The sequence below is a fragment of the Leptosomus discolor genome, chromosome 8 (assembly GCF_034619465.1).
Source record: "Leptosomus discolor isolate bLepDis1 chromosome 8, bLepDis1.hap2, whole genome shotgun sequence".
Lineage (NCBI taxonomy): Eukaryota > Metazoa > Chordata > Aves > Leptosomiformes > Leptosomidae > Leptosomus > Leptosomus discolor.
The window spans coordinates 49156541-49228629 of NC_141398.1; positions in this window are offsets into that span (position 1 = coordinate 49156541).

A 72089-nucleotide genomic window follows, 5' to 3' on the forward strand; every position below is an offset into this window, starting at 1 on the left:
TGAAGGCATTTCCACTCCCGCTCCTTTCTACACAATTACCCTAGACATTAGCGTGAAAGTAGTACCCTGCCTGATGGCTTGTATCTGATGATTCCCTATCTTCCAGGCCATCTGGCTCTGCTCCTGGATTATCAGGTGACATGAGTTAGTCATCTTGCACCTATGACAGTAAGCCTATTATCTTTTACCCCTGTCATTTCTGAAGAGGTATCCTAGAAAATATGCCGAATAAAACAAGATACTTTTCATACTTCACATAATATAAGTAAGTACATACAAACGTATTTCATGCATTTCACTGCAGTATGGCTCGGACACAAAAGGACATTCACTTAGAGAACACCAGGACATCTTCCAAGCTTCAGGCTTAGCTTACAGAAGACTTTTCTTAAGCACACTGCTGACAAACTGAAAACTGGAGATAAGGAATATTTCTGTTTCACTGAACAGGCTTGTAGGACTGAAACCCTAAAATCGCTGTGCATATAAAAGACGGAACAGCAAGCTACACTGAGAGGAATAAAAAGGGCAACTAACCTTAAAAATGTGGAATAAAAAGTCTCTCTCATATCAGAAATCTTCAGAAGGAAACACACAGTCTCAACCCTTTAAAGAGAAAGTGCTCTCTAAAGACAGTGAGAAATATCCTGGATCTTTCACAGTGAGGAGGACAGACCTGAAGACTATCTGTCAGACAGCTGCAATGTAAGAGACTGGAATATGCAAGTGTACGTACTGGGATGGGGAGGAAGTGTTACACACATATTCAGTTCAGCCAAGCATAGGACACAGTTCAGCCAAGCACGTTTTATATATATATGTATATATATTTATATTTTATATTTTTATATAGATTTCCTCAAGATATTTTTCTCAGTATACAATTATCATGTAACTCAGAGGTTCATACAGAGATACTACATTCTACTTAACACAGATAGTTAAACACTGGCAAATGCTTGATTATTATTTGACTGTTTATTTTAAACTCCCTTTGCACATTCTTTCACCAGTTAAAGCAAAACGGTTTACTATCTGTTACGGTGTTAATGTTTGACATATTCTGTCCATTTTTCACTTCAGAGGAACAAAAAGGCAATCTAGCTTTAGCACGTTCAGTACCAAGGAATTTCAACTTCCTAAGCAGTTTTCTTTTTCTTTATACAAGTGCAAAAGCAACCTGCATTTGGGGTAGGATGAGGAAGGGGCTAGGACAGAAAAATCCTTTCGTAGAGTCCAACCTCTTTCACCTGTGAATCAATAAATATTGCAAATGGGGAATAGCTATTCTGCCTTCTCTCAACACTACTCATGGGAAAGAGACTGGGAAAAATCAGACAGAAAAGATGCACCTCAATGAATTTGATGAGCAGAGGGAAATAGATTATCACAGGGAACTTTCGTCTATAATCTGCTAAGAAATCACTATCAGACTAAACAATAGCTGCCTATATTCCAACATGCAGCCATCTATCCATATGTCTCTTATCCAACATTTTCTTGATGTCAGCACTATATATATCCCTCCATTAGGGAACTACTGCCACAGTTCCCCTATCAGCAAATAAAACTGTGATCAGCAGATCTGAAATACAGCAAATACTCAAAAAGGTATCAGAGGTGTTGAGATGTGAAAAGGAGACAAACCCGTTTCCCAGCGAAGGAGGAAAGAGCTCTATAGCCATAAACATGTCACTTCACATGCGGGCATGGCTATCTCACATTTATTTAATACACAAAAACATGCCAGAGAAAGCACTGCATACCCCCACACAAATATACACCCATTTGCCCTGTATAGGCACAGGGCCTACACACACATGACAAAAACCGCCGCTAACATGCCAAACAATTACCATTACATATAGAAGAAAAAAGAAATTAGCCCAATTTAAAAAAGTACCTGCCAGCAACTCTAGACAACATCCTAACTTTAGATAAAAGTGTAGGCCATTAGCCATAGGTGATACTGACTTTGGTCACACCGTGTATAGAGGGTATTTCTAAAGCTAACGTTAACATGTACTACTACGCTTTTAGTGAGATTTTATTATTTCTCACATAAACTTTGGTGTACGTTACGTTCTAAGGAATCACTAATATGAAATGTTAATTGAGGCTACAGATTTCTCCAAGTCATCCAAGTTAACTTCAGCCTGAGCTTCCTACTACCAGTGTTGAAACAAATAGCTCTACGCAGCAGATGTGTCATACCCAGTATTCAGATGGTACCCCATTTCCTCCTTAGCTATGTTCTCTCCTCCTCTAAGTAAATACTGGAATGATTACAAGTGAAACAGTGTGCGAGAGCAGAAAATGTAATACAGGCTACACACAATTTGCAGAGGAGCTGCTTCTGACACACTGCTGCAAAGAATAATCCAAGGAATAAGCCAATGTGAAAGGGATGGGGTGTGCAATAACAGTGTACAACATTTTCATTCTGCAATTTTAATTCCCAGTATTTTACAGCATATATCCTTGCAAACCTTGCTGACAATCAACACTAATATCTAGTTTTGATATTGAAAATAGTGGGTTTGTTCTCCTGGCAATACAAACTTGGAAGTTTCTTTGTCTAGTTCTAGAAAGCAGGGTAAAGAAAGTATGAAATCAAAACTGAAAAAAATGCAAAGAGAGAGAACGTGGCAGTCACCTCTGCGTCACTATTAACAAAATACTTTTTTTTAAAAAAAAAGGAAATCTAATCATGCAGTCATCATACTTTTGTTCTCCTGTGACCAGTATGTCCACAGACATCTTACCTTCTAAGCACAAACAAACACCAAAGTTGGGGGGTTTTGGACTATCAGTACTTTGCCCAAAAATATGACATGCCATTCTCACAAAGATGTTTTACCATATTACAGTTTCAGACATCCAGCTTTTCGGCAACTACAGCATTCAAACCAGGCTCAGTTTGTGGACTGATGGCAATATGAGCTCCACCCAGCTGTTCTGCAAACTAGTCAATGCTGCTCTACACCAGAAGTGCATTCCTGTGTACACTTGTGCTGGGGCATGCTATGCTGCATCTACTACGAGGGTATCCAAACTCTGAAGAGTTGGAAATTGGGCTTTGTAGCACCCTTTTTACTATTCAGGCTAAATATAATGGGATTGCTGGAAAATCAGGTTCAGGAATCAGCTCCCGAGAGCCTGTTACTCCACAGGCTGATTGTAAATGAGATAGATACTGCCTCAACATCTTTCCTATACTGAACGAAGAGCAATACTGCAGACTTGTCGAGCTTCGCCTGCCTTGATGATGGCAGAGCTAGTGCAACTCTGATAGCTGCTATACAGGATAGTGATGAGACAATACACTGAAAAGGTGGCCCAGAATGAAAAGGCTGGATGAAAGCTATTGGACCCTTACTTGGACGGACTAACCGCACACTCTAGTAACTGCCAGTGAAGATAGTAAAGCTGAAAGAGGCTTAGTGCAAGCATGCAGGAGATTTGTGACAGAAAGTTAGAACTCCATGTCAAGCCTTTCATGCAAACAATAAATATTACTTCTGCTCATAATCAGACTTTTCTCCAGCATCGTCTTTGAATGTTGAACCTTTTTCAATTAATTAAAAACTATGCACTGCAGAGTGCATATTTTATCAGCCCTCAGCTGCTTAAGTGTCTAGAAAAGACCAGGCAGTTTTTCTTTTTTCCAGGCAACCCAGAGCAAGTACTTGCAAGGGTCATATCTTTTTAATTATCTTTTCTCTCTTTGATTAATTATTCCGTCTGACAATAGCGTGTTTCTAATGCTATTCACCTGCCTTTGATGATTGACAACTTTTCTGTCTGATTCAAAGCAAACAGCTGCTGCCATGATTGCCTAGCAACCAGGATGTGATGGATGAGCCCCAAAGATGGATGGCTGCAATAAATCATGTCTCCAGCTATAAAACTGAAAAAAGGGATAAGAATAAAAGAGAACAAAAAACAAAACAAGGTTTCTTCCCATGAGTGCACTCAGCTCCTTACCAATTACACCTGAAATGGACTTTGTGTCTATTAATAGCAAAGTTTTCTAATCAGTAAGAATGCAATGATGCCATTTGTATCAAGGTGTGTTTACAATTGTTCCAGCAAATTGGCACTTGTACTTCAATTACCTACTGTGTTACACAAGTGCAAGGGTAGGAGATCAAAGTTTTACCTTCTACTGTTGAAGGCTTTATAGAAAGTATTATGTTTTTCTGAGGCTTTCTCATTATTTTGGACTTGAATGAGGTGTATAAACTTGAATTCTCCTTACTTTCAGCAACTGAGAGAGTGTACCAAAAGCAAACTGAACTGCATTTGTACAAGGAATAACAAACACCAGATTTCTGAAAAACTCATTTCCATAAAACTCAAAGTCAGTGTTGGCTTTGTGAAACACTTCTCAACCTAAATGTTGTACACTGTTTATTAAATGTTGCTATAATTCCCTCTCGCTAGAGGGGCATCTCACAGTCAGAGAAAAAGTTCATGCGACAAGAAGCGTTTCAAAAATACCATCTACCTGTGCAAATTCAAGACTGATTCAACAAAAAGCCATTCTTGTCTAATTTTACCTACCATTCCTGTCAATCATTTGGTTTTTGTATGATGTGCCAGGCAAGACACATTCAATACTTTGTCAACTCAGAACAAGTTTAGCCGGGCTGTGTATTGCACTCGCCCAGAGATGTCTGTGCACAACCACCCCAACACTTTAAGTTTTAGCACTACCTATTGCTGAAGCTGCTCTGTTGCTGGAGTGTCTACCTCCTGATAGTCACTGCCTGTGCTTCCAAGACAAGACCTAATTGCCTATAAAAAGCTGCTGCCTTAATTCTTCCAGCAGGTGGGGGTGTCCTGGTTCCACCAAAAGTGCTTCAAAAAGGGAAAGGATTGCCCTTGCTATTTACTTGGACAGGCTATCCACCTCCAGGAGCATCCTGGACACCTGGGAGTGAATGCCAAAACTCAAAGATTCACAACTCTGGATGAAGACGGTGGGTGGAAAAAAGTAAATTATGAAATAATTACGTTCTAGAACTTTGTTTTCACTGCCATTACAGGACCAAAATGCAGTCTGCTGGCGAAAGGAAGCTGGAGTGTGTTAATCTGTTCACGAGCTCATTTTTATACTGGAACTGGCAATGCCTGACAATGCTATGCTGGAACAGCTACAGCCCTGCTTATATTTTAGTGTTATGTACGGCATGTCTCTGTATTCATGCAAAAGATTGCCTGTATCCTTGCACGGGCCATAGCTTTTTCTACATTCTTTACAATTATTGAAATGCTCTCACTAAAAACGTAACTCTGTCTCTGCCTGTCCCTCTCTCTGTTGTATAAACACATACACACACGGAAATCCAGCCCCTAAAACAATTGTAAGGCACTCCTGTAATGACCGGCTAGTATCTGGTAACAAACAATGAGAAAGCAAAGCCATCAATCACAACATGCACATCGAGGCCTCCATTCTGTCCCAGCTCATCCAACTCTCAAGTTACAGCTTTACACGGCAAGTCTAAATAATATTCAAAATGATAAATGGCACTATAAGCCTGATATCCATCATCAATCTTTTTTTAAGGAACATCCATCTTCAATAATGCACGTTTGAATCATGTGAAACCAAGAGCTCCCAGATTCATTTACACAACCCCCAGCAAGCTGGTGCTGCTTGAATGATATGTGTCAGCCAGTTTGTCCCAACTGCCAAACTTAAAAAAAAAAAAAAAAAAAAAAGAAAAAGAGAGTGAGAGAGAAAGAAAACAGGAGGAGGAAATCTTCAGGGGTTGAACAAGACGACTTAGCAGATAATATGAAAGAACATAACCTCTTCAGTCACTCTGCCAGCTCTCCCCCAGCATAGGCGCTCTCCCTCTCCCTCGGCCCGTCCCTGTGCAGCAGCCGGGCTGTGCTAAGGGGAAAAGACAGCAGAGCTGGAAAGGGAGCTCCCCCCGCGCACCCCCCGCGCTGCCTGGCAGGGCCCGTGTGATAAATGACACATGTCATTCTGTCGGGAGGGAAGGGTGGGTCAGTGATGTATGGCTCCGCTGAAAAGGAAATCGACTGTTTGGCATGGTGCGGATATTCTCCACCAGGATTTAGTTTCAGAACTCCAAAATGAAATCTCCGATGTTTCAAGTGCACAGTTAGGGCAGGCCGACGTGCAGCCGAGGCAGCCTCCCTCCCCCCCTTTTTTTTATCCTCTCTCTGCCCTTCGGATTTCAAAAAACTGCTCCACTGACTGGAAACTGCAAAAGAACACACATATATCAAAGTCTTCAATAGTTATGATCCATGATAAAATTTAAATAGGTTGAGGTTTCTATTTTTATTTATTATTGGGGGGGAAAAATGGCATGCAGGCTTGACACAAAAGCAAGATAAAAATTAGCATGTTTGAAGTAATCGTCCCACAGCTTGACATCTGCATAGTAAATTTTAAAGGAAAAAAATGTGTCAGGCAGGCATGAGCTGTTCCCTCCCTCCCCCCCTCTTTCATTAGCTCACTGGCAGGGTGGCACTTCTGAACCTCATTACTGCAGGAGGATTTATGAAGCTGAACCCAATGGCAAAGAAAAGGCATCTGTCAATAATTGTAGGGAGCTGCACTCACAGCTTTGAAATCTCATTAAGTATGCAGTTATCAGGCATAAAGATCAAAAACATTACTCAACTCCGACAGAATCTTATGGAGGAACATTAATTAGCAACAGGCCTACAGTACAAAAAAAAAAATAAAAAAAAAAAACAGACTTCCTCTCACACCTGCCCAACCCACAAACCAAAAGAAACACTCCCCCTCCCTTCAGAAAAAAATAATTCCCAGCATCTGAGACTGATCAAGTACATGAAACAAGAGAGAGGAAAAAAAAAATCCAGTTGAGACAGTCTTGGCGGTGAAGAGAGAAAAGGAAGAAGCTGTCAAAGTTGAGAAGGATGTCAGCACTGGCCCTGATTACAAGGGCCTATACAGTTCCCAGGCCTTTTATCATCCCTGCCATCAAAAACAGACTCTGTGTCACAGATGGATGACTGATGGCTGCCAGTCTTGAGCAGCCTCGCCAAGCCTCCAGGAGGCCCCTGCTGAGATCTGGCCCTCCAGCAACAGGCTTGACCTAGCAGGAAAAGGACTGCAGGCACCGAGCCCAGTCCCAGAGATACTCAGAAAAAGCACCCTGTTCTTCCCCAGAACAATTCAGCAAGAGGTTGGTCGGGGTTTGTTTGTTCAGCTTACAGAAGTTAAATCTAATACTTCTGCTCTCCATGCAAAGACTGTGCATTATTTGAAAATAACACTAGCAAAAAGAACAATTTTTTTAAAATCTCCTCTTTGTCCATGCTAAATGGATTTTTCTAATCTTGTTTCTAGTTTGCATTTTAACCAGGATTTGCACATTCAATTGCTTAGCAAATACAGGAGAGTGAAATATAAACTTGGGGGAAACACACAAATTCATGTACGAGGCTGGACTATAAAACCAAGTGACCTTTGCAGCATTAAGTATGGTGTGCGACTAATTAAGAACTATGGCCATATTAATACTTTTTTGTTACAGAATCAAGGATATCAGCTGAAGTGCTTAACCCGTTGCACATATTTTTTTAATTTCCTCTCTTATCAAAAACTGTGTTTGCAAACAATAAAGCTACTTGTTAAAAAAAAGGGGGGCGATCACCTTCTCTAGTCTTTTTCCACTTGGGACTATGCCTGAAAAACTCCCTCTCTAGTTACATGCCACCCTTCACACATTTTATATTTCCCATAATTTTGTGTTACAAAGAAGTTTTCCACTGTACAACTCAATTTCTGTGTTATTTACTATGTACTGGACTTTAATACAATGTACAGATTTGTCTCATTTCATGATACTTACATGTCATTTGTAGCAACACTGAAGACTGGCTTCTTAATGAACTACATCTTTAATAGCGCACAGAGTCAGATATACGTGTGCACATATAAGACAACCCACCAGTCAAAATCTTTTCAATATCTAAAATTCATTCATTTACTAGGTAATGTACTTTAAAATTTCAGCTCTGACAAAATACGGAAGCGGAGGTTCTGATCTAAACAAGATTTTTAAAAGAATTTTACATAAAGTGTTACAATAAGGTGTTTATATTTTTTCATATGCTTACCATATTACTTTTATTATGTGTAGCATCAAAGTGATTATAGCAATTACATCTAACAGAACTAATTATAGAACATCCCATCATCCCAAAATACATAATGCATTAGAGGTAAGCCAAAGAAAGAAAACATCTTGACTATGGTGACTATTGTTGGAATAATTTTTTCTCTAAGCATAAAGGCAAAACCAAAGTAGAAAGAAATATACAGAAACAGTGGGGTAACACAGTAAAATGTTAACTACAAAAATCAGAATATAAAGGCAGGTACATTTTTAATAGAGATACTAACCTGAGTAAAGCTGTGCTAGCACAAATATTCATGTAAAATCCATTAAAGATTTTTAATCATGAAATATGGAAACTAGCCAATTCACCTAACCAATGTGTTAGTACATAAAGACAAGAGTGTATGGGTGAAAGAGTTACAAGCCTTTACGTATGCAAAATAAATTCACTCAAAGCTTCATTAATATTAATTTAAATTCAGAACCCATTTACATTAAATTGTTCATTAAAAATTGCCTATTTTATGCAACATGCATTCCGCAAAGAACACATAAGAAACTGAAACAGAGGGCTCAATGTAATGATGGAAATATCAAAAGTAAATGAATCTGAATCATTCCAAACGAATAATAAACCAGCTCTCTCCTCTATGCTAATGCACAAAGTTTGGCGCGAGTTTGGCAGAAGGGCAAGAAAACTGCTTTGCTTCCCCCTTGCTAAGGCTCGCTTGGTGCCCTTTTGACCTCCCCACCACCATACAGTCTTGCTAAAACAAGAATTATTTATGGACAGGACCTAAGAGTCACCTCCGTAAAAGTGTTCACTACTTGTGAGCACACTGAATCACTTCAAAACTTGTATTTATTCCAAGCGCTGTCGAGTCTAGCTTAGCTGTTTAACAGTAACCCCCAGCATGAGGAGGATGGGAGGTAAAGGTAAGGCAGGCTGGGAATGGAGAGCTCTTCATTGGTAAACTCCCACACCAACAAATAGAGTGAACTTAAGCGATTCCCAACAGCTGTTCTGAATGAAGAAAAGAGAGTCATAATTAATAACATGTGTCCTGACAGAAGTAATTAATAATTTATAATTAAGTCTAAGATACAAACTCAGATTATTCTTGAGGAGTCGCACCTTTACTGCCCGAATGAGCCAGGTAATGGCACTGGCAAAGAGCTTTCAGATATTTTATGATCTGCTGGTAACTCCTTCCCCACTCTCCCTCCGCCCCCAGGGAAAAAAATACCTTTGAACATTTTCTGAGAAATATCTTAAAGTTGATGCTTGCAAAGAGAAGTGTTTAAATTCAGCAGATTGGCTCTCTACTGAGATGACCAAAATATCTTTCAGGCGCAAAATCAGGAAAATGCAGTAGGATGAATCTTGCAGTCTCTGAAATTAAGCCCTACTTAGCTCAACTCTTACAGTTCTTTTTATGAAAACGATAACAAATAATCTCAAGCTCTGACAATGTTCTATTCTGCATTATTACACTTAAGAAAACTACAATACAGTCTCTCATGGACTACGCTTTAAATCCTTTGAGCCAATGTTCACGCATTTTTTTCTAAATGTTGAAATCAAGAAAAATCAATTGCATAAATTTTTTCAATCCTCCTGCTTTAGGTAATGACACAAAAAAAAAAAAAGCAACGCATCCATTGTTTAGTGGGATTTTTAAAATTAATTTAATGTCTAACTGCAAATGCTGGAAACTAGAATTAATCTGTCTGGATAAAAAAAGGCTTACAGACATTTAAATGCATGTATCGGGACACTTTATCAACCTAACATAAAATTGTCATCTTATCTTATTATATGACTATTTTATGCATGTGTCAAAGAATTTAAAAATGAATGCCTGTCTATTCAGTCTAATTACAACTGCATATTATCTGTCTGGATGTACCAGTCCACATCATTGTTACCAAATACGATACATTGTATTCACCTTTCATTTTTTTAACTTAAGGCTGATAAACCACAATTTGGGCGTAACTAAATTTAAAAAAAAAAAAAACACCAAACACACACAGAAGGAAAAAAAAAAAAAAAAAATCAGACTCAAACACCTGAGGTAGATTGTTTAGTAAATGATGCTGAAGTATTCCATAGATAAGATAACACACAATCGCTCTGCAACTCTGTTATTCTCAGTGTTGTATCATAACCATACATATACATACACTCTTACTTGACAATGCAACACTTCAGGCATCTTAATACTTGATCTACTAGCAGTACCTTGTAAATAGGGCTGTATTAAAATTTGACAATCTGTATTTGGATTCACTAGGAAACGGTCATGACATTGGATTAAAATATGGATTATTACACTGTAAAACTTGCAGTGCCAAGGTTTTTTCAGAAAGATAACACGTAAGGTTACTTTACATCCTGGCAAATTATTTCTTTTCATTCATTCTGTACCATATGTTTCTACATAAGCGTGCATGTAGCACACTTTAAAATTTACCCCACACTTCACTCTGAAGGTGATCTTTTCTATATAGTTTCCACTAATCCTGCAAACAGGGCTGACAAAAAGGACCCACTCTAATCCTGCTAACTCACCCTAGCTTCACTGCATTTCCCATAACCCTGCAGCAGTCACAATTCATTCTAATCACTTTACAAAACAATCTTTAGTAAAAAGAGGAAAAATGCAGACTTGTAAGCCAATTTAAGAAATAACTGCTGATACATCAGTTATTGACTATTTTACTCCTGCTCATGATAGTGCTCAAGGCAAAACCGAGAACAAAATGACAACATCAACCGCACGCAATAAACTGTGGCCCAGGAGAGCACTGAAGCCCTAATTGACAGCTGTCAAGCTAATGGGAGAAATGGCAGCTGATTCTGGAAAATTCTGTTTTCCAGACGGATATTCAGGGGAATCTATCAGGCCTTTTTATATTTATGCCCCTTTTTCTTTTTTTTTGCATTGTTCCTCACACTTTGCCGAAAAAAAAAAAAAAAAAAAAAAGCAGAGGACAGCCATAACTAATCATTTTGTCAGCTTGCTGCTAGGAAGAATCTCTGTCCAACTGAGAAATATGTGGCAGGTTTGGAGGCAAATAACATACCAAGGGCTGACACTGCAAGTACCTTTATAGGTAGTCTACTTTATCGCTACATTTACTTTTGGGGTATGTATGTAGTTGCAAGCAATTCCCATAAATTAAAGCAAGCGTTCAACTTCCCGAAGTCAGAGCTGCCTGGAAATCTGGCTGCACACCCTGCATGCCATCTTGCATCTGTAGTTCTATGGTGCACTCCCAGCCTCGCTCTGGAGGTGCTGATAACTAGCAAGAGCACTGAAGTCCCTGAAAAGTGGAAGTGCTCCGCAAATCTGAAAAATCAGTTTAATGCATTTCAGTATTCACACTGATCATGTGCATCTTTTGAATGTAAGCATGGAAGCTGTGAAGAGCCTAAAAAGCATGCAGCTATCCCTAGGGTTTAAACTATACTATATAGGAGAAAAAAAAATACATACCATGGGCCCAAGTTTGTTTGTTTTTTTCCAGAGGCTTCAAAACTCAGTGCAGTTGCCTGAGTCTAAAAAACAGTAACTGTTTTATTCAATTTTAAAAAAAAGTAAATGAGTTTCCAACAAATCATTAGTTCCCAATCCCTCCTCAGGAGAGCTTCATATTGTATACAAAATACGTATTAAGTCATCTCTGTCACCAAGAAGTACATTTTCTTGATCTTTTAAATAGGTTTCTAAAAAAACTGCGAGTGAAAGCTATAATTTAAGGATAGATAATTACTGTTTGCATGAACAAGACTGGCCTCTATTAATACAGCATCTTAGCTTTCGTAGACAGTAGCCTCTAACCAGTAAATACCTTCTTCCTCCTGACTTAAATGACAGAAGTCCTCGGAGCAGCAGTTCTGACTATCCTCTTGCTTTAACAGGCGAGTAATAAAATTGCAATCCCTGACTCTTCCTCCCAAATTTATCTATGAAATTCACCTGAGTCTCAAAGCAAACAAACCCAAATTATCATTTTTACAGATTCTTGATTCTCAGAGACAGCTTTAGTCTTCCACAGTGTGGTGTTAACACTTGGGCTAGACATAAAGAATTTGTGCACCTGTCTGTTATGTCTGCGAGCTCTGTGCTGCTGAGAGTTCTTTGTTGTTGTTATTCTACTCCAGACCATTAAAAGGGCCCTAATTCCTATGACATGATTATCCAGGTACCAAAGCCCATTTGTCACCTGCAGCAGAAAATTGAGTTAATGCACAACTAAAGGCAACCAGGACTGTGTAATATCAACTTGATTACATCAAACTAGCTGCAAACCTAATTCTGCTGGATGACACTGCGTGGAGCTTGTCATCTCCAATCATTAAAGCTGTCAGGAATCCATCAGGTTTACAGCTAATTAGGTGAACACTAATGAAGCTGGCAAAACAACTTTTCTTTTTTTATGGCTGAGCGGACCTTTCAGTTTGGAGAAAAAAAATTCTCGAGTATTCTCAAGGTTGCTGGGGACTGGATTTCCTGAGTTACCAATCAGCAGACATCTTTAATTCTCCCCCCACCACCACCTTTTTTTCTCTCTCAGTACCAAGCAATCAATTTGTCATCACTCTCAGTATGCCACAAAAGCAGTCATGAACCTTATAACTCGCAGCTCTGAAGCCAAAAAGAAAGGGAGAAAAAAAAATGTAAGTTTCTTCTGTCTTAAAATAAAATGCCTCATACAGCTCACTTATTTATCTTCATGCACTTATCAACAGCATAAATGTTCTTGTTTTTTCACTCTTCTGAAATGAGTAGCCCTTCAGTCATTCTACATCCCCCATATCCATTAGGCAGAGGCATTTTGATAAAGTAAAGCCAAAGCTAGTGTATGGGAAAGAATGAAAGCACTCACTCTGCCAACTTCTGATTGACCATTAAGCTATTGATGAATGTGCCTGTCAGGAGAGAGACAATTAAATCAAATATGAAACAAAGTCGTTTTGACGGGTCATTTTGATAGAGCAAAACCATTCTTCCATCTCCTATTAGTCCTGCAGTCAAGTTTCTGTAATGAATATTTCTTAACTAACCTGTTATTTCTTAGCTGTTTTTTAAGGTGTTAAAAAAAAAAGCCTTTGCTTTTACTGCTATTAGAAAAAGTAACATTTCCAATGTGACCAATAAAACAACATTTCAGTGGGAACCAATTATACACAATACTAAATGTTTAATGTGGCTATCAAAAAGCTAAAAGTTTAAAGAGATTACACTTCTGCTAAATGTGAAAGATAGATCACACATCATGGATGATTCACTTGAGAAAGGAGGGAGAGACGGAGAGTGGTAGAGAGAGAGAAAGATACCTTAGAATGTGTGTTCAGTGCAGAAACATTTTCTTCCAGCCTATGGAGAGCCCAGTACAGCACAGTCGAATATGTCAAATACTTGGAAGAGCTAGATTTTGCAGAACTAAATTAATGTTACAAAACAGAATTTCGCAAATATTAGGAAAAGTTCACCTTTTAATTTATCTGAAAAGTGTTATTTGATGGCACAGGCCAGAAATGCAAAATATCGTGAAGCATTTGGCTACGATACTGTTTGCTAGATACTATCATCACTGTACTGAAAAACTTTCCAAACTTTCTAGCTGTTAGCATATGGAGTAAGACTGCTAGAAAGTCTATTTCTCTGTTTCAAAAGTACTAGATGAATGCATGTACATGTCAAAGAAGAGAAGAAAGGAAATGTGGACATAGTTATTTACAATTTGTATTACTCCCGAATCCCTTGCTGTTTACTAAATTCAAACCACACCACTCGGAGAAGTTGTCAGACAGTGTGAAAGCACTGTCACATTTCTGAATGCCCGTTTTCTAACAACGCCCTACCAAGTTGCAGGACTACCTGCTTCAAGTTGTTGTAAGCACGACTGCAAACGCACCACCGGCCACGCTGCCAGAACCTCTGGAAAACTTGTACACCCGGCCTCTGGGTGCAGAGCCACCCTGTGTAAAAAGCACACTCCGGCTACGACAGGCTGATCCCCCCACAGCCGTCCCTAACAGAACCCGAGCCTGCTCCTCCACCTAAGCCAGCCCACGCCTCTGGAAGACCTCACCCATGTGGCTATGTGGCACATCTAGCCAGGAGCCCCTGAAGTTGCGCTGACAGAGAGTTGACAGGCCACGTGTGACGTCACCGAGTCTGGCGTTACCATGGCAAGTGATTTATTGATGTTTATCGGGAATGAATAGATCAAAGGCAGCCAGATGACAGGCGATCAATCAGCCATCAAATCAAGGATGGCAACAGGCCAAGGAAACCTTTTCCAGCCCACATATCCCCAACTAAGGATTACTGCAAAATTACGTGGGGCTTTTTTTTCTACTCTTTTCTTTCCAATCTGGCTTTTCCAAAAAATACTGCTTAAGTTTAACAGCAGTTGACATTTCTGGCATAAGGAAAACAAACCAAACAAACAAAAACCCTCACCAGGAGAAAGCCTCAAAAAGTATTTCTAAAAAGAAAAGAAAATATGGAGGAAATTGTAGAGGCACTATCAGAAACATTCACCAGTCATTTGACAATACACAGGCCCTTTTTTTTTCCCCCACTTTGGTTTCCTTTGCAGCTTCTCATCTGGACTCATAAATAAGAAATCAATAGGATTAACCGAAGAGGTTGCCAAAGAAAGTGACCAACTAGGCGGGTCTGTCTGTCCAGGAGAGACATCTCCAGTGCAGTACAAGGGCAAGAGAGAAAAAGATAAAAGTTGGGCAAAGGAACCAGTTCTGGGCTTGGATCTTCAAGTAACACTGCAGACCCTTCAAATCACTTTGTCCCTACCACTTCATCCACAGCGTGCCATGTGTTTATACATATTCTACCTCTTTTTACAGAAAAAAAAAAAAAAATTAAAAAAAGAGTATTTTCACTGGCTTTCACAAACCATTTGCCTGTGAGGGAAGGGATGGAGAACGAAGACTACGAGGGAGAGAAACAAAGTAGGTGCCAAAGTCCGGGCTGGAAATGAACAAAACTCGCCTCCTTCCCCCACCCCTAGAGTCACACAGCTCATACGTGTACATGTAGTATGTGCCTGCACGTACCCGCCTGCCTTCACAAAGTCTTGGCCTCAGAATTGAGTCGGGCGATGGCAGAGTTAGGAATAAATCAAAGTGGGTACCAAAGTAGGGAAAGGGCTTTCATGCGCCCGCACCCCTGCCACCCCAAGGAAATAAAAAATAAAATAAAATCCCCCCAGGCCACAGCGTTGTGCCTCCAGACCAAGAGTTGCTCTGCGAAATCCACGGCATGCAGCGTGCGATCGCGGGGAGCGGGGCGGGGGGGGGGGGGGGGGGGGGCCGGTACAGACCGACGGGCTCAGCCCGCTGGAAAGCGGTTATGAAAGAGACGGAGGGAAGCGAGAGGAGAGACAAACGGCCGGGAAGGCGGCTCTCGTACCTGCTGCGCGCCGGGGCGCTTGCTGCTTCCTCCTCGGCATGCTGAGCTCCTGCGGCCGCCGGCGCCGGCGGGGGGGGGCTGCCTGGGCGCGGGGGTGGGAAGAGTTGCTTTAGCCCCAGAGATCCGGTGAGCTGCTCCAGTCTCGGCTCGAGGGCTGGGTTGGGGATATATTTTTTGTTGCTGTGCATACACGATGCCGAGGAGGAGGCGGCGGCGGCGGAGGAGGCGGCACAGAGGAGAGGACAGCCCTGCTGCTGCTGCTGCTGCTGCTGCTGCTGCTGCTGGCAGAAGAGGGGGGAAGTTTGACAAATCGCCCCGGAGGAAGGAGGAGGGGAAGCCCCCCGAAGAGGTGTGCGGGCGGGAGGGCTGGGGAGAGCCCGCAGTCCCCCCCCACCCCACCCTGCGCCCCCGGTGCCTGGCCGGGCTGGGAGATCACGGCATAAAGACGGGGGATTTCTTGGTAGGAGTCGGCGGAGCCTCAGCCTGCGCTCTCCACTCCCCGGCTCCCGGCTCGGCGCTGGAGCAGCGGCGGCGGCGGCAACAGGCGAAGCTTGAAGGGAAACGAGATGATCGCAGTGTCACTCAAACTAGTCCGCAAAGAGGGAGAGGGGCACCGCGCTCCCACCGCCTCCCGCCCCGGACGGCACCTTAACTCTTTGCGCATCGCGCCGCCGGACCGCCCGCCGCCGGCCGGGCACGGCCACGGCGGCGGCCAAGGGTCCGCCCGGGGCGGCGGCAGCAGCGGCGGCGGGGCGCGCCCCCCCCCCCCCCCCGTCGCCGCGCCCCCTCCGCCGCCCAACTTCGCCCGCCGCCGGTGCTCTCCTCAGCAGCCCGCAGCGGCGGAGGGGCTCGGCTCGCCGGACGGCCCCCGGCAGGGCAAGGCAGGGCACGGCAGCCCGCTCCGCTCCTCTCGCCCCGCTCCCCGCCGGCAGCCCTTCCCTTTCCGCCCCGGCGCACACCCGTTCCCCGCCGGAGGCCCCCCCCCCCCCCTCCCCGCCCCGCCGGCCGCCTTCATCCATCGCCTCCCCGCCGCGCCAGGGCACGGGACCCTCCAGACCCCCCGCCGCCCCCTCCCCCGGCGAGGAGGGCCCGGCCCCCTCCCCCGGCGCTGCAGCCCCGTCCCCGCGGAGCCCGGCCGCCCTGCGAGGTGACAGCGGCGGCGGCAGCCCGGGCCCCCGCCTCGCCCCGCACCTCGCGCCGCCCCGGCCCCACTCACCGGCGCGCCGGGCAGCTGGCCGCCCGCCGGCACACATCCAGCCCTCCGGCTCCCACCTGGCTGGCGCCACCGCCGCCCGGGCTCCGCTTCGCGCCGGCGGGCGGGGTGTCGGCGGCCGCGGGGCCGCTCCAACCGGCGGCCGTTAACGGCGGCGCCTCCGCCGGCGGAGCCGCTGCGCCCTGCCCCGCGGTGCCGCCGGCCGGACAGGCAGCGGGCAGCGCCCGCGCACTCCCGCGCCCCGCGCGCGCCTGGCTCTTCGGGGAGGATCACTTTTCCCTCTCTTTCCCTCTTTTGGGGGCTTTTTTTGTTTTTTCCTCTCTTTTTGGTTTTGTTTGGATTTTTTTTTTTTTTGGTCCAAGTTCACTGGCGAGCCGCCGCGCTCAGTTCAGCGAGCGCCGGCGGATCGATGTGCTGCGGGTTTGATTGTGCATCCCTGGGCGGCGGGGCCGCGCACCAGCGGGGAGGGCCGGGGCGCGGGGGGCGCGCGGGGGCCCATGCCGGCCTCCCGCCTCCGCCGCGCTGCGCGCCCGGGCACGGCGGCCCCGCACCGCACCCGCACCGGCACCGCCGCGCTGCCGCGGCCGCCTGTGCTTGGGAGGAGTGAAGGGGGGAAAAAAAAAAAAAAAGGCAAAAAAAAAAACAGTAGCGATTTTTTTTTCTTTTCTTTTTTTTTTTTTTAAAGTTCACGGGGAGGAATAAAAAAAAAAGGATGATCTCACTTTTACGGTAAGATCAAAAAAATCTCCACTCGCCCCCATTCTTCGAGATTTGGGATAATTCCAAATACCTGACTAAGTGCAGATGTTGTTGCGTCCTCACATCGTATAAAGCCGCCGTGCCGCTCTTTGGCTCTTGCTGCCCTTTTCAAGTTGCAGGAAATTCAGACACTTTACATGAAGGGTGGAGAAGGTTTGGGATATATTTTTTGGATTATTATTGTTATGAGTTGATTTTTTTTTTAAGCTGATCTTTAGGATGAAAAAAAAAAATCGCAGCCGCCTAAAGTCCCCGGGAAATTGCTACTGTTGGGGGAAAACGAAACATTTCTTGCAAACAAGAAAATGGTGAGTTGTCAATTGCCGCTTCTGCTGCCAAATTCGCTCAGTTCCATCTCATTGATACTCGCTGGTTGCTCCTCACAGTTACAGTATCTGCTCACAGAAGGAGCGATCAGATCTACTTAAGAGACGACACCGAGACGTTCCCCCCCCTCCCCAAAAAAAACCTTCTCTCTGTGTGTGTGCGTGTGTGAGTGTGCGCTTGCACCAGGACGGGGCGCGGGGCTGCGGCGGCGGCTGGCAGCCCTGCGCGGGCGGGCTCCGCCGCTGTGGCGGTGCATGCCGCTAGATCCGCCCTAACATCTGTCCGTCTCACCATTGGCGCATCCATCAGTGTCACCCTGGCTGCACATTGCAACGACAACACATCAGACACAACACAGACCGGGATTCAGTACAAATAACCAACATACTAAACAACTTAACCAGGAAGGAGGGGACCAGCCGCAGCATAAGTATTTACAAATGTTAGACAGCCTTGGAAAACAGAGAGGGCTAGGCTGCGATTAATAACTCCTTCTTCCTCTCTCCCTCCTCCCCCTTTAAGTAGGAATTAGGAAATAGAAAACCTAAATAATTCATGCCCCCACCCCCCCCACCCCCCCCCGAAGGATGCGGCCGGCCGCGGGTAGGGGCAGGGGCGGCCGCTCCGCGCTCCGCCCGGCTGCGCTCCCGGCTCCGCGGGCGCGATGGCTGCGCCGGGACCGAGTTAAACACGGAGCCTGGGAGATGGGTGAGCTTAGGGGGGGCTTCGGAGGCTGCTGGCCGAGCCGGCGGGCGCTGCGGAACATGGACGATTTCTCCCAGGTCTGGAGCGGGAGAGGCTCCCAAAAACTTTGGGAGACTCCGCGGGGAGCGCGGGGAGCCCCGGGCGGCTTTGTGCCTGCCCGGCCGCGCAGAGCACGGGGAAGGTCAGCCTGCCACCAGGCGCTGATAAAACGCCCTGAACACTACAGCAAAATAGAAGTGATAAGGCGTGTTTAGTCATTTCAGTCCTGTAAAGGCTATTCTTAAATGTGCGGGAGTCCCCTCCGAAGCCAGGAACGATTCCCACCCTCCCTTAGTTGGCTGCAGAGCATCCCGAGGAAAACACTGCAGCGGCCAATCACTAATTTTGGGGGGTTTGCAAGTTGCAAGAACTTTTTTCCTTCCACCTGCCTCTCTCATCTTTCACCAGCTTTGTATTACACTTAACCCGCATGATGCAACGCATCCTCCCCGCCTGGTGCTCCCGGCGCGGGGCGCACAGCGGGGCCGGGGCTCTGCGCGACGGCTCGGCGGGTGCGCTCCCGCCGTCAGCCCCGGCTTGGCTTCCCGGGCGTGCGGTCCTCTTCTCGCTGTTATCCTCACCTACCTGCGTGTATTGATGAATTTAGTGTATTTTAACAGGTTCCCTAGCAGAGCTCTCCTTCTCGCAGAAGTGCAGCCTGCGTGGAAGATGCTGGCAGGTTGCAATCCCAGCAGCTGAGCGGTGTCACTAAAACAAACATTTGCGAGAAAATCACCAGCCCTGCTGCACGGTGAGGTTTGTCCAACAACACGTACCTTGCTTTTCAAAGGGCGGGCCACAAGCGCTGGCAGTGGAGGGTAATGGGCTGGTAACAGCGCACCGATTGGGGACTGGGGGGGCGAGTGAAAAAAGTTAAGCTTTCCGTAAACAGGAATTGGAGGAACTTTCTCAGTTCAATTAGAAATAGTAACTCGGGGAGGGGGGGGGGGGGGGGGGGGGGGAGAGAGAGAGAAAAGGAGGCAGCAGATATACGTGCGCACAGACACAGGCACTGCACTTACACATTCGCAACTCCTAGTGCCAAAACGCTCAGGAAGTTGTGGAATAATTTGGTTGTTAACTAGATCCACTTTTTAAGGAAGAAAAAAGAAATCTACTGAACTTTCTATCAGACTAGTTAAGAGAGGGAAATGCGGACTCCTTCATGCGCATCAGCTTCTTTAGGGGGTCACAGTCTGTTTCAGAGAGCCAGAACCCATCATTTTATTAAGTGTAACATTTACAAACATAATACATAAAATCGATGGCTGTGCAGACTCCATCAACAAAGACTCAGCATACGAGGCTCAACTCTAAGCTCGCTCTTCCCGGCAGTTTTAAACCGAAGTACCAATTATTTGTAAGTCCCATAATTAGACAACCATCACTCCTGAACTTTCCATCAGACAAGAATGTTTTATATTTCAACACTGTGAACCGTTTAGTGCCCTTCTTTGTTGTGTATTTTCACTGCTCATTTCATTCCCCTGCCCGAAAACTCCAAGTTTCCCAAGAAACCCGTCCCGCCGCCCAGGTCCGAGCGGAGGCAGCGGGCTGAGCTGGTAAAAGGACCATTGAAATTAACTGTGAGTTATGGGAATAGCCAGGGAGGGTCAGTCAGGAAGTTTATTGAACTTGGAATCGCTGCCTCTTCGAAAGCAGCTTGGTTCGGACTTCCACCTTTTCCTCTCCCGAGCAGCGTGTTGACGTTTCGCCACTTGTTATGGCAAACAAGGCAGGGAGAAGCGTGCGTCGAGGTCCCCATGTGCGTGTGTAGCTGCTCGCCGAGACTCATGTGTTGGCATCGGCCGATTGCTGCTCCAGGGGGTCAAACCCCGGGTGCGAACCGCTCCGTCCCCGGGAGCTCGCCCCTCGCCCCGGCCCGGCTCTGCGGCCGCCTCCGTCCCCTCCAGAGGAGCAGGGCGGCCGGCGGGGACCCCGCGGGTCCTGGCCAGCCGAGTGTCCCCCGGCCCCACGGGAAGGGCTGGACACGGGCGAGCTGGGGCCTCCGGAGGCGCCGGCCGCCAGGCAGCGGGCGCCCCGCCGGCCGAGCGGCGAGCTGTCGGGGGCGGAGGCGGCGGGGGCCGGGCCGCGAGGGGGGCGAGCGCCGGCCGCGGGCGCGGGGCAGGGCGGCTGGGGCGCCTCACCTGCCCGCGGCGCGCTCCAGGGCAGCCCCGCCGCGCTCGGGCGGGGCCGTGGGCTCCGGGAGCGCCGCGGAGGCATCGCCCGGGAGAGGGAGCGGGCGCGGGGAGAGCGGCCGCGCCGGGGACCCGCCGCCCAGGCGGGCGTGCAGGCAGCCGCCGGCTGCCACCGCTGCCCTCTGTCCCGGGGAAACACCTCTCCTCCGCCCGAGCGCCTCGGTGGCACCCCGTCGGAGTGCCAAAAGTGGGCGAAAAGTACTTTGGTTTCTCCCGGCCGAGAACAAAGAAGAAACAGTTTTCATTAAGGCTGGAGTAGATGAATGTGGATCTGACAAGTTTGTTTAAAAACACCGCTGCCCACGACCGAAAACGATACTCCACTTTCGTAAAATACAAACTGTTGTCAATAACCATTATAACAGCAATAATAATCCGAGAAGTGAACAAAGACGTTTTGTAGGATCTACATAACTTTATTAGAGCAAAATTATTTTAAAACGCCTATGAATTCCCAAACCTCCTGAATACAAATGAATAAAAGTTTTTCTTCGGGCTAAAATCTTTGCTTGAATGTAAATTGTTTGGGTAAGTGAATTTACACAGCAGCAAAGTTTGTTTGTCTTTGTCCAGTAGCTTTCCTTTAACGAACCAGATGTTTTGTCTGTAAATTGTCCAGAGGACTTTTACAGTTCTGACATGTAATAAGCCCCAGAAAATCAGAACTAGAATAGCAGTGTCCTTGCTGTCAGGACCAGGCATTTCGGAAAGAGGACGGGGAAACCAGATAGGAAAGTGTAAGCACGCCCAGTGTCTTAGTATTTTGAGGCATTCCTTTTAAGCTGTAGGCAATCTTGTCCAAATCGATTCGCTTCTGTCCGCTGTTAAAAGTAATTGCCCACCTAACCCAGATATCAGAAATGTATCCCCCCGCCCCCCCCCTCCCCCCCCAAAAAAAAAACAAAAAAAAACACCACAACCACCAGCCCCCTGTGGTGAGGGGAAACTTTGGCTCAGGAAGCCGCGGGGCGCTGCCAGGCAACTCCCGCAGCGGGTCGGCCCCGTGCGGGCGCCCCCCGCCGCTGCAGCCGCCGGGCGGAGCGGGGCAGCGCGACCCGCACCGCACCGGGCCCGCAGCCCTCGGCGGCCCGCCGCGCAGCTGGCCGCGCCGGGCGGTGCCCGCTCCCTCCGCCCCTCCCCGCGGACTGGGCGGCAGCGGTGGTGTCCGGCCGGGTCGCGGCGGCTCCTCTCCCGCGGGGCCCCTGCGGAGGCGAAGCCCCAGCCCCACGGCGGACGGAGAGCAGCCGCCGCCCGGTGCCCGCAAGTTCGGCAGTTCAACTCGGGGGCGAGGGCGGCTGCCGGCCCCGAGGGTGCTGCAGCTGCTCTGCCCGCGGGAGAGCCGGGCCCCGGCGCGTCCCCGCGGGGGTGGGGGGGGGGGGCAGAGGCTCTGCCGTGTTTGGCGGTGCCTCTCGGCTGGGGAAGGGCTGCGGCCCTCGAGCTCTCCGGGCCTCCGAGCTCTCCGGGCTCCCGAGCTCTGCGGACTCCCGCTCGCCCCCAGCCAGGCTTCCTCCGGGCAGAGCCCTGGGGCGGCGAGCCCTTGCTCGGCCCGGCCAGCGCCCGCCCCGGGCCTCCCCCGCCCGCTCCCTGGCACTTGCCGCTCTCCCAGGGGCTGCACTTTTCGGAGATGATGCGTGCCGAAATAAGATCTATCGTCGCGTTTCAGTCCTGCTGAATTATCACTTCCACCCCCCCGAAAGGACTTAAGGTCTCTGAAGCAACAATCGGCCGCTGCTTCGAAGGAAATAAACGATACCATTCAGAGCTACTGTAGCGTAATGTATTCACTTGGGCAGTAGGAAAATCTGTTATGAAAAATAGTTACAGATCCTGGAACTCCACCATATGTAACAACAAAAGCTATTGTGTTAGCAGGAGTGCTTTAGCTAATTTTACCTATACAAAGTTTTGCTAGCTGCAAGCTTTGGGAACGCCTTTGTGGAGACTGGCAGTGATCCTCAGAGCTGGCTAATCTGAAAGGCATTTGGAGGACCTAGAAGGGGAAGGGATTCCCCTCTTATTTCTCGCATCACCTGAAAGTTTTCATTGCACAGCTAACAAAGCTGTTCCTTTGCTGACCGCCTGTGATTTAACGCCGTAAAGATTTTGTTGTGCACAGATACCCTTTAAATCAAAAACCGCAACAAACAAACAGGAAAACATATATGAAGTTGATAAAGCCTGACCCCGAGCAAAATCCTTCTTTCTTCTCACAGAAACTTATTTCCCAGACGGGTTTTTTTGTGTGTGATTTGCACATAGTGCTTGCACTAAGATATGCAAGCTTCTCTCAAAAAAAAAAAAGTTACCTATCTGCCAACCACGCACCCCCACCCGGCTGCGGGCACGCTCCGAGCCGCGCTGCTTAACTGCTCCGCCGCCGGGGGAAGAGAAACGCCGCAGCCGTCCCCGCCCGTCCCGGGGAGCGCTGCCTGCGCCGAGAGGCGCTCCGTGCCCCCGAGGGGACGCGCACTGGGCCGAGGACAGCCACCGGCCCCCGGGGGCGGGCGGGCGGGCCGGCCTCCCTCCTTCCCTCCCGCCGGCCGCCTCCGTGCCTCGACGCGCGCCTTTGATGTGGGGAGTGACGCTGTGCAGGCCGGTAGGCCACGGCGTGGCACGCGGCCAGCGGGCGTTTAAAAGAGCCGTAGAGGGGCTGCCGGGCCGTAAATCCTCGCTCCCCAGCGCGCCCAGCAACTACTGTTTAGAAGGGCTTCAGTGAATTTATTACGTACGAGGAGGACAGGACCCGGATGACGCAGACCCTGTGCAGGAGTTTGCCCCGCGCTCCCCGCGGGGCTGCGCGTAGGCGGGCGGGCGCGGAGCGCTGGGCTCGGCCCTGCCGCGGCGGGACCCGGCCGGCACCCGCCGCCCTCCCTCCGCCCTCCGAGGTTAATCACGGCGGGGCAGAGTGTCCGCGGGGCGCAGCCGGGGCAGCGGGTAGGCCCCGAGACCCCGCGGAGGCCGAGCCGCGGCGGGCGCGCCGCTCCGCGGGCAGCTGCCGGGGCTGCGCGGGCGTTCTGCGCCCCGGCCGGGCCCTGGGCTCGGCGGCGTCTCCCCGGCCCCGGCCCCACGGGCAGGGCAGCGCAGCAGCGGCGGTTTGCGCTCCCGGGGGCGCGGGGCAGCGGCAGCGCCGGGGGCGGGGGCTGGGGCTGGCACCGTCCCGGTCAGACGAAATGTGGAAACTAAGAAAATCCGACACAAGCATTGATTCCCTCTCTTTGTTCTCGTGTCATCAGCACACAATGGAGAGAAAGAAACGTGACTTTAAAATTGCAATTAACCGGCTTTCGAGCAGATCTCACTCATTGGGTATTTATTCCTATCAAACCTTTCTCCTCTGAAAAAGCACTTCTGATTTTAAAATAAAACAGACGATGTAAAATACCTTATATCCTTCTGTAAGAAGAGTTGCTTAAATTATGACTGAATGTGCCTAAACAGTCATCTTCGAGGTTCCCACCGATTTTGGTCAGGTCTTGAAAGAACGGCATTTTTTTCCTAATGTTTTAAAAGTATTAACTTCCTTTCAAACATTCTTTAACCTTTAATGTTTTGTAACTTGATGAAAAGGTCACTTTGTTCAGACTGGATGCATCTGCTCTATAATTGTTCTAATATCAGGCAGAGCTCCATCCTAACACTACATTATTTTATGAGGATTCCCCCCCCCCCTCCCCCCTTGAATTGTTAAGGTTACCACGAGTAATTGTTTTAAAAGCAAAGAGCTATAGACCAAAGGATGCTCACACTTTATTTAATTTCCCTGACTTCAGATGTTTAGGGCTGTATTCAGCAGATGACATTAGCTGAGCTCTGAGAAGAATAACCTGAACAGTTTCACCTCTTCCCACTTATGAAGGCCTGAGGTAGAACAGGAACAGGATAAACAGCTGAATTTATAGACTGATCTGCATAACAGAACAGCACAAAATACTGATTAATATTACTTTGAACCAGCAGCAACTTCGATCTGGGTAACTCAAGGTACTTTACAAAGGGCTATGTCAAAAGCTGGGACACAAATATGTTAAGACCCAGGAGCAGAGCGATGCCGGAGATCCAGAGACCATTGGACATCAGTGCCTCAAGAATCAGACTCAAATAGTGATATGGTGGTAAAAACATTACTGATCTAATTATATTTTAGACTACTTGCTGTGAAGGCAACAGAAGCTTTTAAGCATGTGTAAATCAATATTTATTATTAGGAGCAATAATATTTTGAATCTGCGTATGTAAGCCACTTTTGGCGTAGAGAACCTCTCTTTGTTCCTGTGTAAAAGATTAGGAGAAGAACACATTTATTGCCACTCATGGGCTGAGAATGCCGCTCCGAGGGGCAGCTTGTGGCCCAGCTATGTGGGCAAACATCACTTATTCACGACACTGTAGCTGCTTTGCAAGAAGTGTGGCGATACCTGGCCGCACATCGGAGATTAGAGCAAGAACCTTAAATGGACACAATTAATCCCTCTGAAATACAACAGGATTTTCTAATTCCTACACAGTTCAAACATCTAGAGAATATGTTTAATTAAAACTTGGCTATTCATTTTTTTAAAGATTTTCTAAAATAAAAAAAAAAAATAAAAAAAAGAAATGAGCTAATTATATTGCTTAGTATTATAATATACTTTTTTTTTTTTTTTTTTTTTAAACAACACACTTTTCTAGCCAGGCCAGTCCCCTGAGGACAGGTTCCTCATTTATAAGAATGTCCCCAATGGGAGTTAAAAAGAGGCTATTTTGTAAGAAGAAAATATATTCTGAAAGAAGTGCGATACAAAGATAACCCCACATCACATATATCAGTATGGAGGCTGGAATATGCATTCCAGTAATGCAAATCTTCTCCTGCAATAATTTGCTCGTTAGTGTTAACGAAAGCCTGGATACTGATGTCTATGTATTTGTTCCTGTATTTTTCATCGCACTAATGCTTTTAAATAAAACTATTTTTTTAAAATTTGCTTTATTTAATGAATTTAAAGGTCAATCCTCTTCCTTTCCATATGCAAATCCTATTAATAGTGAAGGTTTGATATTAATGGGAATTAGTAGAGAAGATACCCCCTTCACACAGAAACCCCACAAGAGAACAAAATAATCTCAAGATAATTACAGTAAATTTGTTGCTTCTTTCTCCTCTTTAAGTAACCAAGTATCAGCACAGCAGTACCTTGGGTATAGGAGCGACAGGCAGAAGAGGGATGAGATGTGGAAGGGCACACAGGACCTCCCCAGCTTCCAAACACAGGCCCCCAGGGAAAGGACACAGCCCTACAGCAGCTGGAGCCCACTGCCACTGCCGCCTCACCAACCGCTCACACCTGCAGGAGCCAGGCAGGGCATAAGGTGCCATCACCAAGAGACCCTTCCCCATCCTCCTAAAGAGAGAACAGGCAACTTCTGCTCCCTTCAGAGCCCAATAGTCTCCACCTGGGAAACGACAGCAGCTACTCAGAGAAAAACAGGAGCTGCTGGAGTTGATAAGGGAGTAAGTGAAGTTACTGCTTCTCCCTGTTTCTGCCAGTTTTGGAGTTGTTAACTGTTTTGTCACTGTCTTTCTATCTATATTTGCCGTAGCAGGACTCACAGCGGGTTTGATACTCTTTTTTTTAACTACAGCTGTTGATGTTAAAATAACAACACTTATGTGCCTATAGAGGGGGAGGTGGGGAAAGAGGAATAAACTTACTGCTTTCATCTGCAGTCCCTGTAGGAAAAAGCTCCCTGTGCTAATAAGTGAGGAACAACCCTGTGTAGTCTAACTTACGCAGTAAAACTGTCCACAGTGTTTTTCAAGCAGATGGAACTGGATACCAAACAGCAAAGCATCATTAGTCCAGAGCAGCTTCTTCCTTTGTAAGGAACATAGAATACCTCGTGCAGCCCCTGGCAAGGCCAGCCTAAGCACAGCTCCTGCAGATCGGCCTCTAGTTCATGAAGGACAAGCTTAAGTAACTTGATTAAAAGAGGTGGAGAAAGGGATGAGTCACAGACCAGAGTTGTGTTAATTTAGCTCTTATCAAGGGGCACTAACCTGCTACCTCCCTTTCCTTTCTTACAAGGAAACCCATCTTCACTGCCTCACTTCTAGTTGTCACTCCTCAGCTGAAAAAGTTTTCCAAATACCTTTTCTCAACCTGCACTTAACAGGTGATGTTAGTCTACTACACTCACAAACAGTGGAAGGCTTTTAACAATCACATTTTACAATATCTCCATGCCCTTCCCAAAACTTATAACACCTTAGTTTGTTTTAGGAAAACCATTTTTTTTGTTTCCTTAAATTGAATTTACTTTTCCACTGTTTGTACCAAAGGGATTTTTTTCTTCTTCTTAATTCCTGAACCCAGAAGCTGGTTTTATCCTTTGTGTATAAAAAATATAAACTGTTCCTGGGAGCCGTGGACAGAGCCCTGCAATGCTCCTGTTTGCCCAACCTCTGAGCTGCAAAGAGACAGGAGCAACAGCAAGGACTGGCAGTCCTGTGCCCCTAAACAACACAGAGTTGCTGCTTCAATGGGTGGATACGTTGAGCAGATCCTTTTTGCTCTGCTTGGCTGGTGGGATGTTGGACAGTCCCTCTGAAACAGCGAGTGTGGGCAGCGACAGTCCTTGTGATACAGCAGCTTCCATCTCTCAGAGATAGTTTCTGGCTCTTTGCAGACTAAAGCAGATAGCATCGTATCATACTGTGGTTTACATTAAGCTCACCTTTTCTTTCACAGTCTTGATGTGGCCATAGATTTGTCAAGGGAAGGGCTGGAGGGTAGGAAGCACGCTGAGATAAAAAGCATCACGTTTCTGAGGAAGGCAGGGCCCCACTCACGGGCCTGTAGTTTGGGTTATAGGCTGATACACACTGAAAACTCCCATTGGCTTCTGTGCAAATAGGAAAGTATAGAATTAGGTCTGGTATTTGAAGCGCATGACAAAATGAGACTTACAGTGCTTATGTTTTGGGGAGGAGAGTGCTGATTGCTACAAGCATTCTGTTTCCAGCCAAACAGAAGAACTCTGTAATTGTCCAGGTACATCACAGGCTCGAAGAATTTGCATTTTTACAGAATGTTAGGTATAAATTACTTCCACAAACAGGAGCCTGGACTCAATGGAACAACACAGTTGTCTGTTATAGCAAATCTGGCATTGCTGGATTCAGATCTGCTACAGGCGTTCTGGATTTTAATTAATATATTGTTTCATATGTATGAGTATTTCATAGCTTTTTTGTTTTCACACCCTGCATTTTTAGTTTAAACAAAGCGTCTTCTCTGTATTATTCTCCAAAGCAATTGAATAAATATCACAGACTTTATAGATCTGGTAGCCTTTCCAGTGAACAACACAGCAGTCATGCTTCACAGAAAAGGGATAACATCCTAGAGTGCAGCTGATAAGAGCAACAATTTACAAAGCCAGAGATCTGTTATGCAGTGAAAGCTTTATTACCATGACTTGATGTTACGTCTACAACACATAAGGGTTAATCATTGCAGCAGTTTGCAGCTGGTTTGTGCTCTCAGGGGAGTCATAGCAATAGACTTCTGTGTGTAAGACAAGGTCAGCGTTGCTCTCCCGGGGTCAGCAGGCCACGTGATAACACAACTCCGAAACTTCGGCTCCGAGGAGACACAGGTGCCAAACCCATTTTGTGGTCTGCTGTAGAGCACTTCATGTGGTTTTTATTCTCCTCAGTAAAAACACATACATAGCTTTGTGGTACATAATTGGATGGCGAGTTCTCAGAGCTACCCATCAGTGTGAGTTTTCTGTGGCAGCAGTAGGTTCATGAGTTTGCTGGGTACATGTAACATTTCACGGGAGACTTATTCTTAGTGGACTGAGAAAACAGAGCAGTCAATGCTGAGTTTAAGGGCCAAATCCTGCATAATTTGTTCAGTCTCAGGGTGTAAAATGCTCACATGAGTAAAGTGAGCAGAACTGGACTTTAACATTTTATTACTATTTATCTTCTACTGCTACAAGACACAACAATAATCAAATAAGAAAAACTTTAATCCTCAAATGCAGTTTTAATCTTCAAATTGGTTAGCTTATCAGAGGTGTAACATTTATTTTCAAAGACAGGCTGCTCGGAATGATCAGCTGAAATAGAAACCTACAAGCAAAAGGATGTAAGTTTATTGGGCAGTGTTGTCTATATTTATAGTTTTTGCTCAACCCATATTTCTATTTTTATATGCATGTGTCAAAAATTAATATACGCCAAACTTCACCAACAGTTTTAAGAGATCCTAAAATATAATAAAATCAATAAATGATGTTCTGGCATAAATGTTTCTGTAGCTGAGGGTGGTCAGGTTCAAAGGGCAACATCTGACCATTTCTCTTTCCCACCCTGCTGTGGAGTAAGACGCTTCCCTCAACTTCAAATCACTGGGGAGAGGGTAATTTAAGCTATACTTGATGTACCCTATACATCACTGTCTTCAGGACCAGGTTTAAAATTAAACTCTGATGTACAAAGTTAAACAAAAATGAGATAAAAATTGGCAGGGGTTGAAGAGGGTCAAAGTAGTCAAAACACAAGGTAGACTATTGCTTCTTTTGATTTATGATATTCTGTGCACTAAAAAAAATAAAATTATAGCTCTCGAGGAGACTTTCTTCATTGAGAATAATGCATTCCTAATTTGTTTTCTATAGACTTACGGGACATTTGCTCTGGGAGATGGAAACATTTATTTATTTATTTATTTATTTTGTCAGGGGCAGAATATCGCCAACTGTTGGCAGAATATTCAAATTATCATTAGGTGCAACCTTTGTCATTCAACAGCAAGTGAAAGAGCATAGTATTTCACCTTCCGTTAGTGGTTATCTTTCAATGCACACATCTAACTTTATACGTGTATAAGTTATAGGTTTTGCTTTCAGGCAACTCTTTTAAACACAAAGAATGTGCTATAGTTACATTTGGTGTCAGAAAGAGAGAGTTCAGTGAATGTTTCCTTTTGCATGTTATACAGGCACATAATGCAGTTACCCTCCAGAAATTCAGTACAGAAAAGATGCCAAACAGCAGATTCTTTTGAAACCAATTCAAGAAAATCCTTGCAGGAAGTTAATTTTTTATAATGTAGTCAACTTTTCCACATATTGCCATTTACATGGTAAGTGTGTGGACTGCAGGCAAAATAATTTGGAATCATAGTCTTTGTTTTCTATAATATGATAACGAAATCAACTACTATCCACTGGAATCAAGCGAATTTCTCTGTGCTATTCCAATGGGAGAAGTAAAAGGGTTCTACTCAGTAAACTGCCATGCTAATGGGTAAATGAAGAAAAATCAAGTCCTTGGACGGTTGGCAAATAAAAAATGCTTATTTTAAACATATTATTTTTCCTACGTCTGTTACACTTTGCGAATCAGGAGAACTATGAATTAAGGAGGTGGTCACGAAAGTCACAAGAATTTCTGCAGTATTCACAAAAGATGTAAACTTTATGAGAGCTGTAGGATCTTAGAAGCCTACAGAGTTCAGAGAGAATATAGAACCCACTTTGAAGCTAGTAGCTGCTCAGAAATCAGGTAAAGAACAAAAGATATGAAAAAATTTAAAAGTCAGAGAATATCAGCTGTTAGAAATACATGCAACACTTTAAAATCATGTGCTTAGCACGAGTGATGTCTTCTGCTGATTTATCCATCAGCAATTAGGAGCCCTTCCTTAGGAGAGGTGCATGGCATAGAAAGTGAACTGATTGATTCCTTCTTGCACCAAGTAGTTGATTATGGGTAGCTGATTTGTTTTACAGATGTTATACTAGGTATGTTACTGCACCAAGTATCATCCAAGACTAAGATGCATCAAGGGTCCCTAAGCGTGCTTCCTCAGCAAAGGCCTAATTCAGAATTCAACAAAATGGAAAGATTTCCACTGACTGCACAGGGTTCTGGGTTAGGCCTTTTCCATCTACCGGACTGGAAGAGAGATTTCCATTCCAGTGCAGCTGTGAGATGCAGTTTTCTCCACTGTCTTATGCTGTCCGTTTTTAGTGCATAGTACTCTTCTAGAGTGAAATTTAGCCATCAATATGTACAAATTCTCTGAACTATTTATTAATGACATTTCTGCAGTCCCTGTTTTTACCAGGGAAAGCAGTTTTACCAGAACTTTCTTCTGAGTGGGTTCAGATTTACATTACCTTGCTCAAGCACTTGCAAAGGCACCATGCTTCCAGCAACAGTAAAGAACCAAGTCTGTAATTTAATAACCCCCCCCTCTGAGTAATTAGCATTCACTCAATGAAATTCAGGGTTTGCAGAGGTCCAGTCATAGGCCTAAGCACCATTTAAGTCCGTCTTATTCCTCAAGGCACCTCTGAACTGAATTTGGCCCCATTTTATTAAATTATAATAGAAAGATTGCCATGTCAAGTATACTGATGCTGAAAGACCCAACCTCACAAGACCTCACACAGATAAGTAATCATCACTTATGCTAATAGCACATTTGACTTCTGTGGGATGACACATGAGGATGGACTACTTACTTGACTAAGATTAGTAAGAACAGGCATGTTACACAGAACAAATGACTTACAAATATCCAGCTGCAGCAAAGTGCTGACTCCCATCAGTGAGTGTTGTGAGGGTGAATGAAGGGCAGGATATGATCTTTAGAAACCTCGCTGAATACTATTATTGAATTGGTGACAGTTTTGCAGATTTCTAGCATATAATAAACCTCAGCTTTGCCTCCTCAATGACACACTTCTCTCCACTGTTTTTTTGTTCTGCTTTCCTTTTCTTTTGCCATAATCCAACAATCCATTTATCCATTTTTAATTTTTTTTTAAACTCTTTTTTTCCTTTCATGTTTGCAAATGAATTTTGTGTTTTTGAAAGGTATTTAAGCAACAGCCATAAAGCCACAAGTGCTCCTATTTAACTGCAGAGCAGACTACTTGGTAGCATCTCTACATTGCCCTGCCAATGTTCCTCCCCTCTGCTCTGCTGGGATCAGTGCCGTCTCCATGCTCATTTAGTCTTTGGCTTCTCCATTCAAAGCTGACAACAAGGGCATCATACAGGGTATACCGTTCCTGTGATTTTGTCTGATAAAATGCCTGTTAGGCCTCCGTTTAATACAATTTTGTTTCACACAGGTCACAGAAACAATCAGATTTTGGCCTTTGTGCTCTGTAATGCCTTTGAACCAGCATTATAGAAAGGGAAAAATCTTTATGTCTAACCTGACTCAGTTTCACTTACTTGTTCTTGAATTCCTTGTGGTCCAGTATTTGTTCTCTGTTTTGTTTCCACTAATTTAAAAAGTATTTTATTTCAATTGAGTTGTGTTGTCCTCCCTGGTTTTCATATCCTGATCAGACTTTTAAAACTGATTTTTTTTTTTTTTTCCCCTTTTACCACTGGCTGGAGAAGCTTTATCTGAAGCTAATGTAGTAGTGACCAATGATGATTGGCTTCTAGGGATTTTATCAATCCAGAATTAATTTGTTCCTGAGACCTGGAGAAACCATGATTGGTGAAAAGTATTTCTGGTACGTGCATAAATGCTGGTATAAATATTGTATCCACCCAAAATCCCAAATCGCAAGTACTATAACCTATTTACAAAGGGACCCTTAAATCCAGTTTTATTTGACCTGTATTGTAGAGAGTTGTATAAACATCACAAAATCAAAGAACGTAAGTATTACAGCATTAGTAGTATTCTTAAATGAACATTTTCCTGTTTCTTGGGGGCTTGTAGCTCAGCTGTAATGATCGCTCTGTGTCTGTGTGTGCACTTGTGTGTTTTGCCAATCACATAGGCGAAATAAAAATGCCCTAATTTCTGCAACTTTGCTTTCATTGCACTGTAAAGTGCTAAAAGCAGTAACAGTTTCCTGAAGAACTCCTCCATAGCAGGCCCTTGAACAAGATGACTGTATCTAATAAGCAACAGCTGTCGTTGCGGTTTTGCTAGTCAAATGATTCATGTCTTTTGCTCAGAAATGATAAGTGGAACAAATGTTTACTTAGATATGTAACAGAGGAACAATTGAAAAATACTAGACTGTCAAATAGAAATATTTTCGTGTTATCTGATCCTTGACAATTAGTCTGAACTGTGTTTTAGTCAAAAGGCAATGTTATAGTGGTGCAGTTAGAATGGTGGAGTTTAGCTCATGGAGTTCTGCAAACCAAATTCAGCTGCCAATGTCTGCAGTAGCCCAGCAAATTTGAAGGGGACACTGTGCAAACTGCTACCCCACCCTCATTCCTGCCAGTCTTCCCTTTAGTCATCTTTGAAAGGAAGACAGTGATCTTACCATTTCCACTTGTTTCTGCTGTGTCTTCAGGGAATACCAAAGTACTTCTCTGCTGCTTTGTCTCAAGCAAATACCCTCCGTCAGCTACTGCTTCCCCAGGATTTTACACGGTCTTCTGGGAGGAGCAGATTAAATGAGGAAAAGTGTACTAATGCAGGAAATTCTAGGCTGTGTTCAAGGACAGAAAGATTACATTGCCTTTTAGATGATGGGAAGGAGAACCTAACAGACCCTTGATGGATCTCTGCTGAGCCTGGAAGCTGCTGCAGTGAGAGAGATTTGACACTGCTGTGACGTTTCAAGGCTAGAGGTAAATTTTTGTTAAGTGCTAGAGGAGGCAGTTATAGACTAACTCTTCAGAGCCTAAAAAGACAGCATCAAAACCCAGTGTCTTCTGCCTTTGAAAGGGGGGGGCTAGGAGACAGACAGTCACAGAGAAGGCCAAGGGAGCCTTGGGATGCTCAGTGTGCAAATGATACCAGTGTACATCTGTAACTTGTTTGAACTTACGTGGATGCTTGCCAGTAGAATAGGGTTTAAATCCACCTTTATTTTGCATAGATTCTGGACTTTGTTGCTTTTTCAGAACTCTGTCTTCAATATCGCTGTATGACACTGCACTGCATTGTACAGAAAGACTGTCAGAGCTTTGGTTTTCCATCTGTAAAATGGGGTTAATATTTCTTTTCTCCCAGCCTTTATTTAGTTTACAAGGCTCCTGGGACTAGAATTCTTTTATTGCGTGTTTCTGTATTGTCTTGTACAACAAGATCCTGATCTCAGCTGAAGCCTGTAAGTATCACTGAAATATAAATAGATAATAATAAAAAAATGATTTTGACACAAAATGGAATTTTATATTCTGGAGAGTGAAATAAAATATGCACTAAAGTCTACTAAAGTGTAACCATGAGAGCAAATGATAAAATTCTTCTGGCAACAAAGAGTTGACACAAATTTGTGAGATTAAACTGAACCAATACAACAGAGCCTTGTTCTGGTGGTTTATTCATATAAAGTATATGAAAAAAGTAAGTGAGATGATCAAATTACCCTCACAGCATGGATTTTGACATGGATGTAGACTAACTGAGTCACCGGAGGACTGAGCAGGTGCGTTGTTCTAATTATACCCTCAGTCTTGTGAGGAAGGAGCAAACTCCCCGGTTGCTTCCCTGGTGGAGATAAGGTGTTATCAGCCATCAGCAAATGAGAGGGGAGAACAAGGACAAGGCACCTGATGGGAGAAAGAGGAGGAAAGGAGGAGGCAAAGAAAGCATATTCATAATGCTACTCATCTTTTAAAAATGTATACACATAGCTACTCTAAGCCATTTGGATGCCACTTCTAGTACTCATTTCTTGTGTCTCTGAGTAACCCTTCCTTATGGTGAGGCACACAAAATTATTTTTTAACATTTTTTCTTTTATGCTCTTGTAGTGAGATATCTGCCTAAATATAATGATTTATTTGTTTATTAATTAATCAACAACAGGCACACTAGGAGTTACAATCCAAACAGTCCCCCACACAGGTTTTTATCACCATATACTATACCCCTAGGGAAATACACATCTCTTTTTCAGGAGCATAAATGGACATTTCTATAAATTGCAACTACTTGGGTGCATGTAATATGCAATATTATTCATCTTTGTATTCCAGGTGAATTCAGACTAGACTACCAGCCTCTAGGGGAGTCTGCTTCATATAATTATCAGTATTCAAAGAATGATTGTAGATGTTGTAGCTTAACAGCAGGTGAATGGTCCTTATCTGAATATTAAATAAAGTGTGACTGGATTTCTAGGTTATCTCTGGCTAAATGTTTGCAAAGTCATTAGTGAAAGAATGCAGCTATAATCCCAACCACTCTTCTTCTTACAAAGGATTTCCAGTTTTGTTTTTAATTCCTTTACAGGATGAATTGTTCATCTCCCCTTGCTATATACAGAATCTTGTCTCTTGGTTGGACCACCAGAAACATCAAGGAAGCTGCCTTGTAAGTAGTACCTACTCATTTTTTTTTTTCTTTTTTTTTTTAATCCTGAACAACAAAAGAAACCTAGGGAAGAGTGACAAAGAGAAAGATTTATTATTTCCTCTAAGGACTATCAGAGCTCTGAGTGTTGGGAAAAGGCTCTTTAGTAAACTGCTCCTTTGTCCTCTGAAGTTCTGGGAACTTTAGCTCTATATTCGGTTTCCTTATTGCATGATCTGAGAGAAGCTTTATGTATTTATTTAGTAAACCCCTTTTATTATGGTTTTAAAATGGGGGATTTAATATACTTGAACACTGTTTTAGTATCTTGATAGTGGATGCTGTATGAATATAATAGTAGTTACAAGAAAATTAATAGCAACAAAGAAAAAGAACAAAAACACCCCCTGCTGAGCAGAAGGGAAGAGACCAGAACTGGCATAGGAAAATTACTGGAGATAAAGGAAGAAGAATTACTGTGGGACTACATAACATAAGATTTTTGAGGCACAACTCGGGTTTCAATCCCTAGATGTGAAGAGCACAGTGATCCTGCTGGAGAGCCATTTTGAAGAGGAATTTTCAAGACAGACATACTCTACAACAAGGTAGCAAGGCCAGGACCTCAGCCGCATCCTTTGCCAGGCACCACAAAAGCTTTACACTCACTAAGGCCTGGACCATCAGTGGCAAAGCACGTTATCACAATAACTGCAAAGATTTTACTTTAATTGACTATAAAAATAATTTAATATTAAATTGAATATTATTTAACTGAATATTAAAAAAAACCAAGCACAAACCCCCCCAAATGGAGCCATCACTACAGGAAGCCATATACTATTTACTTTTATATGGAGTCCCATTTATTTTGAGCTGTAACACATACTGAGTTTTCAGAATGACATAGGCTATTATCTTTAGTTTTCAAGCACTATACCTCTCATTGCTGCTGTTTCAGGCTTCTGCAGACTCAGGCAGATGTTAAACACCTGTTTACAAGGCTTTCTGCTCATCTTTGCAGAAATACAGAGTAGAAACCGTTACTCGAAAAGGGAGGAGGAAAGACCGCTGAGCACAATTTTGTGATTAGCTCTGAATTATCCAGCAAGCCTTGCAGTCTCAGCTGTTAGGGAATACAAGAGACTCTGCTTCTATATGCCAAAATCCTGTTTCTTTCAGCAACAAGAAATAGGGAGAGCTTTTTCTAACACATGAACAATTCTTCGTATTTTTACTTAACATTATGTACAAATGTAAAGCTCATAAGTTTTGGAAGTGCACTGATTCACATTCTTCCATTAAGAAATGGGTATTCTGTACCTCTAACTTTTCTAGCTGTGTTTCTTGGGACATCTACAGTGGATGTTACTGTGGGCTCATTCTGGGCTTTGTATCTGTGCTAAAGTTGCCAGCAATTTAGGAAACAGAGTCTAGAGATGTGGTTTTTTCCCAGTCCCATATTCCTAAGTATATTTATATAGAAGTGAACTGCACAATAATTACAGTATTAGTTCTGGTATTCCTGTTTCCATAATGTTAAAAAAAAGGAAAAAAAAAAAGGTACTGGATAAGCAGTGCTTTTTGGTTGTGTTTGTAGTTGTGATGATCTTCCGTTAAAGGGAAAGGCTCTCACACATTTAGGCAGGAGCCTTCAGTTACCATTTGGAGACTCCCTCCTCTAGAACCAGAAGGACTCTATTTTGAATGGAACAAAGTGCAGAAGTTAGCTACTATTTTCTATTTGGCATTTTTGTATGTATTAAAAAAAAACCCACAACAAACCAAAAACAAAAAGAAAAAGGTAAAGCCAGAACTATTCTACACAGTTCAGAACGCAAATTTTGATTCTTGCTGAAGTGCGAGTCACCTGTAGTCACTGGGATTAGTTCTAACTTATCCTTAAACATGTTAATTTTCTAATGATGCTTTTTAGCAATGCCTGACCTCATGCTATGTGTATTAATTTCTATTTTTACAATCTCTTGAAGCACTTACACACCTCCTGATTTGAAAATAAGCCCTTTAACAGACTTAGAAGCCTGTTAAACTTGGGACTTAGAAGCCAATGGCCAAATCCCAATCCATCTGAAGCTGGTGGAAATTTTGACATTTATTTCAATGATGAAATCATAATTTGGTTGAACTGTAGGGGAAGATGATTTGCTTAGGGAGTGATAAGGGTTGGCTTTGTCCCTGTCATCAACCACATGCTGTCTGATTTAAGAATGAAACTTGGACCTGCTCACAGAGGTAATCAATCATTAGACCGGATGCCCTTGTTCAGCTAGGCTAAGCAGTGGGACAAACACAGCAATGTAATGGCATAGCAAAAAAGTAGTAAGTTTTAGAGAACCTGAGAATCTCTGATGTTTCTGTATCATATCCTCAGAAAACTTAAAGCAGCAGTGAATTTATCAAGCATATGGCTCTTCTGTAGCTGACTGACTGAGGTTGGCAAACTGGACACCCACAGATCCATGGGCCCTGATGGGATGCACCCACAAGTGCTGAGGGAGCAGGCAGATACTATTGGTAAGCCACTCTCAATCATCTTTGAAAGGCTGTGGTGCCTGAGGACTGGAGGAAAGCCAATGTCACTCCAGTCTTTAAAAAGGGCAAGAAGAAGGACCCAGGAAACTACAGGCCAGTCAGCCTCACCTCCATCCCTGGAAAGGTGATGGAACAGCTCATTCTGGAGATCATCTCTAAGCATATGGAGAAAAAGAAGGTTATCAGGAGTAGTCAGCATGGATTCACCAAGGGGAAATCATGCTTGACCTGTCTGATAGCTTTCTGTGACAGCATGACTGGCTGGGTAGATGAAAGGAGAGCAGTGGATGTTGTCTACCATGACTTCAGCAAGGCTTTTGACACTGTCTCCCATCACATACTCATAGGTAAGCTTAGGAAGTGTGGGATAGATGAGTGGACAGTGACATGGATTGAGAACTGGCCGAAAGGCAGAGCTCAGAGGGTTGTGAACAGTGGCACAGAGGCCTGTGACTAGTGGTGTTCCCCAGGGGTCAGTACTGGATCTGGTCTTATTCAGTATATTCATCAATGACATGGATGAAGGGACAGAGTGCACCCTCAGCAAGTTTGCTGATGATACAAAACTGGGAGGAGTGGCTGATACACCACAAAGCTGTGCTGCCATTCAGTGAGACCTGGACAGGCTGGAGAGTTGGGCAGAGAGGAACCTAATGAGGTTCAACAAAGGCAAGTGTAGGGTCCTGCACCTGAGCAGGAATAACCCCATGCACCAGTACAGGTTAGGAGTTGACCTGCTGGAGAGCAGCTCTGTGGAGAAGGACCTGGGAGTCCTAGTGGTCAGCAAGTTGACCATGAGCCAGCAAGGTGCCCTTGTGGCCAAGGCGGCCAGTGGTATCCTGGGGTGCATTAAGAAGAGCGTGGCCAGCAGGTTGAGGGAGGTTCTCCTCCCCCTTTACTCTGACCTGGTGAGGCCACATCTGGAGTGCTGTGTCCAGTTCTGGGCTCCCCAGTTCAAGACAGACAAGGAACTGCTGGAGAGAGTCCAGTGGAGGGCTACGAAAATGATTAGGGGCCTGGAGCATCTCTCCTACAAGGAAAGACTGAGACACCTGGGTCTGTTTAGCTTGGAGAAGAGAAGACTGAGAGGGGATCTTATCAATGCTTAGAAATACCCAAGGGTGACTGTCAAGAGGAAAGGGCTGGACTCTTTTCAGTGGTGCCCAGTGACAGGACAAGGGGCAACCTGCACAAACTGAGCAGCCTGTTCCAGTGCTCTATCACCCTCACAGTGAAGAAGTTTTTTCTCATGTTGAAGTGGAACTTCCTGTGCTCCAGTTTGAGAGTTGTGGAGTTGTCTTCTCTGGAGATATTCAAAACCTGCCTGGACACGATCCTGGGAAACCTGCTCTAGGTGAGCCTGCTTTAGCAGGGGGGGTTGGACTGGATGATCTCCAGAGGTCCCTTCCAACCCCTCCCGTTCTGTGATTCTATGATTTGTGTGCAGGAGATCTGAACAGAGCAGACAGAATACATGCTAGCTGTAATCTGAGGTTGACATATATGCTTTCCATCACAGACGTGGACTCTTGACCATCACCCTAGCAGGTGCTGCCAGGCACACAAGAGGACAGCTTTCTGAGACACAGCCAATAGCTTTACCAGAGATGATCTTGTGGTTTTGGTCTCCTAAGCAGATCTGTGGTTTGGCAGAGTTTTTAAATATGTACAGACTAAAACACCTCCAGCAACATAGACCTAGTTTCAAGCACTATGGTAAATACTGTAGTACATATTTTACTTGTATAATATTTATATTATTGTATATTGTATAATGTTTATATTCGGAATGTAGTTGTTTCTAAGTCAATAGTACATACTTGTCAGCCAAACTTCTGATGGAAGAAGATTGCGAAGATACCACCTGTGCTCTGGCTGCTTGGTTCTGGTCCAGAAGTGAGAAGCAGTAACAACGCCTTTTCAGCTCACCTTGTACAGAGATCATGACACGCATGGACCTGGTCCTCTGCCATCCCTTCCCTGCCTATCTGCCTGCCATCTGTGGTGCGGGTTTGGGTAGGAAATGCAGTGAGGGCAGACTGACTGCACTATGGGTTTACAACCCACCAGCCAGCCCAGCAGAGCCACAGTCAATCCCTATAAACTAGCAATTTTCATAACACAAAGGGGTGAGCGCTGATCCAAAGCCCTGAACCACTGGTGCTCCCTTGACTGCTATTCAGTATGTCCCCAGACGCTTACAGCTCTCAGCCTTTTCAGTGCAGTCAGAAAGAGGCCAGAGCAGGTAAATTACTGTTAGCCATAGAAACATTCCTGTATAGGAGAGGGTGTGAGTTGTGCAAATAATCTACTCTATAAATCTGTTATGTGGCTTGGGAGAAAAACAAAAAAGCCCAAAAATTTCCTCCAAATTTGGCCACAGTATAGTTTTGGTAGTTCAAAGAAATTGAGCTAACTTTATTGTTATTTGTGTTTGGATCAAAGAAAATTATGAAAATAAACATTAGACAGAATGATAATCAACACTGGAAAAGAAATGTTTACTAAAGATTTTCTTCTGTGTTCTCTTACCAGCATTAATAATATTTTCTTTTTCTAAAGTTTTCTTGTTTCCTTCAAAGAGATTGATTTCAGTAGAAAGAACAAACGTATGCAAATAAACCGAATGATGTTATACCCCCTGCCCCTATCCCCCCAAACTGCATCAGATAATTCCATATTGTTAGGCAGCATTACATTTTTATCAGTTTTTTGTTTTAATCAGATATGAAGCTCTTGCAGTACATCTCTAGAACTGGGCTGTGACCCTGATGTGACTCTACAGCACAGAAGCAGCCTTAACCCTGCTGTAATCTAATAGTTCAAATTTAACGGATTTGTTTTTTCAGTGGAAATAATGGCTTCCTGTCACAAAACAGAGCCACAGATTACACATCTGATAAATAGCTGTTGCATGATTTTTTCATGTAACACACAATTAACAGTGCTTTTCGTAAGATTCATGGTTTAAAATTTCAGTGAAAGCATTAATAAGCTCATTACTATGCATTTTCTTATTTTATTTTCTACATTTCTGCTAATGCTTTAAAAACAAACAATACTTTGCTTAGAAAGAGCTCACCTATACTTTCTAGTGTTAATTTAGCCTCAAAACACTATACTGAAATTATTATCATTGAGCGCTGATGTATTTTTTCATGAGGCATATAGTTATAATTGATAATCCAAAATGTAAATAGGGTAATTTTGATTTTATAAGCTACCACCCATACAGATACTGAAAATTTCCAAATTATCACTATAATTGTTTTTCGTCATGCCATAATCCCCTAAACATCAAGTAATTAATAGCTGATCAATACATAAGGAGATATACAGTTCTTCTATGGATAGTATTACATATTTTGAAGGAGTTTATTATCTTTAGTTTGGTTTTGAAATCACAGTTCAGAACTGCTCATGCTGCCTTCATTGGTTATCTTCAGCCCACCCAACCACCAGCCTTATACTGCTGCATGTTGCTAACTCCTAGCATTTACAATGAGGTAATCATCACCTTGTAGTTCATTGGTGTGAATGCTGGTCAGATGGCCTGTATTTTATTAACAGAAATAGGGTCACAAGTCAAATACATGCTTGGGGTCAGTGAGCAAATACAAAAGAAGATTAGAGGAACAAAAAAATGTGACTGGAGGGGTAAAATCCCACTGGGGGTTAATCGAGCAGAAATGTATCAAAGAATGTAAACTACCCTTTCTTTTGTTATTCATTGTACAGGATGTGGTTCCTATGTCCTGCTGATTCTAGTTAGATAAAGCATCATCTCCAGAATGCTATCTTTTAATGATCTCTTTGTACAGAGCCTTACAGAGGGACTTCAAATAATACTACTACTTACTGCTGTTACTACTGGTACTACTACTAAAACAATAACAACAATATTAAGAATTAAAACCACCTAGCGTAAATATATACATTACAAAGACTTGCTTCACCTAATATTGTGCTAAGACTGTCTATAAAAAAATAAGAGAAAAATAGCATTCAATGTCACTTTTCTGGGACTCTTTCCTGCCTTCAAGATGAAAAGACTGGACCAACAATTAACTTCACAATTATATTGATTTAGCTCCTGCTTACAAAGCAAATGAATTAATAAAAATATTTCTGAAGAGATGGTGTTGTATTGCTATAGTTTTAGGTGTTTTTTTAAGAAATACTGTCTGTTCAAAAGGCAAAACAACAAAAAAGGAGCTAGCATCTCTGATCTGCACGGTAAGTACTGGACTTGTAGGACCCAAACGGCATCAGTCAAGAAAAATCCTAGGGTACTTACCAAGCGGCAGCTGATTTTCTCTTCTGATACATGTTCATCGGTCTTTCTATGACAAGAAGCAGAATATTCTGCCTTATTTGAACTATGCACATTTGTCTACTATTTAAAATCCCAGCAGTAGAGAGTTCCTTTTCATCAATTTCTATTTATTATGCTTGTAGCTACGTATTGTAATATGAATTCTTCTATCCATGTATACTACACATCTATAGATTTTATGTTTTCACACATCACATGAAAAGCATATTTCAGAACTATTGCATTATCACGTTTCAGAATAATATTGCTATGGGAATGCAGACACATTATCAAAAGTACAGTGTAAAGCAAGGGAGTGAGAGTCAGGAAGGAAAGAATCCTTAGTTCTATGACTGTGTGCCGCTGACTTACTATGCAATGTTCATAAAGTCTCTTAATCTCATTTTGGCATACTTTATATACAAAATAAGCAGTATGTCCTTCTGAAAGGCTGAAATAAATGTTAATTGGTCCAATCATGCCCTTTGAGAGCAAAATTAGGATTTCTGTCATCGACGTCAAGATGAGCCAAACCAGGCTCAGAGATTGTAAATCATTATGTTTCAAAGAAAGACACTACATAGATGAAAATTTCATGGCCAGATACAAACTGTAGTAGACTACTGAAGGATTAATGTGAAACAAAATACTGTAAATGTAAGTATTCCTTGAACTGAAATTGAAGGCTTCCTTAATTACCCATCTATCTGTCTATACAAGTTTTCCCATACAATTTATTTTCACACATTATATACCTCCTTCAGAAGCACATGTATTTGATCCTGCATCTTTTACCAAAGTATATAACTTGACTCTTATTTTTCGAACTAAGTGTGCACTTAAGTGTTTTGCTGGATCAGATTGCACAGCATTTTGCAGGGCTGAACCTTCATAGGACTACATACAGGACTTTCCTCCTCTTTGAACAAAGAACGCTATGACAGTGTGTACACACTGTCTGACCTAAGATTGGCAGCCAAGTTGTGGACACCCGCAGAAGGATTTTCTCCACAGAACTGATCTTAAAAATGGAAATGTCTGTCTCCTCCAGCTATACTGATAGACAGTATTTACCCAACGATCCAGATATACAAGACCTTGTTATCAACTGTAGCTTTCACACAACTTGTAAGTTAGTGGGTTGGACATCACACCTTTTAGAAATATTTTCTGAAGGATATGATAATATTTTCTGCTCTTAAAAGTGTTTAATGCTGCATGTCCATCGCATGTTCTAGTGTTACTTTGTTTAAAAGGTATTTAGAAAATACAAATTATCACAGAATGAATTCAGACAAGCTTATAAAATAATAATAGGTATTTAATACACAAAAAAGCCTATACACAAAACTGTTATAACTACATTGACATGCAACTGGTAATTAATACCCAAAAAAGCCTATACACAAAACTCTTATAACTACATTGACATGCAATTAATATATTTCTAAAAAGCCATGAGTTTAAAGTGTCTTTCCAAGGTTTACATTTCAGTCATTTGAGTTCTTTCTATGGAATACAGGCCACGAAAACAGAGCACGCTGAAGCCTTTCTGCTAACTTAGTGTAGAAGCACTACTCAGAACTGAGTTGTCTTTTTAATAATGTGGTCTGTAATATGTGGAGGAGACATACCATGTACTTTGGACAGCAGTGCTGAGAGGTATTGAGGTTTGCATAATGCCAACACGCTGTATTACTACTTGGAGGCTCGTGAATAAGAATTTTACTACAGTCACAACATATACATAGGGCTCTTCTAGTAAATTGATCATGCAAATAAAACAAAAAGGAAAGCTTTTGATCTGCAAAGAACATGGGCAAAAAGTAAGCCTGCTCATCTTAACTCTGCATTAGGGAAAAAAAATGAACTTTGATCTGTCATATTGCAGAGCTGCTTGTATTTCAATGGCAATCTATCAATTCTTTAATAGTCAAAGCTCCCAAGTAGTAAAAGCTTCTTAGACTTCCTAATCCAATAGCCATTATTTTAGGTTTTTATTCTGTAAGACTTACTGTCCAGAAGCAAGAAAGCAACATAATTTCTTAATAATTCTCTCTGATGAAATGGAGTCAAATGCTACTAATTTTGTTCTTCCTCATGCTGGTGTAAAACCAATACAGAATCCCACCTTAGTATGTCTTAGCATTTCTAACCTAATCTAATAGATAGCACTGTGTATCAGCAACAGGACTGTCCAAAGGTCAGGATATAGCAGCACCACCCCTTAAGGGAACAATTTCTCCTTTTCGGATCAAAGCACTGTACATGCTTCTGCTGTCGGTACCATCACCCTGCCCACTGCTGACAGTGCTGGGTTGGAGGCACGGCTGTGCCTGTGGTGCCCCCTCCACCCCCAGCTCGGGTGTCTTCTATTCTATGGGGAGCAATTAGGAAGATTTCTTTGTGGTCCAGCCACCACAACTGCTGCAATTTGTCTTTATAGGGGATATAAAAGGTCTCTCTGCTTCCTCCTGCAGCACCAGATGGGTGGGAGAATCTATCCCAAGGTGATGGACCCAGCTCCATGGTGAGTCCCAGTTTTCCTGGGTAAGGTGTGCCCTGTATTCCTAAGACAATGGAGACTTTATTTATGGAGGAAGGATATTTATCACCTTGTGGGCCTATCACAGAAGTGAATCTGAAATAAGCTTAAGATTGGCTTGTTTTAGAAAGTTTACCTTGGCAAGTCCAAAGCACAAGTAGGAGCATTTAAGACTGCAGATCTAAACTCGCATGTTGTTATTGCTAAACATTAAACCCTACGGTCAGAATTCAGAATTCCCACAGTCAACTACTCTGACTCAAAAATACATCAATGTATTTGCTAAATGGAAACCATACTCACATCACATCTTATCATAATGTCACAAAACGCATAAAATTACAAATCAGTTTTAGGGCAAAATACATGACAGCAAAATATAAGTACACAAAAACTACATTAAATATCAGTCTTCATTTGTCCCTACCACTTCAGCTTACCTCTCAGTTCAAAACTACTCACTGCAGTGCACAGCTTGAGATAGTCTAAGATCCATTTTAGAGTGGACTGAAATATAAATGACAGTTCGCACTACACATGAACATAGACAACTGTATAAAATATTTAAATAAAGACAGAAAAGAACAGAGGAAACCAACAGAGCCTTTGGCAGACCCAGCCTTTGGGAATTTAGCAGCTTGAGATTCATTGCAAATTTCATCTTTAATGCTATTTTTAGTTCAATATTTTGTAGCACTCAGAAGTAAATCTTTGTGTGCTGTCTCTCCTCCTCGATGTGCTTCTTCCTTTTCTGATTTTTTTTTTTTTAAAGAAATCTAATATATTTTCAATACAATTGATTTGTGACATGTTTTGTGATATTTAAGGTTATCCTGTTTCTTCATACAATTCAGCGAAAACCATTACACTGTTTTTTCTTTTTAAGTGCTGAATATTGTCATCCCTGAATGAAAACAAGACCCCTCCAATAGTCTTTGTTCCACCACACCTTGTGTTGCATTAAATTCTCTTACATTAATTTTGGTTCTTGGGTTAGGGTCAAACTCTTTTTTTTTTTTAACCTCTCACCACTGCTCCAAATACTGCCACACACAGTGCATTTTCGGAGCAGTTTTGATTTTACCCTGGAATCTGTTCTTTGTCTCTCTGTAAAGCAATCTGACCAGAATGATGCAAAATAACACAGAACTGGAAGATACTGCAAAGAGCAGATGTGGATAACTACTGCCTGCAGGACAATGGAAACACTGGTTCTGCCTCACGTCGTCCCTCTTACCCCCTCCTTCTGCACTGTGCATGTTGAAATATTGTACATCAGGGAAAACAACAAATCCTTCTGCACCACTTTCTGTACTCACAACTGGTCTACCAGCTCCCTTAGGGCCACCTATCCTGTTGCTGTGCCATAGAAGCTGATAGTTATTGCCTCCTTCTGTACCTGGACAGAGAACACAAGGCCAAGAAACTAAAAGTGTGGGCATACAAGTGGCTTACCACAGGTCAAAGCAGGGTGCAAAGTAGCAGCGTGTCAGCTGCCCCACAGCAAGCATCCGTATACACGCTTTGCCTCAGCACCAAATGGAAGACAGCTTAGATGCAAGTGGAAAAGAAACAATAATATTTACATAGGATAGTGGGGAGTTGGCATGTGAACATGGCAATTACCAAAGTTTCTGAGAAACTGTAGGTTCATGCCCTAGTCTACCCCATTGTATATTGCTGTCTGTCCATGTTCAGGTCTCTTGTTCAAAGTCAAATCCTTTTCTTTCAGTTAACTTGCCAAGCCTTTCCCCTTCTTCCTGTGGCAGAGAACTCAATGAACAACCTCTTTCATTACAACACTTACGATTTAATAGCTGTGCCACAGATCATGGCATTACAAATAGACTATTTCACATCCCATGGAACTGACAATAGCACTGTGATGTGACATGAGAAGGAAACCATATAGGAGATATAAAATAAGATTAAAGTTACTTATCAGTGCAGTATGAACACCATAAAACTACTTTGCTTTAATTAATTGTAATTTCATCAGGCTGCAGCTAGAGTTGGGAATCTTTCCTTTTTTCACGGAAGGATTCACAAGAGGAGGAGGAGCTTGTCTGATCATAAGGCTTTAAAATTGCAAGAGAACTTTTTTATTTCAAAAGACTTATTTCTAACATATAGACCCATTATTCAACAGTTCCCACAAATGCAAGAACTAGGAGTACCAATTAAATGACCAGGCATCAGCCTTAAAACAAACAAAAGAAGTACTTTATCCTCACAGCACATAATGAAATTACAGAACTCAAGGCCATAGGATGGTGTGGAGGTCAAAAGTGTAAACAGAGCATAAAAGGGATTACATGAAATCATGCAAACAAAATCCGTCACTAGCTGCTAAACATGATGTTCAAGATCCAGCCTTGAAATCAAAATGTCTAAGATACTGATCCTCAGAGGGCAGAAGCACACAGGGGGAAAGGGATTGCTCTATATGAGCAATATATCAGAGTTCATACAATTTTTCCCTGGGCATTTGCTCCTTCTCACTCTCAGAGAGGACACTGGCCTACATGGACTTTTTGTCTGACTCAGGATGGCAGCTATTGCATATGTTCTAAAATTTTAAAAAATCCTCTCATTTTATTTGACACTGTGTGTTTTAGAATTTTTTCCATTTTAAATTCAAGTGAATTAGAAAAGAGCCTGTAAAGAGTCAAACAGAGGGCAAAAAGAAACAAAGGTAAACAGAAAAGATGGAGACTCAGTTCAGAACATTTTCCATGAAAGTCATTTTGCTATAGAGTTCTTCGGGATCTCATTTTGCATTAAAAAAAAGTTATTTCCTTCCCATGGTTGCAAAAAAGGAAGTTAAAAATACAGGAATCTATGCAGCGTCCACCTTCTGAAGTCTGCTAAGAGACTGAAAGCATACCTGACAGTTGAGAACTGTCTTGTAAATCTGAAATAGGTCCCTGTGGCCCCTGCAGTGCTGAAACCATGGTTTGCCATCGCTTTCACTGCATTGAATCATTTGGGCCTCTCCCTTTCTGTGTGAGTCAGGTTTTGAAAACTGAGCTTCCTCTAGCCTGTAGGATCCATAAACACCTTCCCCATTAACTCAGTTTCACTATTTGTCTAATAACAACCACAAGTAATGACCTGACTCAAGTCATGTCAATATTCTGCCAAAAACTACCATTTTGCCCTCTTAGCCACCTCCTCCCACCCACCCACAGGTTATGGAACTGTGGGATGGTTGCCAGCAAAATGCAATAAAAAGTAGGAAATTACATATACAAATAAAATTCACTTACCTAAAAGCCCTGTACATCAGATCTTTTTGTGCTGCTGCCTCCCCCACCATCCACTTCTTTACTTCCAGTGCTTGTTTCTCCTCTCTCTTAATTTCCTCTTCCTTTGCTGCCCTTTTTCTTCACATGTTCTACTTTCTGTTCCTTTTTTTTTTTTTTCCTCTTCTTATGCCCTAGTTTTATTTCCTTTGACTGAAAATGAATAAATGAATGCTTTTATAATTTTTCCTTGCTTTAGAGCTGGCAAAGCATTACGGTGTCACTTTACCATTTTTGCTTCCTCTTCCCAATTTTTCTGCCACAACTTTTGTTGTTGTTTTCTACTTTTTTTTTTCTGGCCTTCCTCCATAGCAATAACTCTCTCCTTGCAAGTACTTCCTCCTCAGTGACTTCATATGCTCCTTCTCTCTGCAGTGCTCCTGTTATGTTGCAGTGCAGTCTGAAATGATCCAAATTTCCAAGTGGATTTGTTTCGCTTCTGAAGTTTTGATGGGGAGTAAAGGTCATCCTAAACATGTAAGGCAATACTGAGCACTTCTGATGGAAAGTTTCTGGATGCATGGACATGGCTTCAGGAAGAAGCAGGGGCATGAAATGGAGTGGAGCTGAGTCCTATTCCAGTTGCTGGGGGGAAATATCCCCTCTTGCTTAACTCTGTCTAAACCACTTATTTCACTCGTATTTCTTTGGCCTTCCAAATGTTCTAAGTCATTGCCTACTGAGTGTACTTACAGGATCCATCCCTAAAATCTGGAATCTTCACCCTCGTGGACGTCTCTCCTGCCAAGAGTACACAATGTTAGGAATAGCACACTCTGTTTTAGCTTATAGTTGCTCTCATTTTCCTGATACTTAAAACCATTCTGAAGAAATGTCAGTTGATCCAAGTAGCTAAGTGTGCTGCATGACATGATGGGACTGCGCTTGGCTGCAGGAGAGCCATAAGGCTGTGTAGACTGCACACGAGGCTGGCCCGTGCTAAGCTGTGGTCCCTTGCAGCTTTGCAGGGTCATGTTCAAATGCACAGTCATTATACAGTCACATTCTTCAAGGTCTAAATATGCTATAAACCATTCAGCGCATTTTAATTCATCCTTATGCATCTTCATTCCTGTTAGGCACAAGTACATTCAAGACTTAAAGGGAAAAACAGTATTTGAGGTTTGCGAGATAAGATGGTGAAAAAATGGAAGCAGCACTAGCTTTAGTATATTTTTTCTGTGCTAAGAATTGAGAGAACAAGGGATTAGGTCTAAAGTAACATCCAGAGAATGGGAAAGAGCCTGACTAGCTGAGAATTTCATGCTGTAAACACTATTCTAGAAATAATTTTTTTGTGTTTCTGTTCTCTACGTTTTTAACAGCACAATTACCCATGACAATATCATTTGAACAGCATTTTTTTCAAAAATGCACAAGCCACCTTAATGAAATAACATCCACGGTTCAAACAACAAAAGAGATTCCTATTTTGGGGGCTTCTCTCAATTTATATTAATTACCAGTTTTTCTGTGGAAGAATTGTACAATATGGGTTTTTCCTGCTTGTTCATAATAGGTCATTCATTAAAGAAAATACTGGGAAATTATTTTCTGTGTCAGTGGATACAGGATGCCATCTGGGAGCTGAAAAAATGAACAGAAATCAGACTGAAAAAAAAAAATAAATTAAAAACATGAAATTAGTTGCACTTACGGAAACCAGACAAATACTTTAAAAATCCCAGGCCCATCAGATAGGCTGTAATAATTGTCACATTGTCCATTTATACAAGCAATGCACTTACTCACAGGAGTGGTTGGTGGCTTCCTCCATCAGGCCCTTGGTGATTCACTCTCATCTTTTCCCCTGGGTCTTCTGCCTGCTCGCCTGCTTCTCCAGAGCTCTCCACACGCCCTCCAGCCCCGGGCTCACCAGCGCCGCATGGATGCTCTTTGCCATTTCCTTCTGCAGCTTTTCCCAGATGTCTGCTTACTGGCAGTTCTCCATTCCTCTCATTTCTGGTTTGCTTTCTGCTTCCTTTATTCCAAGGTGCTTTTTAACAGACTCTGTAATATAAGGCTGTTGTGATATATAGTTGGCCTCCTCCCTGGGTCCAAAACCAACAGATAGATCAGAAAACCTCTCTTGAACTGTGAGATTGTCTACTCTGGCTCCAATTCTAGAGTAATCTGAAATTCAGTGTTCATCTTTCTGGGGTAAGGTAGAAGGGTTAAGATAGAAGGAGGATGCCTATATCAGCAGATAAGTAAATCACAACAATATAGTGATAAATATATTAAGATGAATATGGCCATATGCCAATTTTTCCCCCTCATAAATAAGACTCTTGTTTACCAAATGTTCAGTTTTGGTTATGTCACTATAAAAATCAAGCAGCTGGTAATTCAGGCTTGATTAGCAGGTCTCCAGTTTTGATTAGTAAATTACTGTAGTAATCAAGGTTAATTCTCATTTCAAAGCTATGCCACAGATTTTATTTCTTCCAGAGAACTGGATATACCACTCTGGAGAAGGAATATTTTAATAAATATTACAAAAATACCAAAAAATAGAAATCAAAAGCAGATCCAAAGGGTTTTTTTGAAATATGGGGAACCAGAGAAGCAAAGCTGTTCAAACATGAAATGGTTAATGTCCTAGGAATAAAATTCCAAGCTGCAATTTTGCAGATTTCCACATAATATATGCAGAGATTGCATTGCTAATTCCTTTTACCTAGTGTTTCTATTTCTATCTTTAAAAATTGTTTTCTTTGGATCTTCATCTTTCATTTTAAAAGAAAAAAAAAGTATACAGAGAGGCTTAAAAAGAAACCCAAGAGACCATTATTAGTATAAAGATAAACAGTAGAATGGATTCTAACTGAGCCAGAAAACATCACTGTAGAATTTACATAAAATTTAGTTTTAAACCAAACATATTGCACATCCAGTTCCAGCTCATCTCATAATGAATATTCAAGCTTTTGAATGACCCGCATGTCCCATAAATGAGCAAGAGTCCCCAAAACAGGCATAATATTAAAAACACTGAGAATTCATTAGGGATCTTTTTTTCCATGAAACTTTTACTAAATCTGTAGCCTGCAAATCCTGCGATTATTTGAGCCATGTAAGTCTGTCAGGGATTTGAGGCTGGATAACAAACTCTTATATGGTTTTAATTAGGATAATATTATTATTTTCTAGTCACAATTCTAGGTCAGATTCTGTGTATTTCTCTCACATCACTTTTATATAATTAGAGGCTATATTATCTAAAATAAATATGAAGTTTTGTTTTATCTACTCAGTACTGCATGCTTTTCTCAGATAGGAAAGAACAGGCAATTTTCAGATATACCATAGTATTCCATTCAAAATATTTAAATAAATTTATCCCAAATAACAAAGAAATAATTGACTGAAGAAACCCCCAAATATATGGGTATAGAGGCACATTACTAAAAATACAGTAAACACTGAATTCAGTATAAATTTATAGAATTCCTATGTCCGTTGAGGGAAAAAAAAACACAAAACCAAAACACAAACACCCTTTTCTAGATAAACATGCTATGTCCTTTTGTAAAAGGCTAGGAAGGAGCCTGGATTTTACTTCTGTTTCCATATATATGCTTTATTCCACTGGAGCAATTTTGCTGCACAGCTATGAGCACTTTCATTATGCCAATGGAAACACAGGGGGCTTTGAATCAGACCAGGATCAACTGTGCTTCTAATTTAGCATCTTGTTCCTGATGATGGCAAACAGAAAATGCTTCAGAAGGTTTCTTCCTAGTGCTAGAAAGTCAATAGCTGTCTTATGGTCTGAAGCGAGGAGATTCTTATCCTACCTGCATTTTCCCCTATATAAGGAAGTCCTAGGTATTTAACATTAGGTCTTATCTGCATGTTTCATTTACAGACCAGCATCTAATGACCTAAGCATTGGCAGAAAATGGAAAGCTACCTGATCTATGAACATTCATTTGAGATTAACCCTTGGCTAAAATAATAACAGTTTGTGTAGAAAGTAAGCATATACAGACTGGATTTACTGAGTATATTAAGGACTTGTCTCACTTTCACAAATCAACAACTTAGGAAGCCCCACACTTTGCAAGTGAAGAGGAAAAAAAAAATATACTTTCAAGCAGAAAGCCTGTAAAACAAACATTATGACTCTGGAAAAAGTGTGCGTGCTTTTTGTAGTCTGTCTTATAAGTGCAAGATGAGATTCACCTGGGGAAGGAAGGGGTGGGGTGTGGGGGAAGCAATTACAACCAAGCCATTGCATTAATAGGGGGCTTCCACAGATTTTTGGCTCATCTCCAGTAGCACAACAGCTCCTTGAATCTGGCAGATTTTACTCATTGCTTTTGCGCATGTTTTTATTTTTGGCTTTGGCTTTCCTCTCCTTTGCAGTTCTTCCAAGTTACATGGGAGGAAGCACACAGCTGTCATTCCTCAAGAACAGTACAGGAGATAGTGGCCTCTGTAACCACCTCTCCCACCAACAGTAATGATTCAGGCATGTACAAATAGCTTGAGATTCTTCCCAAGCTGCATTCTTGGCCAAACTGATTGTTTCCCCAAGATTTTGGTGAGTTATAACTGTAGCTTAGGGCTATAGTTGCAATATGAATAAAGCTGTATTTAGGATATTAACAAAATTCAGAATACAATTCAAAACTACAGCCCCCAGAAGACTGCTTTATATTGCTCTAGTGGGAGATAAAAGCTCTGAACGGGAAGTAACAGCTACCTCTAGACCTCTTGGGCAAAAACTGAGTGGCATACAACTGACTCTGTTGGTTATTCACCACCCTTTTGCCGATCTCCAAGCAATCAACGTGAAGGAAATATGACCGGGGAGTCACTGCAATCTTGTTATCCTAGGCAGAACAATGGTTTTCTTAAAAGCAGTCTGGCCTGGTGCAAATGAGATAAGTCATAAAGTTTTTGGAAAGGTATTTATTTTATCTGCAGGTAGGATTGCATCACTGAATGTGATAGTCTCTATTTAAGGTGATTAATAATATGTTATGTTGCTTGTTTTGAATAGACTATAGGCTAACTCCTGCCTTGGCTCAAGTCTCATTGAAGTCGATTGTTTAGCCTGAAAAATGGATTACAGGATGTGGCTATAATTTATGTATACGAAAATGCAGAGGGATTTTGCTTCAGAAACAGTAATTCTTATTTATGTGCACTGCAGTAGTGCCTAGAACCCAAGATTCTTCATGCAGGACAGTATCCAAATACACAGGAAATACAGGCATGGTCCCTACCCCAAAGAGTCTTTAATCTAAGCAAAAGACAAGACAGCAAACAGATGGGGAGAGGGGCAGAAGTGACAAGGTAACTGGGAGATAATTATGATCAGTATGCAGTCACAGCACATCAGCTGCTTAACCACTATCACTTTTTTTAAGGTGTCACAGCAGAGGAGAGTTTTAAGGGAGGATGTGAAGAAGGCCAAGTGTAGTAACTCAGCAGACTTTAATAGGAATGGACCCTCAAAGGAGAAAACAAAATGAGTATGGTTCAAAATTTAAGCCCTTGGTGGTGAAATCTGTTGTGAATGGTGGATGCACATGGATCTGTCATCTCACGGATGTGAAAGGGACAACTGATCTGGAGAGAGCCTACGTGAACCTTAAAACACACATAGGATGTTCTTAGCTGCAGGAGAAAAGAAGAAGTTAATGAAAGGGTGCATGGTGGAAGAGGGAGTTGATACAATATTAAATTTGAAAATGCACCCCTGCAACAGTGTCAGAGTGAATGGGCAAGGTATCTGTCTGCCAAGGCTGAAGTAAGTGAGAGTTAATGCTGGGGTTCAACGAATGTTTGAGTTGTGCTGGTTGAAAGGTTAGAATGTAGAGGTGAAGCACAAGAATTAGAAGGTTTGTCCTAGCAAGCACAAATCTAGAGAGAAAGATGTAGAAAGATATAATATCTAGAAAGAACTGGGCCTAGAACCTGAGATGATGGTGCTAATACAATGATCATACCTTCAGTTTTTGTTTTGCGAGATGCTGCTGGCATGAAAGAGAGTCCCTATACTTGAAAAGGTGAACACTTCTGAAACTGCTTATATCCGACAAGGCAGAAAACTTTTGGTACATGAGCAAAGTATATGGAAAAGTGAGAAAAAAATGATAACAAAAAAGAAAAAAACCTCCTCTTTAAAGGTTTTAAGGCTTTGGTTTTGGCTTCCCCCCCCCCCCCCCCAAATTTAATGATTTGTACTATTATGCTCCCAAGCTCCCATTTTAATAAATAAACCAATGAAAACAAACCATTTTTCGTTTGCCATACATGTATGCTCCATTTTTGTGTGCCATTGTGGGAACTGAGTAAGAGAAACTTAGGTATGGAGCTGCTTACACATACTTACAGGAGTAACTTTTTGAGAGCCTGAGCGTTTGCAAATCCAGTCTTACTGTGAACAAAAATAGAAACAACAGTATACATGCTGCTGCAAAGTAATTTATATATTATAAATATATTTAGGCGGTATCTAAATTACTGCCAGAGCTCTGACCTTGATTACAAATGATCATAAAGTAAAGAATACTTTGAAGTGCCCCAAACTGTAGATCAAAATGGTTGTATATTCATCACTTTGACTAAGATCCAGTCACAATTTTGTTGGCTAATAAAGACTGTAAATTAAATAGAAAACAGGCCTGGTAAAGAGAGGTCATGGTTGCTTTTTTAAATGCTTACAGTCCTTCAGGGCAGGATGTCTGTGCTGCTTTAATTGTTCAGAGTTTCACTTTCTGCCATGGGAGCTGCAAATGTGCAAGCCTTTGTCTCATAATGCTGCAATATAAACTTCCATTCAAACTTGATGGGTCCCTTCTCATTGTAGTTTTATTTTCCAGGCACTTCTGTGATGTGCTTTTTTATGAGCAATGTGAATAAATATGATAGTGATATTACCTATGCAAATGGGCAGAACTAAAATTTCTAGGGTTAAGAAAACCCAACAAAATTCTGCTTTAAAAAAAAACAAACCCCAAACACCCAAAACATTGCTACATTTTCCTTATTTTGATAATGAAATTCTTCTAATCTTCCTGACAATCAGCATTGCTCTGAGGCATGTACTATCTGTGATCTGATTGGCAAAATGTGGAAGTGAGATAAATTTCAGTCTTATTACTATTTTGATTGCTCTCCAGTTTGTAGATCGGTAACCACACCATGACTGCTCTTAATAAGCAGTACTAACTTTTGGGGAGATTGAATGCTTTCCCAATCTACCTTCTCCCAGTCCACATGGAGATGCATGACAGGCAACCTGTGAACAAGCTGTCTAGCTATGCTTGATAGTGTGCAAACAAGTATACTGTTGTATTAGTGTCCTATTGATTTATCATACCATCACTACTAGCGATGTTATGAGCAGTGCTGTACAGTCTCTAATGAGCAGCCTTTAGTTGTTTGAGGACTGTTTCTAATGAATCAAATTTATAGAAAGCCTGGAACGCTGCTCAAAAGAAATATATTTCGGGATCATGGCCTTAAAATATAGGACCGATTCCCACTTTTAGTCCTGCTGGAAAGTTGTAATCTACGCAGACTCTAAATGGTTTTTATATTTAAGTGAGAAAATCATTGTGACTCACCACAGAGCAGGACACTGAATGGTCTATGGTTCTGTCACTTTGCCTGAAAAGGAGCCAAGCGGATTATGAAAAAAGGTGATTGCTAGAGAAAAGCGAGCTGTTGGCTTTGCATGATAGTCATGCAAAGGGTGTAAATGGAAGGGTAGAAAATGGGAAAGCTTGAACGGATTGTGTGCTATATGGCAAAACACCCCATCATTATTTAAACTAAATTAAACTTTCAATTGTGCAAGAATCACTCTACACCGAAGTGCAGATTTCTCAGGACTAGCCCAGAGATTAATTAAGCCTTTAATAATTCGGGAGTCATGACATTGTTCAGTAAAAGGCACTTTTTTGGGGAATGATAGTGCAGCAGAAAAGAAACGATAACCAGTACTTCACATTATAGCACAGGTCCTCTGTAAAATTGGCGTTGTTCCTAATGATTTTGTTCCTATTCTTTAAGGGTTGGCCAGATTCTGTTTTTAGTTATGTCATTGTAAATCTGGAATAATAGTATGAAAGTCCATTGAATTGGTAAGGATTTTATAGTTTCATTAAAAAAAAAGCTGGTCCCAAACAAGAAATTCCTACATTCCCCATGTTTTGCACTAATCTGTTTCTTTGTCTCCTTCCTTGTTTCTTTGTCTCCTTCCTTGTCACTTGTTCTTTCTCAGCCTCTGTACTTATTTTATTCCATCCTCTCCTACCCATTCCTATTGTTATTTTTTATGGCTTTGGGTGGGTGGTTAACTGGCATTAGGAAGAAAAACCACACAGGAATATATCTGCACATAGTATTATCCAGAGCACCATGCCTCCTTCTCTTGGTTACCTCAATGTCATTATGAAACATGCCATATATTTATTATTTAAACAATATTAAACAGTAGAAAAAGGAACACTGTGTTTTCTTCTGAGGTTGTCATCTATTACAAAATCCTACAAACAGAAAAAAGGAGCAGTTAAATGAGTACCTTAATTTGCTTGCTATTGAGAAGCTGTTACTATAACAAACAGCAGCAAGACTTTTAAATCAGGCCTGTGGAACAAAGTATTCCAATGTCATTTTTACATTAGTGATTGCAGTTGATGTCATTTTCACAAAACAAAATTATAACCAAAATGGATATTTCAGGTCAAAGTGCCACAAAGAGTATATAGATACATTTCCATCAATAAATCTGCCCTCTTCCTGCCCTGACATAAGTGTTCAACCCCTCATGATTGACGTTTTTACCACTAAATTATACTATGTCTGCTTCTAGAAGAAATGTCTCCATTACAAAATTAGCTAACCATCAACATAACATAAAATAACTTCAACATGGTGTCATTTCACAAGAATATTGATTCTCACAGACTTACTGGATTAAATCCTGGTTTCCCATAAAAGGAGCAGCCATTATGTCTTTGGTAGACAGAAAAATATATATTGTGGAAAGATGTATATTGAGGTGATTAAAACTTCATTGCTGAGATCAGAAGCATAGAATTTTGTCCTGTGGCAATATGAAATATAGAAAATGGACAAGATATTAGTTTGAAATATACATAAGGTTAAAAACTAGCTACTAGTCTGTCATTTTATTTTTGTCTGCTGGAAGATACTTTTGACTATTGGTTGCAGTAGGAAAAGTCATCGATTCTTCTAAATTGACTACTGAGTCTGCCAAATTCTTTTCAAGATCTCGTGCACATAACTTTTCCCTGCTTCATTTTCCTTACCTTTAGTGCTAATAGAATACCTCATACCTCACAGGATGTTGCCAGCTTATAATTGACTAATACCTGAAAAGTCTTTGAAGTTCTTAGATGAGCAATGCTATTTAAGAGCAAATAATCATAATACGCAGTTGTAGTTTCTTCCCATATCAAAACTGTAGAAAGGAAAACTAATTAAGGAACAGATTTTTTAATCACCACCTCTACTTCATTTTTATAGAGTTACCCTATATTTAGCCTTGAATAATAATGGGCTAAACTCATTCTGGGCACAACTTCTGTGATTTTAATGAAATTACATTGGGGATAAATTTGACCCAGTTCTTTGTGACTGCTTGCACAACAGAGAATTTCCTAAAGGAGAAAATACCACCTCTATGACCACAAGTCACTTCTGGTACATGCAATATTTCGTGTTTCAGCCTGATTCCTGCAAATACAGATGAAAAAAAGTGTCTTCGTTAAACAAGGCCAATGTAAGTTGTTGTATGCACTGTACTATCCTGAAGACTCTAACCTGTTCAGGGCTAGTAGTACGCTCAGAGAGCAGGGGCAAGGTGAACAGCTGCCAGATTTCTCACTTTTTATGAAGTACTTTTCATTTCTGTTCATCTTAAAGTAAGAGACTTTAAAATCGAATTAGTTCTGCCCTCCCTCATAGAGAAGAAATAGGTAACATGCCAGTTCCAGGAAGACTAGCAGTAATGAGGTGTAAAAGACATGGGGGAAGCATGAGGTTGCTGGGGAGGTTTGCAGTTACAATGTCTGCGCATAGTAGGCTTGTATTCCTTGAAAAGCAGCTACGATGGAAATGTACCATCCCTCAACCGTGGCTTTTGTGTTTGCAGAGGCAGGGGGACAAGTGGCATTCTGCTCAGCACCTCCCTCTTATTCTGGCTATGTGTGGCATTACATATAAAAAAAGAACATTTTCATCTTGGGAGAATCATAGTATATAGCTGCCTGTTAGTGAAGGATAGTCTGTCACCATTCATCCCTGCCCATTAAGGCTTGAAGAAGACAATGTTACTCGTCTCTGCCCATTCAATCCTTTTTTGTTGGCACATTACTATTTTATCATTTTGATCTTCTCCTTACTGAAGATAAAAGACACCATGGGCGGGATTCATGAATGACTACTGTTATTTATCGACCTAGGACTTTTTGAACATTTTTTCCCCTCTGATTCATGAACCACTTTTCCATATTCGAAAAGCAGTTCATAAATCGTTCAGCACCAGCAGAAATTAATAATAATGAGTTCATTTACATAAAAGGACTCATCCTGCCAGTTGCTGATAATGTTTGAAGCCAGAACCTTGTCGGCAAACAGGATTTTTGCTGGCAGTGCAGGAAATAATCTTTTGTTTACAAATTAATGAAAACATACTTTTCCCTCTGCTTTTAGGGCTGCTACAGGGACATTTTGTTGGGCAAAACGTTATGCTTTTTTTTTTTTTTTTTTTTTTTTTTTTTTTTTACCAAATGGCATTGCCCGGAGTGGAAAGAGGGACTTTTGGTAGCATTAAGAGTCAGATTTTTAAGAGAGAGGAAGGTGTTTTGATTTGCTTTAATTTTTTGAGGTAGGATTTCTTCTAAAGCCATTGGCAGCTGCATTTTACAAGGATTTGTTTGAACATATTCTTTCCTCTGTGTGTTCACTCTCTCCATCCCCAAGTTTCACTCTGAGTTTCAAATTCAAGTGAACTTAAAATCTCAACAAGAAACTCCCATGTTTCCTCTGGACTCAAACCAACAAGTTTCACATGATTTCGATGCAAAACTATAATCAATCCCAGGTTGACTTTTTGAAAGGAGGGATGAACCTGAATGAACATTTCCATAAAGCCAGTCAAGGGGTAGAATCTGTGAATGGATGTTTAATGCCAGCACATGCATGTGGGGTGTGTGTGTTTCATTATGTTTGAATGCCAGGAACTAGTCTCCCTTCCCCAAGACTGGATTTACATAATTTACTCTAATGGAGATCCATTGGACCTACATTGCTATAAGAGAATGAAGGTTTCTGAAGCATAAGGGCAGGGTTTAACAAAACACTAAAGCCTAAACTAAGTTGCAGGCTGTTTCTGTGAAGAGAGGCTTGCTCTCTCCCACCCAAAGCCTCATGGTCCTGCTATGCAGTGGGACAAATTTAACAGAAAAATAACACATACAACCCACCCCATACATTTTCCTTTGGATCACCAGCCTGGCAGAGGGCATTACCACACGTCCCTCACCTCAGTGTTTTCCTGGTTAGCCTCAGACTCCTTCAGATGACTCTGTGCAGCAAGGGAGTTTCTGTAGCTCCTATAAAGCATCTTCTCTCCCCATGCGCTGTTCATGGAGACTACATGTCTACAACAAAGTTCAGTTTCCACTCCAGAGCCCAAGCCTACAAATTATGCACAGCAATAGCCAACATTGCCACATTTTAAGCTGCTTTCTGCATTCAGGCCCAGCTCTTTCCAGAGAAAGCTAGGTAGCTGAAAAGCCCCATGCATACTGCTTTTCTAAGCTACACAGTAGAGCACTCAGATTTGCAAGGAGATAAATGAAATAGCCATATGAACACTTTACACAAAAAATGGCTCAATTCTCTCAGTATTTTGAAGAGAGTAAGCCACTTGAGTGTCAACTATCACTGTAAAAGAGGGGAAATTCTTCTTAACTTGTTTATTTTTTTATGTACAGCACCATTATTGGAAACTGTGATATGGGATATAATTTGCTGGTTTATTCAGTGTCTTAGTGCTGGAATTTGTCATTTGGATTCTGATTTTTATTTGTATTTAAGCTTTTGTTTGGCAAACACAGAACAGAATGTTATCACAAAGAAAGACTAGAAGTTGGAAATGTGTGTTATTAGTCTGATCTGCGTAATATGTATGTATATGGCTTCAATAGAAAAGCTACTTTGAAAAACAGCAACAAAAGGCCTGAGTTGTCTGTTCCTACTTTTGCTCTTAATTGGTGACATCTGGGTTTGCTGGGATTGAATGAAACTTTTATTTTGTGTTTTTGAGAAGGAAGAGTTGGCTGACTAGTTATCTTTATATAGTTTAATTTCCTCTCATGTCCCGTCTCTTTCATTTTACCATTCAAAAAATTCTAAGGCAGATATAAGGGAGCCGAAAGAGTTCTTCAGACAGTTTACTGGACTATTTTGACCTGTACCACTTACCTGTAGCATGAACCTGGGTGGCTCACTTCAACTTTATGTCTTCATCTGTAAAACAGAGTTAATGATTCAACTTGGACAACATTGAGATACATTCACCGTAATCACTATATAAAGCAAATATATTATATTATTATTTAGAACACCTTTACTTTTGCAGTAATAAGATGTGATTTTACAGAAACAGGTTTTTATTGGAAATTTGGTGTTCTTGTAAACTTCTTGAATTGCGGTTACTGATGTCCGCCTACACACACACACACGTGCACACATACATATTACATGCATGTGTAGGTTATGTAAGCTTCTATGTAACAAGTGGCATGCTGCTTCTCTCCTTTATGGAAGTTTAGGTGATTATTGACACCACCAGCTATTGCCAGCTTATACCAGTGTGTGATCAGAACCAGATAATCACAGGTTTGTCATGGCTATATGTGGGGTTTTTTCCTTCCCTTTAGCAACCTTTTATAGATTTCACTAAAAGACAGTGATATAAAAAGGAAAACATTTGGATGTGGAACACAAAACAGAAACTATGATCAAGCTTCTCAGCAGAAAATATCTGAGGGAGGGGGGAAAGATCTGTCTGTGGCAGCAAAAGGACATGCTAAGCAGACTGAAAGCTACATTCATAATGTTAGGAGCCCACTTTCCTCAGTGCATAAATTCAAGACAATGAAAATGTAATGAATAAAGCATTCAAAGAGGTGATTGTGACAAGGACAGGAGTGGAGGAGGGGTGCTGGATCATACAGTTGACGACTTCAAGTGAAACTATGTTTACTGCTGGAGAGGAGACATCAAACTGGGAAATAATTTAGGCTTAAGGATCTCCAAAATACATTCCTTCCTAAGCAATCGAACTGTCAAGTTGAGACTGCAAATAGAACCAGGGTGCTTCAACTGACTGTGTAAGATCCTGATTCTTTGTAACATTTAGCTACATGTAAAGGATCTTTAGCGATATGTAAAGGATCTTAGCTATTGCACGCCAGACAGTCTTTTGAAAATGCATCACCCTTGAACAAATGCCTGTTGGGAGTTGCAAAGAGCCACTAAGTCTTGATCCCTGTAGGAGAGGCAGATGTTGCTGGAAACCACTACTAACAAGGAGCCAAACCTGGAGCTGGAGCTGCTCAGCACGTCTGAGGACTTGGTTTCAATTTGAGCAGCCTGCAGACCCCAAAGCCCAATCCTAGGAGGCTTCTGTACCATTTTGAATAAGCTTCAGGGGAGTGAAAAAAAAAAAGAGGCAAGCTTTCAACCTTCTCAATTAGTTTTAGTAAGGATTTTCGAAGTTATCTTATGAGGAAAAGGGTTAGAAAAGTAACCTGCTTAAAGGTAATCTGAAAAATCTGTGTTCTGTTCCTGCCCTCTCCAAACACAGGAACAGAGTTTTCAGTCATGGGCCTGGTCACAAAGGCATGTTGGGGAAGATACCTATAATAAAGACACACAATTTATTGTCAGAATCCAGATGGAAATGCAATCAGGGCAGATGTTTCTGTTACTCTTTTTCACACTTCTGCAAAAATCTGCCAAAGATTTAAAAAAATCAAGCAAACTTTTTGTAAAGTTTCTACCAAACACAGGAGATTCTACCAAGCGGTCTAAGTGGAAAGTACTGTAGGCATCTAAAGCAAATGACAAGTTTTAAGAGGTAATTGCCCTATGACTTTTGGTTTCTTTTCTGTTTTTTCTTTGCTTGATACACTGGAGAGTATTAGCCAGGAGATGACAAGTGTCTTACCACCAGTTTCCAGGGAGAAGTCCCTGTCCTTTTTTTTCACTAGGGCTTGAAACTATAGTAGAAATATAACCTTCATTCAGTACATGCAGTGCTCCAAACTTTGACAGATCATCAACTGGATTTCCCAAAATCCTGAAAACAGGCATAATAAGAATGAGATTAGAAAAAAATCCAAGAAACAAGAAATAGAAATCCCCAGCACACTTGGGTTCTTTATATTCATATGAAGACTTCTGAATATTGAGGGATTAAGTCTTAAGGTATATTTTTGAGATCATGCTTTCAAGCTTCCTACATAATCATGAAAGCTAGAAAGTTTTGTTTTACCTTTAAAAAAATTCTTTTTGCATTTGCAGGAGCTGAGGGTTTAAATAAAGCATCAAATACCTCGAAGTTCATGATAAAGAACTGGCAACACTGCCTATAATAAGCAAGCAAAACTCTGTTCAGAAGCTAGTAGAAGAGAAGGAGGAATGAAGTACCATACAAGACAGGCGAAGGTTTTGAAATTGAAAGGTTTTCACTGTTGTGAGTGGCTATCTCAGTTTTCAGGTGCCAAGGCATGAGTTTTTTGTGGGACTTTCTGAGACTGAATTACTCACTAACAATTTCAGTCCATTCTCTTTTTCAGATTGTATTTCTCTCTCTTTCGCATCTGATTTGTTTTGTTGGTTTTGTTTTTGTTTTTTTTTCTCTGTCATACTTTTTCAATGAGTTTCCTTTTAAATAGCTCATTCCCTCCTTCCTTCCTTATGGTCTGGTGTGTTACTGAGCTACCAAGGGGTCCCAGCACAAGTTCTTTGACTGCAAAGTACAGACAATCCCAACTGGCAGGCAGAGGTGGGCAGCCAGGGCATGCTGGCAGGGGCGACTGCAGGCTTGCCCTAGGTTCTTGCTTTTTCACCTCTCCCCAAGGCATGGAAAGTACCCTGAAGAGGGAGCTTTCCTCAGGAGCCAGTCAGGTGTTACGGTGTTTCCCAGTGAGCTGGAAAGCTCCTCTTTTTCTCATCCATCTTTTATCTGAGAAAGCAAAGAGCCCATTTATCCAACTCCTGCTTCCACCAAGAAAATAAGGCTGCTCACTAAGAGTAAATGAAAAAAAAAGGAGCGAAGATCTTTATATGAGCATGGCTGGTGTCTTGCACTACTGCCACTGTAAGTTAGCTGTATTTGAAGCGGACCAGGCATATATCAAAATGCAGCTGAAATGGTGAGTTTGAAGGACCATATAGAGCAAGGCTTCCCAAATATTTTTGAACTGACAGATTAATATCAATTCCCAAAATTTCTCATGTATTACCGGACACCAAATTTCTCAGTGTCAAAAGCAACATTATTTCTAAGGACCTCTTCTCTGTTCAACCATCTGTACTGTCAGAGGTTCTTACCTCTACTCCTTCCTAAGACAGTCATTATTGAACCCGTTCCTAAAATCTCTTTGGAATGAGACAACATAAATACTTTCTAGTGAGCTTCTTCCAGTGCTTCACCATATTAACAGAAGGAAACTCTGTCTGATAGCCTTCACAGGATATCATCTCATTTTTTTCCCATCTGCTGTTTCCCCATCTCCCTTTTGCTCCTGCATTCAGCTCCAACTACTCTCTTACAATGGACATGGGGTGGTATTCTGGTGTATCTAGAACAGAAAGGTTCTTTCAAGTATTAGGGAACAACCACAAATAACATAAGAAATAGAAATAGTGATATAAACCAACTGGAATATTTAATTCCATTGTCAGAAGGGATGAACCTGTGGGTTTAATTAATTGTTTTATAAGCTCCTTCAAATACAAAAAAAGGTTGCATAGCAAACTATGGATGTATTTGTCTTAAATAAACGCATGTAGTTATATGTTTGATATTTTCAATAGGTGTTTTGGATATGTGATTATATGATAACGAGCTCTAAGATTTTACATATTTACTTAATTTAGATGATGAGAAAAGACACTGAAGCTGCTTTCTGACTTCTAAAGGTCACAAGTATGACAATTTTAAAACACTGATACAAAGGTAGAAAGCATATGGTATATGTTTTAATGGGATGTTTTTAAAAACTTGAGATAATGAAGAAAATATATAATAAGACATTAATTTGATGTCTCATTTGTTTACAGCCAGATTACAGCTGTGTTCTAGAAGTGAGAAATGGAAACGGACACAAATTTTAAGAAGAGATGTGGCTGATGAGGTCAATGGTGACCTCAGTTTCACTGTTGAGTATAACTCAAGATAGGTACTGGACCAAATATAGAGATACTTCCACTTGTGCTCAAAAATCCAGTCGTACCTCAGGCAACCACACAGTTCTATCACACAGTTTGTTAGATTATTGAAGACATAGGAACACTAATCAAAGCACTGCCTACATATACCAAATGATAATATCACAATCATTGTCATTAGACAAAGACAGTCACAATTGCTTAATTAGTAGCAAAAGTTTTAATTGTAGGGTTACGAAATTCTTGAATGCAATAAAATACAGTATAAACTGCAATAAAATATAATAAGAACTATAACTATGTAAATTCGTATAATACTAGATTGCTCAAGAAATGCTGAGGGACTGCTATCTCCTAGTCTTTCTATTTTCATTTACAGCAAGTTCACTCTGGAAGTATTGAAGAATCTGCATCTATCAGAAAATTGCTCGCTTACTGAAACCAGCTATTTTTAAGGTTTTATTTAAAGGAGATAATGAATAAGACAAAATTGATGTCAGGCATGAAGTAATTTTAACCAATACATTCAAAGTCTATAATACAAAATATTGGAAAATTACATGTAGAGTAATCTAAAGTAATGAGATGTTAAAATTCCTTGGAACCTAGAAACTCTTCTATTCATTCTGTTCTTTTTCTTTCAACCTCACTGTGGGAGGCTCCATCTCTAACATCTTTATATATGATGTTCTCATTTCAAAATGCCACTGAACCTTCAAATGAACACTTGCCTATGATCTTTGAATACAAAAATACTTAAATCAAGGTTTTTATATTTTAGTGCACTCAGCCATAATATGCAGTGAAAAAATTTTGGTATTTAGTCTAGGTCTTATTTCAAAAGAAAGGAAAAGACAGCTCTCAAAATGAAAACAATAGTTCAGTAGAATGAAATACCAGCAGTACCAGATAATTTCTAGACAGGATATTTTAAGCATATATTAAAAAGAAAGGGAAATTAAAAACCTTTTAGAAAGTTAAATCTGGAGTAAAATATAGTATCTTCCTATAAGAATAGTTTATATATTGCTATTAAAGAATGAAAATAAAGTGAAGTAGGGCAAGCAGTGTTTGTACAGTATTTGCAGGTTGGCACCTATTCCCAATGTTAGCATGGACAGGACTCAAATGAAAAGCTTTGAAGACCTACTGTATTGGTGGACATAAGAAAAAAATCAAACAAGGACAGCTTGCCATTCAATGGCGGGCATAGAATTATCACAAACATACTTCTCTTATGTGCTTTAAACCAATCCTCATTGGGCTATAGTGATTTTATAACTATAAGCAAGTTCTGAGACCACCTTCTAAACTGTCCTCTGTTAGTTAGCTATACAAACACAATTTAATATGACATAAACAAACTAAACCAACTGAATAAGTAACTTCATGGAATAATGCAGATCTGCTACTGAAGTCTCAAGTCAAATTTGTATTTCCTTTTTTAAGATCACTTCTTAAAGTGTTGATTCCATGCTCAATTGTCTCTACTGCTTTGCTTTATTTTTGCTATTCAAATTACGATGCAGGGAAATGTGGCTCCTTATTCCTCCAATCAGATGCGGAATTCTGAGTTTTCAGTTTCAGTAACCTCTCACAGCTAAGTGTTGCAAGCAGGCAGCATTTGTGAGCATCATAGTTCTTTTCTATGCTTGGGATAGGTGTCCACTATGAATTTCTTATTGAAGATTTTACTGGCTTTGAGCATCGTCTTGGCTGAAGGAAGAAACTGGCTACATCACATCTTAAAAGCTATGATGACTCAAGAGCTATGATTGTTTCTGCCTTTCATCTTTTCAACAGGACTGCTGCCTGAACTGTAGCAGTATGAAACCAATCTCACTATGCTAAATAGACTTCAAAAACAAAAAAGAAATTAATCTACACTGAATCGTTAAAGCTTAATTGGAGGCAGAAACAACAAAAACACAGGTACCGTCTTCTGACAAATCCTAAGCGCTGTTCTTTAACATCACTGCAACTGATAACAATATTAAGATTTTTTTTCATCTTAACTAGGTGAGTGTAAATGACTCATGTGAGAGCTATGCTGGGAAGCAGAAGAATGCACACCCTTAACATTTTATATGTATGCATTAAACTTTCAGATATTAGAAGTGCCAAGGAAGCTAGAGGAAGAACACTTACTAGCTGCAGTTACTGGTTGCACAGCTAGGACTGGGTGTTCCATCCAGTACAGCTGCTGCCCTGTGTGTGGCAGGATGCACTGCTCGGTTCCCTTCCCTCTGGTGCTGAATATTGCTGGCAACGCTCAGCAAGCTCCCTTAAACTTCACAGGATGCTTTAACAGCTTGTATAGGAATGCTCTAAAGAAAAGTGAACACCTGAAACATTGATTAAAAAACCCCACCCAAACAGTAAGACTGGTTTTAGTGGAAAGCATATCAAACAGTTGCATGTGAGATACTGTTAAAAGCATACTTTATTTCTTGGTCTTTAATTTCACTACTAGCTCCACTAGTTAAAAAAAAAAAAAAAAAAGAAAAGATGAACACAAGAGCAGTATAATAGTCAGAACAGCACTACTACAGACTTTTTTAAATATTTAGTATTTAGGACCAGCCTGTAGTATGGTGTTACATCATGACAGTTGAATAAGTTAGTATCTGAGGACCACTAGACTAAGGACACAGTAAATCACTATCCTTAATCTGGAAGTATTCAAATGCTCTAACTTCAGCAGATATAATCTGAATGTTAATGAATTTGTATTCTGATATTTCAGAAATAGATGCAATAGATGAAGAAAGACATCAGAAAGGGGTGAAGCAAGGTTCACATTTAAAGCACCAAGATTTTTTCAGGTGATGATCACTTTTTGCCATTTCCAATTTACTCTGAGAGAAAAACTGAAAGTTAAGTGAATTACCAGTTTCCACATTTATTCCTTTTCAACTAAGGATGTCACCATCATGTCGTCCAGGTATATACACAGATGTAAAAACTCTCATGAGATTATTGTGGAATGTAAAGGTACAGAAGAAAGATATAGCTGTGCAAAACAAATAAATGAATCTTTCATGATCATTCAGAGCCACTAAAAAATGTGGATTATTATGAAAAGAAAATGGTAAGGCATTTTCAGGTAATAAAACTAAAATTGCTTGGAAAAGTGTGTTAGCAACTACAAGTTTAGATACAACTCATCTGAATTTCACTTAAATATCCAAACCTGAAAGTAAAAATTGGACACAAGTGGTCCTTCTTAAAGAGATTTTAGCACTTCCTGATTTTAGATACTTGGCTAAAATACTCCAAAAGATACTATACTTAATTAAGTGGCCTGAGCCCACCTCTCAAGCCTGTCCAGGCCCCTCTGGATGGCCTCCCTTCCCTCCAGCATGTCGACCTCACCACACAACTTGGTTTTTTCAGCAAACTTGATGAGGGTGCACTCAGTGTCACTGTCCATGTCACCACCAAAGATGTTAAATAGCACCAGTCCCAGTACCGATCCCTGAGGAACAATATGTAGCATCACACACAAACAAGTTCTACAGCAACAACGGTACAAAAATTTTTCTAACCTCAACATTTACTATTCAGGTTGAGAGTATTTTTTAATTTTTTCAGCAAAGGTTCAGTCAGTTCAGACCAGCAGTCCATATTTTAAAACTGTACATATTTTAAAGGCATTGTAGTTATTGCTATTGCTAAAGGCTTCAGAAAGGCATTAAAGACTGAGCTAAGTGCCTGAAACAATAAGAAAACCAATTAAATATACAGCTATTGAAAATATCTATTCCAACTGTAGAGTACACAATTTCCTTTCTAGGCGTACAAATGAACATATGGTGGGTTGGGAGATATAAGTATTGGTTTGTTATTTGTTTGTGATGGTAACTGCCCAGGAATGCATATGGCAATGATGAGGTTAAAAGTCTTCCCTGGAGTAATAAAGGAAACCTTTTCTTCCCCAAAGGTATTGCCTCAGCTGCTAGGAAAAGAGACAAGTTCCTCCAGGTGAGGATGTAGGTGGGTTGATTGAGGTAGTCCAGCAATGAGGAAGTCTACTGGGATCAATTAAGATGACCCAGATACAAAAAGCAAGCAGAATGCTTTTGCTCCTTTATTGCTCCTGGTTTCCCACTCTTGACTCTAAGCTATGGGTTGCAGAACTGAGTCTTGAGGAGCGCTGTAAGGCTGATCTGTTGTTATCAGTTTGTGAGTTGAGTACCTTGAGAAGTTAATTTCTCTGTAAGCAATAAAAACTCCTTTCTTTTAGAGCTGCACAATAAAAATATAAACCTCAATATCCTCCCTATACCCCTCTTTTTAATTTTTACACCCAGATCTGACAATGGGATAAGCAACCATTCATCCCAGGATGCAGAGCTAGAATTGTTTTCTTTGAAGATATTGGCTTCTAGAACAGTTTTATCAAGAGAAAAATCCAGCGTGTCATCCAGTTTTTCAGTTTAGACCAGTCCTACCCTCTGTTTCATTGGATTAAATTCTCATCACAAGTCATTTGCTATATTATTCACTACGGAGGCAGTGTTTAAAGTACCCAAAGCAATACTCTTAGTTATTGCCATAGCTCAAAAAGGTAGAAGGTCCAGTCTGATCCAAACCTCCTCCTCTTCCACACATCACTAAACTCAGTAGACAGCTGGTTACCTGACCTTAATGTTTCCAGATTCCAGGACGTCTGGGTCTGTGCGCTGGGAGCACTGAGTTGGTCTGAGCTGTACTTGCTGCTAGAACTGACAGCCTTCACCCCAGAGCTGCACACCGTGTCGGATGCTTCCTGCAATGTTCTACAGCTTTCTGAATAGAGGAGGGCTACCATTTAAAACACACTTTCTGTCCAATATCAAACCTCAAAACATTTTAAAAAGGGAAAATGGAGGGGCAGCTCAGTGTCCCACCCAGCAGAACTTCTCGGTGTAGAATGTTTCCTTTAGTAGTACCATATTCACATTTCTTCCTTTCAATCAATCTCTTTGCACCTTTTGTTTGAATGAAAGATAGTCAGGAATTAAAATGACTATTGCCTGCTTCTTCTATCCTCTATTATATAATCATGTACAAGTAAAATCCCTGAGGCAGAACAAAGCTTTATTGACTGAAAGCAGACACAAACCTGTCCTATTATAATTAGGGAAAGTTTTGAATTGGTTTCAAGGGACTGTCAGAAATAGACCTCAGAAAGGGATACATGAGATATCTGGTCCTTTGCAGATCCTCCAAAGCTATGTGCTCTTAGCAGCACACAAGAACATGTTCCAGTTCAGAAGAGCAGAAAACCATGAAATATATGACCCTGCTTTTCCAAGGAGGAAACCCACTGTACACAAAAAGATAGGAACATTCCAGAGAAAGCAGGCTGGGGGGGTGGCGTGGGGTGGGGGTGGCGTGGGGGGGAAACTCCTAAGGAAAAAAAAAAAAAAAAATCCCACTTCAGTTCTGGTAAAAACAAACAAACAAACAGACAAAAAACAACATAAAAGAACAGGAAAAACCCAACAGAATAAAATTCTCCTATTTCTGAAAAATGAAATCTGTTCTAACAATATACCTACCCATAGTTTCACGGCTGCCTCACAGCTCGTAAATTAAGCAAGTTCTAACCTGAGCATACTCAATGCTGAAAGAGGTACAATGTTTGATTCTGTAGTCTGTTCATCCTATGATCTACGGAGGTGTTAAAATATCTTATGTTTGAGGAAAATCAACCAAAGAAGAATAGAACAAGGCTCATGCCTTTGAGGTCCTTCTGGCATTACTTCTAACAGGCCTGTGTAAACACTGCTGTTCCAGACAAATTTCAAATGGAAAGCAGAGGTACTAAACAAAACCAAAGCTTACTAGTATAAGTTAGAAAAGTTACAGTTTAGATCCCCTTTTAAAGATTTTAGGCTAGTACTGGTGCAACTGTCTTCCACCAAAAATATCGCCTCTAAACAGGCCATGTGTGTAGCTCTTTAGCATCACCTATAAATACACGGCACTTTCAATGCAATTTTCACCAGTTGGTCTTTTTTGAGAATCCATTTTAGTACTGCATTTCAGTGTGTTTGGTTTAGCTTATTTCCATTTTAACTGAGGTCTTTTAAGTAGGTAACAGGACTGCTTTGCAGAATTCTTATTTCACAATGCTTAACATTCCTCTACAAACAAAGAACACTTAATAATTCCCCTAAGAAAATAGTGACTCGATAAAAAAGGACTATTCTAATCACCACTTGCACAGTAGCCATTACAGTGGTACATTTATATTGTAAGACACGGTGGTATACAATTTCCTGTACATTCAGCTCTGCAAAGCAGTAGGGGAAGGTGGTCTGGAAGGTGGCAACACCGAACATATAAAATGTCTATGCATTCTGGTGGCAATGTGCCTGTCTGAGACAACACTGCTGCCATTGTACAACATGAAAAAATTATATTGATTTCCATCAAATAACAGCAAAAAAGAGAGATTTTTCTTGCGGTTAGCCTGAGTTCAAAGCTTGAGGTAACACACTTATGGATGAACAGAATAAACAGTTACATTTAGGCTTACTGTATATAGCTTAACGAACACATATGAAGATCATATAAATAATTCACATTACTCAAGAGGTGGTGAGTTGAACAAGTCCCTTCTGGTTTAACTTATTTAAAGATAAGGTGAAGTTAAGTGAGTGATGGCACAGTTACAGAGGCCACAGTCCGACGGGAATTTGGACAGTCTAAGTTACACTACCAGAGTGATTTGTGCAGAATTATGTCAACTTACAGATCTTTAGACCTTATGGGAAAAGGAAATGTCTGATCTCTAAAAGAAGTGATACAAGATGAGTATTTTACAAAGTACAATTATGCTTTACTCAATAAGCTATTTCTGTGAAGTAAAACTGGACATTAGGAAAGTATAAAAGGAAAAGCTACAGTAGAGTTGAATAGCAAGTTCAATGAAAACAAGGAAACTAAAATACCAAATATTTGAAAAAAATGCCACACATCAAAAAAAAAAAATAATCTTTTCAGTTAAGTGCTATCAAGTCTCTCTTCTGCAGTACCTCAGAAGTATGTAATGGATCTATCCTGTATCTGTCTAGTATTATATTTTAAGCATTTCATTGAAATTGCAAATGTAGAAGGCATTTCTAGAGTAATTGCTATACGACTGAACACTAATGCATTATTATTTTTGGCTGACTATTAGCCACAACCATCAAATTAATGAGTTAATCTATAATGGAGATTTTTGTTCTGGTAAAGAAATGACATCAACAAACTAGGTAGTATTTAATCTGTTGTAATAGTACAATAAGTCTGTAGTATTCTTTGTGCTGGAAGGATAAAATTATAATGACAATCTGTCTCTATTTTGTTATATAAATATATGACACATACTTATGTTTCATAATTATAAGCATTATCCTGAGTCCCAAATTAATTGTTATAATACTACTGAAAATTCTATAATTTAGAAGTAATAAAGTTCTATCAGCTTTTCACAGTAAAATTTACAAAGCAAAAGAATCTCCCTTTTCAGTGCCTTCTACACACCTTTGTTTTGAATGGTCAAAATGCTAAGAGCATTCCAGTTCAGTAGCTCTGGTTCAGAAACATGTATAACAGTTAACAGTAATGACAAATAGATATAGAAAATAAGCAACAATCCTTTCTGCACCGAACTTTGCAATTTAACACTTATTTTATATTTAATTAATTCAGAAAGTGAAGAACTTCAAAACTGGCTTTGAACAGGCTGTTTGTTAAAAAAAATAGAACATTTATGTTTTCACTGTTGTTTTTTCAAATGTGATGTGACAAAGTG